The 72089-nt window shown below is 38.6% G+C and overlaps 1 protein-coding gene across 1 annotated transcript; it reads right to left on the bottom strand.

Moving 5' to 3' along the window:
- Nucleotides 1-37729: 37729 nt before the first annotated feature.
- On the bottom strand, nucleotides 37730-38281 carry LOC116809671 (PRELI domain containing protein 3B-like). Its single transcript, XM_032753529.2, has one exon. The coding sequence runs from the start codon at nucleotides 38279-38281 to the stop codon at nucleotides 37730-37732; it is 552 nt and encodes a 183-aa protein (XP_032609420.1).
- Between the last annotated feature and the right edge of the window lie 33808 nt (nucleotides 38282-72089).

The following is a 72089-nucleotide window of genomic DNA, read 5'->3' as shown; positions in this document are numbered from 1 at the left end:
GTTTGTGGCAGGCATGATGTTCACATAGTCACAAAATTGAAGTGGTCAACACAAAATAAATTTCTTTAATCTAGAACAAAGTAATTAGAAAAAAATATATTCTTGCCAATTCAAAGTAGTGCAATCACTGTCAAACAGGGTCCTCCTTCCTCCTCTCCTCACCTGCTCCCTGGCTGTGATCTAAGTCCATGGGAGGTCTTACACATCACCCCAGGGACTTAGATCACAGCCAGGGAGCAGGGGAGGAGAAGAGGAAGGAGGACTCTGTTTGACAAGGATGGGGTCTTACCCATCACCCCTAGGGACTCAGATCACAGCCAGGGAGCAGGGGAGGAGGAGAGGAAGGAGGACTCTGTTTGATAGTGATGGGGTCTTACCCATCACCCCCAGGGACTTAGATCTCTTAGGTCTGTGCCTAAGAGAACAGATACCACAGGGGAGCAAGACAGCCCAGATTCCCTCCCTGGACACCAGGGCTGTCTTGCTTCCCTGTGGCATCTGTTCTCTTAGGCACAGTCCACACATGGCGAGTGTTCCTCAGAAGTTCAGCATTTTCCTCTCCAGATTTGGTCCTAACCATAGCTCTGGTTGGCACTTGCTGTTCTGAGGGTCAGCAACATCCTCCCAGGCTCTACTGGTTCATCTGCAGCCTCAGCTATCAGTCTGCTCACCTGGAACCATTCACTCCTCAGTAGCTTTGCCGGCTTTCAATCATCGACTGCCTTCAATGCCTCTCTGGATTTCTTGGAGGCCTCAAGAATCGAGGTGGGAGAGGGATGTTCATCTCTGAAGCTAGCTCTGTTTACAGGGCCAGCTGCCAGGGTCCATGCTACTGCAGCTGCATGCTGGTGGGGAGTGCACAGAGACTGCCTCCTTTCTGAGATCTCTGATGGCAAGCAGGGCACAGTTCCCCTCTGGTCTCAAATCCCCAATCTACTAAAAATTTTCAACTCCCTCCCCTCTACAGCTGAGAGGGAGCAGGCAAGGAACAGTGCGTGCCCCTAGGGCCTTCATGAAATTATTATCCACCGCAGGACAGTGGCACACCTGAGGGAACGCTATTCACATCATAGACACCATTGATTTGTACATTTATTCTGATGATTTTCACATATCTTGAGGAAGGAGTGCTTTTTTTTTTTTCTCTTCTAATTCACACAAAGATACCACATAGACAAATGGTAGCCCAGGTGCCCTGGCCAGTATGGAAACCCTTCTTCTCCTCTCCCCAGCCCAGAATCTGCTCTTCGTGTGTTGGAAACTTGTCACTTACATCAACACACACCATTTCCCACTCTCTGGATTGTTGCTGAAATGCTGTGCTTATAGTTCTCTCGGCCTAGTTCTTGGTATTCAAGCTAAGATCTGGAAATCCAACCCGTCTGACCACTTCCCCTAAGTCTTTCCTTTTACAAATACCTGGCTCTTAAAATGAAAAGTCAGAGCTATCAAGGCTCTAATTGGGAACTCAAAGCTGGGAATTTGACTCCATTCATGCTGGGCATGATGTTTCAGCACAGACAAAAGAGATCTTGGTAATGAAAAGATGAGGAACCACAGCTCTTGGCTCAGGGGAGATAGATAAAGAAACCAGCATGATTCTCCACACTTGCTGAACTAGCAGAGCAAGGAGAGAGGCACTGAGAGAGACGCCATCTAGGGATAAAGGTAAAGTGTCATTGGCCGGTGGGATGGCAGGAGGGGCGTCCATTGTGCTAAGTCTCACAAATATGTTCAGAGTGGACAGATTTGGACCAAGAGTGAAGAACCACCACAATGGTCCTGTCTCAGCTGAAGTTCTGTATAAGCCTATCAAGCCTTGGATGTGACCACTGGCTTCTGGGAAGCAGCCCTGTAGGAGAAATATGCCGTAGGATGCAGGCTTTTTCTGGGCACAGGTATGAGCTGTGTGAGACTGATGGAGGAACAGCCATCAACAGAGATAGGCGGGGCTTGTTTCAGCTTTGGAGGCTCACTAAGGGACGCATTAAAAGTGCAAACAGCATAGGGCAGACAGCAGGCTACTTGCAACCTTTGATCTCCTTCTTACCTATTAGAAACCACATTGTCAGATGTTTCTTTTTCAAAGGGGAGGATGATGCGATATAATCACCTTTCTACAAAACCTTTGCGAAAGCACCCAAGCTCAGCTCTGCTCAGCCTGCAGCCTGGGTTTGTGAAAAGCCCAGCCCTGCTCTCTTCATGTTTGGTTTTTCTGCTTTATTCATCACCTCCTACCTTACCACCGACTCACACAGCTAAGCTACCTCCCCTGGCCATGTCAGCTCCACACTAGCCTGGGAGGAAAGTGAAGTTTCAGAGTTTCATTATTACCTATAATTCCGAGAACTGCAAAAGCCCTGCTGTGCTGCAACTAAGGATTGCCGTACGTACATAACAGTTTTTTAAGAAGATAAAAATTTAAAAACAAGAAAGGAACAGCAGAAAGCCTATAATATTTTAACTATTCTTTCTACAATTTTGATTTCTATTAATCTATGGAAACAAAGCACTAATCATATGACTTTAAAGGTATGTTTTTTAAAAGACTAGCTAGGAAGTCAACATTAACCTTCTATTTTACTTAAAAAAAAAAAGAATGACAAATGTATAATGAATCCTTTCAAGTCCAGCTTCCACATATTGCTAGCATCTGAGTTTATGTCAATGGAGTCCTTTATGTGACAGTGAGAGATGCCATCATTGAGGCTTTATTTTTATTCTGGTAATGTAGCTACTTGCACGGGAGAGAGAGAAGAGAACTCTCATCTATCGAGTGCCTAATATGAGTTGAGCTCTGTGCTAGGTGCTCGGTATTTGTCATCTCATTTATTACCCCCAATAGTTTTGTAGAATATGTGTTAGTATCCCCATTTTATAGGTGAGTAGAAGGAGACTCTGAGAAACTATGTAATTGGATTAAGTGAACATAGCTGGTAAGTAGGATCTGAATCTAGGAACTTCTGATGTAGGACCTGACTCCAAAGTCCATGATATTTTTATTATGTCTATGACCTTGGATGGTCCAAATGCTTTAATCTTGTACTGGATTCCAGTGCATTGAAGTAATTTTACCATTTCTTTGGAAAAAAACCAGTCCCCCCAGTTCTACTTGGTTCACAAAATTCATGCTAGCCCCATTCTATTAAATGCTATTACCTATCCATCCTCTTAGACCTTCCGACCAACTCTTAATTCTTTAAATGCTAATCTAAGCCTCTATTTATGGCAAACACGTGTTCCCATCAAACAGGTTTATGTAATTATCTGTAAACATCACCCAAAGAAAGCTATTCACACTTCTTTTTAGTTTTTTTTTAATTGGGTCACTGATGTTTTGATATTAATGGCTAGATTTACTTCAGTAATACTCGTTACACAGTAGAGACACATTTAATTTTTTTAGTCCAACATTTATAATGCTTCCCCCACTACTCACTTCTGAATCTTGTCAATTTTTATCATGAAGAATGGTCAGCTTTGAATTATTACATCATAAAGGGCACCCACAGTTATATTGCTCAAGGGACAAATGCTACCTAGGTAAATAAACCATGATATCTTGTATCTTAACGTGAGTAATGCTGCTTGTAAATGACAGTACCTTGAGATATTTGTTAAAGTGAATGGGAAATTATGAGCAATTTCGATGCATGATCTGTACATTTCAAGTTTATTTGTCCATTCATTCTTTTATTCATTCAGTTAATTGGTTATTTTGTTTTCAAAAGACAATTGTGGCCTGGAATTTTCAGCAGAAGTATAGTAGAAACTTCAGTTAAACAAGCAGGCAAAATATCAGGACTTTTCTAATGAAGTGCATTGACTGTTAAGTGGCTGATTCATTGGGTGGGAAGACAATGCTGCCACTAAGCTTTGGACTAAAGCTCTAAAGAAAGAGAATAAAAAAGAAACACTGTTGTGTACAACCTCCACACAGCACCAGCCTCCAGGATCCTCGCTCAGGAGCTGCTAGACGCATCTGCTCACTCTGGTTTCCATTTTTACATATTGGGATAGGGAGGGACCCACTGGGCCATCAAGAGGGACCTATGCTTGATCTGGTTCTCTCAGAAATCTGTGAGTTTTTCCTGTAGGAAATGAGGCATGCTCTGTTTAGGCCAGTGAGTTTCCAGCTTTGATTCACATAAAAATCAACTAGGGTGCTTGTTGAAAATCTGGATTCATAGACCACACCCGCAGAATTTAGATGTAGTAATGCTGTGGTGGGACCCAGTAATCAGCTTTATAACAAGCACTCCCTCTGCATGATTTTTTTTTTTTTTGAGACAGAGTCTTGCTCTGTCGCCCAGGCTGGAGCGCATTGGCACAATCTCGGCTCACCGCAACCTCCTCCTGCCAGGTTCAAGCGATTCTCCTGCCTCAGCCTCCCAAGTAGCTGGGATTACAGGTATGTGCCACCACACCCAACTAATTTTTTGTATTTTTAGTAGAGACGGGGTTTCACCATGTTAGCCATGATGGTCTCCATCTCCTGACCTCGTGATCTGCCCACCTCAGCCTGCCAAAGTGCTGGGATTACAGGCACTTGATCTGCACGATCTTGAAGCGAATGCTTTGGACCAAACTTGAAAAACCCTGTCTTAAGCATTTGGTCTCCAAAGCTGGAGAAGTCCAGAGGTTGGTTTCCCGAGGTCTAGATCCTGCTTCTACTTTCTGTATGACTTTGAGCAAGTTATACAACCATTCTGTGCCTCAGTTTCCCAAATAAAAAGGAGTGAATCTAATTCATGGAGTGAGAATTAAATGTGTTAATCTATTTAAAGCACTTAGAAGAATGCTTGGCACACAGTTGATGCTCAATAAAAGTTAGTTATTGTTAAGAACTGAAAGGAGAATTCATTGAGACTTCTTCAAAACTTCTTTGGACTTCTACTCTGGGACTTATCAGCCTAGAATGAACCAGAGATCAGGCCACATAATGAGGTTCATACCTATACACAGCTGTGACTCTACAACAATTTGAGTGCTTCTAAAGTTTTGTTTTTCCTTAGTTCGAGTCCATCAGGGAGAGAAGTAAAAAGCGGTGAGGTTGTCCTGTGGTGAAATGCTCTTCACTGAGCTATCTGACAGAGACATTTCCCAAATCCATTATTTGGGCAAAGTGAAACATTAAACGAATACATACAGAACAAGGTACTGCAAAGAGAATCTTGAAACAGAGTGTCAGTTTAACATAATCTGAAGAAGCACATTTTGTCTCTTCACTTTTCAGAGTCTTCTTGTGTTTGTTTTATAAGTAAAGTCTTGGCATTTCATAGTACTCATTGGAGAAACGGGGAAAAGTATGTCTACTATATATTCCCAGAAGCAGAAGTTTCCTAAAAACTATCTTTAACACAGAAAATTATTATGTTTAATGTACTGAATGACTACTATATGCTAGGGAGTGAAAAGTACTGTTTTCTGACAAGAAGGCCAATAATCACACAGCTTTTCACAGAGCAGTAAAATATCCATAACAAGGCACTTCATTAAAAAATGCTAAATACTTACATGGTATGATGGTTAATACTGTCAACTTGATTGGATTGAAGGATGCAAAGTATTGATCCTGGGGGTGTCTGTGAGGGTGTTGCCAAAATAGATTAACATTTGAGTCAGTGGGCTGGGAAAGGCAGACTCACCCTTAATCTGGGTGGGCACCATCTAGTTAGCTGCCAGCATGCACAGAATATAAAGCAGGCAGAAAAACATGAAAAGACTAGACTGGCTTAGCCTCCCAGCCTACATTTTTTCCTGTGCTGCATACTTCCTGCCCTCAAGCATCAGACTCCAAGTTCTTCAGCTTTGGGAATCCGACTGGCTTCCTTGCTCCTCAGCTTGCAGACAGCCTATTGAGGGACCTTGTGATCATGTGAGTTAATACCACTTAATAAACTCCCCTTTATATAAATATCTATCCTATTCTGTTTCTCTAGATACACGTGGTCTCTTGCTTTATTTAAGTAATTGACATATGGCTATAGTCCATCTTGAAAACACTGACGGCATCTACTTTTAACATTATTATTTATCTTTTTTCTTGTAACAGGAGGAAAGAGCTTCTGCTCTTCAGTTCCCATAAATGTGAAGCCCTAGAGTAGGGTAAAGTCCCCACTTTGTCTGCATCCTCTCCACTCATACTCCATACTCTGACTCTATCAGAGAGTATCCTACTCCTACTCTATGAAAGCCCCATCACATGGAGGGTTGCCTCTTTAGCTTCCCCCACAAGAGGAAGCAAAAGCTTAAAAAGAATCCATTATTCTTGGTCTTCCTGTCCATCTACATGGCCATAGAATTATGGAGTCAATAGGTCCTTAATTTGCAATGTTCTGGAAAGAAACTTCTCCTTCTGTCCTCCTACTATTCTCATCTCCTAAAAAAATAAAAGTTAGGGGGTGTCGTTGAATTTTTCTAAAAGCCTCTCAGAATACAGGATAGAGTTGAGAGCTTGTAATGAACCTGTTATTATTTTTTCTAATGTGCTTTTCAAAATTGTGATAAAATATACAAAACAAAACATAATATTTATCATTTTAACCATTGGTAAGTATGCAATTCAATGACATGAAATACATTTATAGTGTAGTCATCACCACTTTCCATGCTTAAAACTTTCATCATTCCCAAAGAAAATTCTGTATCCATTAAACAATAACTCCCCTTTCTCCCCTCCTCCTCCAGCCTCTAACAACCACCATTCTACTTTCTGTCTCTGAATTTGCCTATTCTAGGGACTTCATAAAAGTGGAACCATACAATATTTGCCCTTCTGTGTCTGGCTCACTTCACAATCTGTAATGTGTTCAAGGTCCATCTTTGTTGTAGCATGTGTCAGAATTTTATTTCTTTTTATGTCTGAATAATATTGCATCATATGTATGGACACATTTTGTTTTTCTATTTATCTGTTGATGGACACTTGAGTTGTTTCCACATTTTAGCTCTTGTGAATCATGCTGCTATGAACACTGTGTGCAACCATTTCCTTGAGACTCTGCTTTCAGTTCTTTTGTGTATACACCCATAAGTGGAATTGCTGAATCATATGGCAATTCTGTATTTAACCTTTTGAGAAACTGCCATACTGTTTTCCACAACACTGCCCTGTTTTATAGTCCCACCAGCAATGCATAAGCATGAGCATTCCAATTTCTACACAATATTGTCAACACTTGTCACTTTATTATTATTCTAGCCATCCTAGTAGGTATAAGGTGATATCTCATTATTATTTTTAAATTTTTAATTTGTTTTAAAATTTTATTTTAGGCTCAGGGGTACATATGCAGGTTTGTTATATAGAAAACTCATGTCACAGGGGTTTGCTGTGCAGATTATTTCATCACCCAGGTACTAATCCTAGTACTTATTAGTTATTTTTTCTGATCCTCTCCCCCTTCCCACTCTCAACCCTCAAGCAGGCCCCAGTGTCTGTTGTTCCCTTCCTAGTATCCATGTGTTCTCATTGTTTAGCTCCCACTTATAAGTGAGAACTTGAGATATTTGATTTTCTGTTCCTGTGTTAGTTTGCTAAGGATGATGGCCTCCAGCTCCATTCATGTCCCTGCAAAGGATATTATCTTCTTCTTTTTCATGGCTGCATAGTATTCCATGGTGTATATGTGCCACATTTTCTTTATGCAGCCTACCATTGATGGGCATTTAGGTTGATTTCTTATCTTTGCTATTGTGAATAGTGCTGCAATGAACATATGTGTGCATGTATCTTTATGATAGAATGATTTATATTCCTTTGGGTTTATATCCAACAATGAGATTGCTGGGTTGAATGGTAGTTCTGTTTTTAACTCTTTGAGGAATGGTCACACTGTTTTCCACAATCAGTGGACTAATTTACACTCCTACCAAAAATATATAAGCATTCTCTTTTCTCCATAACCTCACCATCATCTATCTTTTGACTTTTTAATAATAGCTATTCTGACTGGTATGAGATGGTATCTCACTGTGGTTTTGATTTACATTTCTCTAATGGTCAGTATTATGAGCTTTTATTCATATGCTTTTTGGCCACATGTATGTCTTCTTCAGAAAAGTGTCTGTTCATGTCCTTTGCCCACTTTTTAATTATTTTTTTTTGTAAATTTAAGTTCCTTAAATTAGATTGGATTAGATTAGATTGGATATTAGACCTTTGTCAGATGCATAGTTTGCAAATATTTTCTCCCATTCTGTAGGCTGTCTGTTTACTCTGATAGTTTCCTTTGCTGTGCAGAAACCCTTTAGTTTAATGAGATCTCATTTGTCAATTTTTGCTTTTGCTGCATTGCTTTTAGTGTCTTTGGCATAAAATCTTTGCCAGTTCCTATGTCCAGAATGGTATTACCTAGGTTATCTTCCAGGGTTTTTATAGTTTTGGGTTTTACATGTAAATCTTTAATTCATCAATCTTCTGCATAAGGCTAGCCAGTTATCCCAGCACCATTTATTGACTAGGGATTCCTTTCCTCATTGCTTGTTTTTGTCAGTTTTGTTGACTGTCACATGGTCGTAGGTGTGCGGCCTTATTTCTGGGCTCTGTATTCTGTTTTCATTGGTCTATGTGTCTGTTTTTGTAGCAGTACCATGCTTTTTTTTTTATTACCGTAGCCCTGTGGTATAATTTGAAGTTTGGTAGTGTGATGTCTCCAGCTTTGTTCTTTTTGCTTAAAATTGCCTTGGCTCTTCAAGGTCTTTTATTTATTTATTTTTTGGTTCTATATGAATTTTAAAAGTTTTTTCCTAGTTCTGGGAAGAATGTCATTGGTAGTTTAATAGAAACCTGTAAATTGCTTTGAGCAGTATGGCCATTTTAATAATATTGATTCTTCCTCTCCATGAGCATGAAATGTTTTTCTATTTGTTTGTGTCATCTTTGATTTCTTTGAGTAGTGTTTTGTAATTCTCATTGCAGAGATCTTTCTGCTCCCTGGTCAGTTGTCTTCCCAGGCATTTTTTTTTTTTATTATACTTTAGGTTTTAGGGTACATGTGCACAATGTGCAGGTTTGTTACATATGTATCCATGTGCCATGTTGATTTCCTGCACCCATTAACTCGTCATTTAGCAGTAGGTATATCTCCTAATGCTGCCCCTCCCCACACCCCCAACCCCACAACAGCCCCCGGAGTGTGATGTTCCCCTTCCTGTGTCCATGAGTTCTCACTGTTCAATTCCCACCTATGAGTGAGAACATGCTGTGTTTGGTTTTTTGTCCTTGCGATAGTTTACTGAGAATGATGTTTTCCAGTTTCATCCATGTCCCTACAAAGGACATGAACTCATCATTTTTTATGGCTGCATAGTATTCCATGGTGTATATGTGCCACATTTTCTTAATCCAGTCTATTGTTGTTGGACATTTGGGTTGGTTCCAACTCTTTGCTATTGTGAATAGTGCCGCAATAAACATACATGTGCATGTGTCTTTATAGCAGCATGATTTATAGTCCTTTCGGTATATACCCAGTAATGGGATGGCTGGGTCAAATGGTATTTCTAGTTCTAGATCCTTGAGGAATCGCCACACTGACTTCCACAATGGTTGAACTAGTTTACAGTCCCACCAACAGTGTAAAAGTGTTCCTATTTCTCCACATCCTCTCCAGCACCTGTTGTTTCCTGATTTTTTTAATGATGGCCATTCTAACTGGTGTGAGATGGTATCTCACTGTGGTTTTGATTTGCATTTCTCTGATGGCCAGTGATGATGAGCATTTCTTCATGTGTGTTTTGGCTGCATAAATGTCTTCTTTTGAGAAGTGTCTGTTCATGTCCTTTGCCCACTTTTTGATGGGGTTGTTTTTTTCTTGTAAATTTGTTTGAGTTCATTGTAGATTCTGGATATTAGCCCTTTGTCAGATGAGTAGATTGCAAAAATTTTCTCCCATTCTGTAGGTTGCCTGTTCACTCTGATGGTAGTTTCTTTTGCTGTGCAAAAGCTCTTTAGTTTAATTAGATCCCATTTGTCAATTTTGGCTTTTGTTGCCATTGCTTTTGGTGTTTTAGACATGAAGTCCTTGCCCACGCCTATGTCCTGAATGGTATTGCCTAGGTTTTCTTGTAGGATTTTAATGGTTTTAGGTCTAACATTTAAGTCTTTAATCCATCTTGAATTAATTTTTGTATAAGGTGTAAGGAAGGGATCCAGTTTCAGCTTTCTACATATGGCTAGCCAGTTTTCCCAGCACCATTTATTAAATAGGGAATCATTTCCCCATTTCTTGTTTTTGTCAGGTTTGTCAAAGATCAGATAGTTGTAGATATGCAGCATCATTTCTGAGGGCTCTGTTCTATTCCATTGATCTATGTCTCTGTTGTGGTACCAGTACCATGCTGTTTTGGTTACTGTAGCCTTGTAGTATAGTTTGAAGTCAGGTAGCGTGATGCCTCCAGCTTTGTTCTTTTGGCTTAGGATTGACTTGGCGATGTGGGCTCTTTTTTGGTTCCATATGAACTTTAAAGTAGTTTTTTCCAGGACCTGATGGATTCACAGCTGAATTCTACCAGAGTTACAAGGAGGAACTGGTGCCATTCCTTCTGAAACTATTCCAATTGATAGAAAAAGAGGGAATCCTCCCTAACACATTTTATGAAGCCAGCATCGTCCTGATACCAAAGCCTGGCACAGACATAACCAAAAAAGAGAATTTCAGACCAATATCCTTGATGAACATTGATGCAAAAATCCTCAATAAAATACTGGCAAACCGAATCCAGCAGCACATCAAAAAGCTTATCCACCATGATCAAGTGGGCTTCATCCCTGGGATGCAAGGCTGGTTCAACATACGCAAATCAATAAATGTAATCCAGCATATAAACAGAACCAAAGACAAAAACCACATGATTATCTCAATAGATGCAGAAAAGGCCTTTGACAAAATTCAACAACGCTTCATGCTAAAAACTCTCAATAAATTAGGTATTGATGGGACGTATCTCAAAATCATAAGAGCTATCTATGAAAACCCACAGCCAATATCATACTGAATGGGCAAAAACTGGAAGCATTCCCTTTGAAAACTGGCACAAGACAGGGATGCCCTCTCTCACCGCTCCTATTCAACATAGTGCTGGAAGTTCTGGCCAGAGCAATCAGGCAGGAGAAGGAAATAAAGGGTATTCAATTAGGAAAAGAGGAAGTCAAATTGTCCCTGTTTGCAGATGACATGATTGTATATCTAGAAAACCCCATTGTCTCAGCCCAAAATCTCCTTAAGCTGATTAGCAACTTCAGCAGTCTCAGGATACAAAATTAATGTACAAAAATCACAAGCATTCTTGTACACCAATCACAGACAAACAGAGAGCCAAATCATGAGTGAACTCCCATTCACAATTGCTTCAAAGAGAATAAAATACCTAGGAATCCAGCTTACAAGGGATGTGAAGGACCTCTTCAAGGAGAACTACAAACCACTGCTCAATGAAATAAAAGAGGATACAAACAAAGGGAAGAACATTCCATGCTCATGGGTTGGAGGAATCAATATCGTGAAAATGGCCATACTGCCCAAGGTAATTTATAGATTCAATGCCATCCCTATCAAGCTACCAATGACTTTCTTCACAGAATTGGAAAAAACTACTTCCTAGGCATTTTATTCTTTTTTGTGGTACTTATGAATGGGTCCAAATTCCTGATTTGGCTCTCGGCTTGGCTGTTTTTGGTGGGTGGAGAGGTCTGTAAAGGTCTATCAGATCCACTTGGTTCACTGAGTTCATGTCCTGGATATCTTTGTTAATTTTCTGCCTCAATGATCTAATATGTCAGTGGAGTGTTAAAGTCTCCCATTATTATTGTGTGGGAGAGTATGTCTTTTTCTAGGTCTCTAAGAACTTGCTTTAGGAATCTGGGTGCTCTTGTGTTGGTTGTGTATATATTTAGGATAGTTAGGTCTTCTTTTGGAATTGAAACCTTTACCATTATGTAATGAATGCCCTTCTTTGTCTTTTTTTGATTTTTGTCAGTTAAAAGTCTGTTTTGTCTGAAATTACGATTGTAACCCCTTCTTTATTCTGATTTCCATTTGCTTGGTAGATTTTCTTCCATCCCTTCATTTTGAACCTATGGATGTCACTGCCTGTGAGTTGGGTCTCTTGAAAAGTATATCACTGGGTCTTGCTTTTTTATCCAGCTTGCCACTCTGTGCCTTTTACATGGGGCATTGGCATAGTTTGGCTGTGTCCCCATCCAAATCTCATCTTGAATTGTAGTTCCTATAATCCCTACACATCATGCGAGGGACCAGGTGGAGATAACTGAATCATGGGGGTGGTTTCCTGCATTGTATTCTTGTGATAGAGAGTTAGTTCTAACAAGTCAGTTGGTAGGCTCTTGCTCAGTTGTGTTGCCCCCCTATATTTCCTCACAGTTGTAGCTGTGTTCCCTTTCAATTCTCTGAAAGTGTGAGCTCTTCTCCCACTTGAGTGCTGGATGTAGATTGCAGCTTGGCACTCCCAGGCTGCCCATCACAGCTCTGGGGTGATATTGGGGTTTAAGTTTTCTCCCCAACTTGGAGGTAAGAGAGGAAAGGACCTTCGCAGTGGTTGTGGCTGAGGGTCTTTTACTTGTCTCTTGAGGCTTCACCCCAGAGAGATGCAGGTCAGCAATTGCTTAGTACAGTCATCCCAGGATGGGGTATCTGTGATGTGGGCCCAAGCTGGAGGTTCCTTGCCTGGTGATGAACAAGGAGGGTGGATGGGATTCATAGGAGATGGACTGACCTCCTTTCCTCGGGTTGACTGCTGCTTGTTGGAGGTGTGGATAAGGCACTTAAGGTTTTTGCTCCTTTGTTAGTCTGAGGGTAACAGGGGCAGAGGGGTTGTCAGATGCCTCTGGGAGTCTCTCCCCAGGGAAACCCAGGGTCATTACCAGTAGGTATGCTCAGCCATGGGTGGGGTGACTGTTCTGTGGTCATAAGCCAGGGGCTCTGCCTGGGGAAGAGTGGGGGTGGGAGTTCCAGGGAAGAAGGGCTCGACTCCCTTCCATATAGTAGCTATGATGTTCTGGAGGTGCCAACATAGTGACTAGGCCCTTTGTTCTTTTCCCAGCCCAAGGGCTGTTAGGGCTGTGCCACTGCAACTGCAGTGGTGGAGAAGTTGTGGGTTGACTCTGGGATTTTCTCCTCAGAGAAATGTTGGGTTGCTTCTGATTGAAGTGGTCAGGCAGGGGCAGGGTAGCTGGGCTGAAATCCCAGGTCAGGTGACCCTGCCCAGTGAGGAAAAATGAGGACTGGGAACTGTGTGAAGAACAGTCTGGTCACTTTTCTGTAAGGTGGGTGCTCTGTGCAGGAGTTCCATCCAGCCCCTGGTCCCTACGGACTCTCCAGAGCCTGTCTCCAGAGCCTGTCTCCTTGCTCTCTCCAGAGTGTGGAGACAGCAAGGGCGAGGGCTGCAAGACATCAAAGATGGCAACCCACCACTTCCACCGGGAGCTCTGTCCCAGGTAGTTGCAGAGTCTCTACTTGCTCCTCGGCAGGTGGTGGCTGGAGGACCTGCCCAGTGAGGAAATATGGGATGAGGGACCTATGTAACAAATAGTCTGGCCACTTTTCCATAAGGATGCTGCAGTATGCTGGGAATTAGCTCCAGTCCCTAGTCACCTCGGATTTTGCAGTACCTAAAGATATCAACAGCGAAAGCTGTGAAATAGCAAAGATGGTGGCCTGCCCCTCCCACTTGGAGCTCCCTCCCAAGGAGGTATGGACCTGTTGCTGGACCAAACACACTGGCTGGGATGACAGGGCCCCCTGGTTGGGAGGCTCCACCCAGCGAGGAGGAATAGAATTGGGGACTTGCATAAAAAAGCAGTCTGGCCACATTTCCGTAGAGCAGCTGTGCTGTGTTTGGTGTCTGCTCAGCCCTTAATTGCCTTGGCCTCTCTAAAGCCTGAAGGCAACAACAGCTAAGGCTGTGAAACAGCAAAGATGGAAGCCTGCCCCTCCCTGTGGGAGCTCCATCTTAGGGAGGTGCAAAGCTGCTACCCAAAGCTTACTGGAATTCCAAGCCAGTGGGTCTTATCCTGCAAGGTGCTGTGGAAGTGGGGCCTGCAGACCATTGCTGCTCACCTCCCTGGATTCAGCCTCTTTCCTAGGGGTATGTGTAAGGGTCTAACCTCTTGCTTTGCCAGAGTTGCAGCCACTTTTGCTGGGAAGCCCAGAAATCTAAAGCTTTTAGGTCTTTGCGTGTGCCTGAGTGGCTGCTCTGCTGAGACTCCATGTAGCTCTGTGTGTCAGACTGAGGGCCCTGGAGAAGTGGGTTCACGAGGGTGACCCAAGGCTTGCAAAGGTTGTGGGAGAAGCATGAGTCCCTGGGGTTGCTCACTTACTCGCCCCTTCCCTGGGTTGGGCAGGCTCCCCTGGCTCTGGTGGCCTCCCAGGTGAGTGGTTGTCCTGCCTTGCTTTTCTCCATTCTGAATGGGTCAAGTTGTTTTCTTGATAAATTCCAATGCGTGTACATGGATGTATCAGTTGGAGGTGTGTATTTACTTGCTGCTTCTGTTTTTCTCCATGAGAGTGGCACACACTAGCTGCTTCTAGTCAGCCATCTCGGCCAGCCACCTCTGTAATTTGTTTTAATGTTGAATTTACAATCGGGTGTTGTGTCCTGTTCTTTCCCTCTCCCTATTAACAAGTAAACTGTCTGCTATATTGATTTATCAGTGGTTATGCTCCAAATTACATTTCTATAATACAGAAAGTTTATCCAGTAATATAGTCTTTTAAGATCGGAAACTCCTCAAGTCTTGTAGTTTAATCCAGTAAGCTCTTATCTAATATCTATAATGGGTTACAGGGTAAGAAGGATAAAAGATGAACAAGGTTTATCCTTTCCCTCTAGGCATTTAGAGTCGGTTAGGCAAGAGAGATGTGCAACTATTAAAATAGTTCTGCTACAGTGAAAGTTTTGGTAAAGGCCATAATAGAGGTAAAAATTATAGTACAAAAATATATGGTTTACTGGAAAAAATGTTTACAAATGTTTCTGATTAATCCAAGACTTATCATCTCAAAATTGTAAAACTTGGAAGTCATCTAGTTCAAATCCCTCATTTGATCAAGATGTGGAACCTGAGATGCATAGAGGCAGAGTAATTTGCCCAAGGTCACATATCATGAGTTGTTAGTCTTAGATCTACTTCCATGGTCATGTTTTTCCCATGATGCCAAATTGTTTTTGGAGTTAGTTTCCTAACACAGTGAGGCACAGAAGAAGTGCTTCTTGATGAGGATGATGATTTAACCCAGAATCTATACACCACCCCTAATTTTTCTTCACTTAGAAAAAAGATTTTCTCTAGAAAATATTGTAATTAAGGTAAATTTTCTTGCAACTATCGCCCAAATATATCCCCCCTACTCAAAGAAGACAGTCATTAAGAAAGAGAGGGACTCTGGGGTTGAAGTTGTGCATGCAGACACATGCACACACGTGTGTGTAGAGGGAGGTAGAGAGAGAGAAAGAGAACTTGTCTTTATTGTCTATTTCTTGGGCTTTGCTTCTTTTCAGATGTGGCTCTCCTTATAGCCTTATATAATTCAGTGGAATCTGAAACGTATATATCCTATTAACATTTCAGGTTAATTTTTTGGAGCGCTGATAATGTGCTGCGCTCTGTGTGGAAAGATAAGTGAATCTGTTAAAATACATTTGCTGAGCACCTGTGATATACCAGGTACTGTCTTAAGTGTGGGAATCTAGGGGTGAACAAAACAGACAGTTCCTTCTCCAAAGAGACTTAAATTCTAATGGGGGAAGGTAAGCAATGAACATGTAAATGAGATAACCTCAGTAATTGTACAGGCTGTGGAAGATAAAACCAGATAGTGTGGTAGAGGGTGGGTGGGGTTGGGGTTGGAGAGGCTCCAGCTAGCATGCTGGGGCATAAAATTTGAATGATGACGGGGTTGCAGACTCACAAAGATATATAAGAGAGGTATTCCAAGCAGAAAAACTGCAGGTGGGAACATGCTTTGCATGACCAAGGAGCAACAAGAAGGGATGGCTGGTCAGGGTGCAATGAACAAGAGAGAAAGTGGTAGGATAAATATGTAAAGGTGATACATCATACAGAACCTTGTGTGAGACACTAAAGAGTTTGTCGTTTAAGTGTGATGAAAAACATGCTTTGGAAAGATCACTTGCTTTGGCTGCTGCATGAGAGAAAGACTTCAGGAGTCAAAAGCCAGAAGGGAGATTACGGGGATGCATCAGATGAGAGATAATGGCAGCAAATGAACTCAGGCGTAACAATGAAGAAGTTGAGAAGTAGTCAGATAGAAAAATATTTGGATTGAGGAATTGACAGGAATTATTTATGGATTAGATATAGAGTTTAAGGGGAAGAAAGGATGAAACTTAGGTTTCATCCCTCAAGGAACTAAGGGAGAAGGTGATGTGGTTTACTAATATGAGGAAAGATTTGTTCAAAAGGGGAGAACTTTTGGTTTAGGTGAGGAAAAGGTAAAATCAATAGTTCTGGCCGTGTTAAATTTAAGATTTCTAGTAGACATCTACATGAAACATGAAACTGGTGAGCAAGAAAATTGTGCTAAACTAGATAGATAGTCCAAGTTGGAGAGAGAAATTTGGAAATCATCATCATACTGGGGGTACTGAAATCCTAGAGTGGGTGAAATCATTTAGGAGGAGAGTGCTTAGGGAAGATAATAAAATAGGTCTGCGGAAAAAGTTCTGAGTCACTTCATCATTTCATTGTTTTAAGAAAAGGACAAGCCAGCAAGGGAGACTGAGAAAAGCAACCACTGAGGTAGGAGGAAAACCAGGTGAGTGTGGGTCACAGAAGTCTAGAAAAGCAAGATTTTCTAGCATGATGGAGTGATCACTATGTCCAATAATCCCACTGTTTAGATGTCAGTCATTTATGGCCTTGATGAGAACCATTTCAGTGGTTCAATGAGGACAAAGCTGTATGAAAGTGGGTTGAGTAGAGAACAGGAGGCAGAAACAAACAAACAAAAAAAACCAACAACAAAACAATGAGTGAAGAACTTGCTCCTGAAGTTTTGCTATGAAGAGGAGCCAAGAATCAAGGTGGTAATTGTGGAAATATTTTTTTTAAAGATGATTTTTTTAAAGTCATTACAGTTTTAAGTCATTTTGTTTTATTTTCCAGTAGTTTTTTAAAAAAGTCATATTTATATGGTGCTAGGAATCACCCAGGAGAGAGAGAGAGAGAGAGAAAAAATGACTATGCTGAAGGGAAAGAGAAAAATCTAGAGGGATATTTTGGGGAAGTGCAAAGGAATGAATCTAGGCTATTTTTTCTGCATGTTGGGATTATCTGGCAGAGCTGATGACCCATCTGAGATTTGTGGTCATTCTGGGTATTTTAGAGGTCCAATAACATCCTTCCTTCTCTCCCAAAATTATAGCCAATTGAGGAAAATGAAGGTTTATTTTCCTCTGCTATCCCTCTATTCCTTTCAGGAAGATTAAGACAAATTTTTATTTCTTCAATGTATTTTACAAGTTTCCATCTTTCCTATATGGTGGCACAGTTCTTTCTGGGTCTTTTTTCCTTTTTCTTTCTATGTTCTGTCTGCCAGAGATTCTTAAAAACATGCTCCTTTGTATTTTGCCCTTTAGATTGTCCAATAGTGAGTTCTGAGTCTGCCCAAATTATTTGTTGCTAAAACAAATATTGTCTACCACATTCATGCATTGGATTATTCCTTCCAGGAGCAATACTCCCACTGTATCATTATCTGGCTTTTATATTTTTATCTTTCCTAGCTTCACTTTAGTCTATCTCACCTTTATTGGTACTTTCCACAGAGTCGTAATTTTATAAATTTTTCAAGCATGCTTTTTTAGGGCACTGACTACAAAAAAAAAAAAAACAACAAAAAACTATTGCCTGGAAACACACCTAATATTTCTTCAAGTTTTTATCTAGTCTTCCAGATTATTCGTTTTAAATTTTGTTTAAATATGTGCAAGCATTTCTTTGAGAGTTTCTTAGTCCATTTTATGCTGCTATAGCAGAATACCACAGACTAGGTAATTTATAATGAACAGAAATTTATTTGGCTCATGATTCTGGAGGCTGAGAGGTCCAAGAGCATGGCACTGGCATCTGGTGAGGGCCTTAGTGCTGCATCATCCTGTGTAGAAGGTGGAAGGGCAAGAGAGGGGGAGAGTGAGAGAGCATGATGGGACTGAACTCGCTTTTATAACCAAAATACTTTCAGGATAACTATCCTACTCCTGTGATAATGACTTTAATTCACTCATGAAGGTAGAGCCCTTGTGACCTAATCACCTTTGATTAGGCCCCATCTCCCAACACTGTTGCATTGGAGACTAAGTTCCCAACACATAAACTTTGGGGAACATGTTCAAACCATAGCAGGAATTTTACATTAAAATGAGCAAAAACATTCTGTGGTCTAATCTCATACAATGTTATTATATTAAAAAAAAGAAATAGAATAACATCACATAAAAGAAAATTACCTCAGAAAGACATGCTCATTAATGGATTAAAATGCTAAACTACCATTTCAAAACAAGCTAAAAGACATTTTTAAATGATAGAAGACAGAATTAGAATTAGAAAGACTAAAGCTGACAGATAATTAAATAAAAATATTATAAACTAAAACAGTGATTGTAGGAAGAAAAACATCACTAGAAGCATCATAATATGAATAAACATTAAAAAATACCAAAAAGGAAAGTGGAAAAGTTTAAACATTTATATAAATTCATAAAAAAAGATTTAAGAGAAAAATGACAAATAGTGAAGATGGGTCAAGAAGATCCAACATAAGGGTAATAGAAGTTTTTGAAGAAAAAATTCCAAGGAAGCAAACAGAATAAATAGTAGAAATTATACTTTAAGAGAGCATTTCTAAAAAAATTAAAATGGCATACTGAAATAGCACACTTAAAATTTGTATGCAGAAAAGCAACGTGAAGACACATGCTCCTAGAATTTAAAGGAAAGGAAAAATCCTTTGTGCATACAGGCAAAACCTATCTAACCAACCAACAAAGTCCAAACATATGAACTACAAGAGAAAGAATATTAAACTTCTAACAGCAGTGCTTTATGACAGAAGAAAATTGAGCAGTGTTTTTAAGCTACTCAAAGAAATAAAAAGTAGACAAGGAATTTTGTATCCAGAATAACTGACTTTCAAGTATAAAAGGCTTAGACAAACACAGCAGTATAAAAAAAACACAGGAAATATTGAACATTTCCTAAGGAATCCAGTAGACAGCAAGTTTCAGCCAACCAACACTATTAGAGAAACACTGATATAAATACAAGTGGTAATTATAATTGGTCCTGTTGTTATTCAGGGGACTGTTGTGTTTGTAATATGGGCTAAAGTAAACGAGTAGTCATGGGTTATATTAATTCTCTTATTTCATGTGTCTGTCCTTGAGAACTAGGAGTCTCAATGTGGAAGAAAGGATTTTTAGATGTAACATAGGAGAGGTTAAGTAAAAACCCATAGTATTACTTTTGAATTGTGCTTCTTAACATTTCTATGCCAGGTGTATGGTCTTGAAATCCCTTTTCCCACTAAAAGACACAAGAAATAATTGAGGAAATAACTGATTCTAGGTCTGGGACAGGAAATGAATAAGATGAGTCTAGAATATCTTGTCATAAGAGCTAGTAAGATGACTATCAAACTGGAAGAGGTTCCCATTGGCTAGAGATGGGACAATCTAGCTTTATTAAGGACATGAAGTTCAACGGACTGAAACCCATAAAATATGTTTAAATTCATGAGTTCATAATGATATATAATTATTGATAATATTCAGAAGATGACAGGAAATTAATTCATTATCTTAGAACCATCCACCCCATTTTTTTAAAGGAAAGAATAAAGCATTTACTATATGAACAATACAAGTGGGTACACTGGGTAACTAAATAGTAGATAAAATAAAACACCTACTTATAAAAATATTCCAGCTAATAAATAAAGACAAAGTGTAGAAATAGAATTTTACTACTCCCAATGAATTCATGAATCTGAATGATGTGCATTAATGGCTGCTAACATCACATGAGAGACAAAATAATTGCTTCCAGACTTACCAAAGGGATTTAACCTGAGTCCAATCAAGAGTCTGTTCCCAGCTGCTAATTTGCAGGAAGCACAAAGGACAGAATAATATGTTGAACCGTGAGTCCGCACCATGAATCTGCAACCAGTGATATCCAGACTGTGGGAAACCAAGTCAAATGATATACAACCTCAAATAGATAAAATGTAAGAAAAAGAAAAAGATGGAAGGGAATATCTGTAGATTAAAAGAGACTTAAAAGAACTAATAAAATATTCAAAATGGGCAAGACTAAACTATTGAGTCCAAAGATACATGCATGCATGGGCAATAAAACAAAAAGAAATAAAAGGCAGCGATTATTACAATGTGGAGGTTACTTCTGGAGGGAGGGAGGAAGCTGTGATTGGGATTAGGATATGTGAAGGCTTCTGGAATGGTTGGCAAAGGGCAATTTCTTTTAAAAAATATTTTAATTTTTGTGGGTACATAGTAGGTGTCTACATCTGTGGAGTACATGAGATATTTTGACACAGGTATGCAAAGTGTAATAATCACATCATGGAAAAAGAGGTATCCATTCCTTCTAGTATTTATCCTTTGTGTTACAAACAATCCAATGATACCCTTTTAATTATTTTAAAATGTACAATTTAATTATTATTGACTATAACCCCCCGTTGTGTTATCAAACACTGGGTCTCTTTTATTCTATTTTTTTGTACCCATTAGCCATTCTCACATTTCTACCCCACTCCACTACTACCCTCCTCAGCCTCTGGTAAGCATCCTTCTACTCTCTATCTCCATGAGATCAATTGTTTTGATTTTTAGATCCAACAAATAAGTGAGAACATGCAATGTTTGTCTTTCTGGGGCTGGCTTATTTCACTTACCTTAATGGCCTCCAGCTCCAACCATGTTGTTGCAAATGACAGGATCTCATTTTCTTCTTATGGCTGAATGGTACTCCATTGTGTATACGTACCACATTTTCTTTATCCATTCGTCTGTTGATGGACACTTATGTTGCATCCAAATCTTGGCTATTGTGAATAGTGCTGCAAAAAACATGGGAGTGCAGATATCCCTTCAATATACTAATTTCCTTTCTTTTGATTATATACCCAGCTATGGGATTACTGGATCACATGGTAGCTCTATTTTTAGTTTTTTGAGGAACAAAAAGCTAAAAAATAACCTGTTTTCCATGGTGGTTATGCTAATTTACATTCCCATCAACAGTGTACGAGGGTTCCCTTTCTCTGAATCTTCTCTAGCATTTTTATTGTCTGTCTTTTGGATAAAAGCCATTTTAACTGGGGTGAGATGATATGTAGTTTTGATTTGCATTTCTCTGATGATCAATAATGTTGAACACCTTTTCATATGCCTGTTTGCCATTTGTATGTCTTCTTTTGAGTAATATATATTTAAATCTTTTGTGTATTTTTAAATTGGATTATTAGACTTTATTCCCTACAGAGTTGTTTGAGCTCCTTATATATTCTTGTTACTAATCCCTTGTCAGATGGGTAGTTTGCAAATATTTTCTTCCATTCTGTGGGTTGTCTCTTCACTTTTTTGATTGTTTTCTTTGCTGTGCAGGAGATTTTTTAACTTGATGTGATCCTATTTGTCCATTTTTGCTTTGGTTGTCTGTGCTTGTGGGGTATTACTCAAGAAATCTTTGCCCATTCCAATGTCCTTGAGAGTTTCTCCGATGTTTTCTTGTAGTAGTTTCATAGGTTGAGGCCTTAGATGTAAGTCTTTAATTGCTTTTGCTTGATTTTTGTATATGGTAAGAGATAGGGGTCTACTTTTATTCTTCTGAATATGGATATCCAGTTTTCCCAGCACTATCTATTGAAGACATTGTCTTTTCCCCCAGTGTACGTTCTTGGCTCCTTTGTTAAAAATGAGTTCACCATAGATATGTGCATTTGTTTCTGGGTTATCTATTCTATTTCATTGGTCTATTGGTCTATGTGTCTGTTTTTATGCCAACACCATGCTTCCTATATCTGTTTTGCTTCCTATATCTCTGTAGTATAATTTGAATCCAATAGTGTAATTCTTCCAGGTTTTTTTTTTTTTTTTGCTCAGGATGGCTTTGGCTATTCGGGGTCTTTTTGGTTCCATGTAAATTTTACAATTGTTTTTTTCTATTTCTGTGAAGAATGTCATTGGCATTTTAATAGGGATTTTATTGAATCTGTAGATTGCTTTGGGCAATAAGGACATTTTAACAATATTGAGTCTTCCAACCTATGAACATGGAATAGCTTTCTTTTTTTGGTGTCCTCTTCAATTTCTTTCATCAGTATTTTATAGTTTTCATTATAGAGATCTTTCACTCCTTTGTTTAATTCCTAGGTATTGCATTTTTATTTGTGGCTATTGTTTTTTATTTCTTTTTCATGTTGTTCACTGTTGGCATATAGAAATGCAACTGATTTTTGTATGTTGATTTTGTATCCTGCACCTTTACTGATTTTATTGATCAGTTCTAACCACTTTTTGGTTGAGTCTTTAGGTTTTTTTAAATATAAGATTGTATCATATGCAAACAAGGATAATTTGACTTCTTCCTTTCCAATTGCTATTTGTTTTTCTTGTCTTATTGCTCTAGCTAGGACTTCCAGTACTATGTTGAATAACAGTAGTTACAGTGGGCATCCTTGTTGTCTTCCAGATCTTAGAGGAAAGACTTTCAGTTTTTTCCCCATTCAGTATGATACTAGCTGTGGGTCTGTCATACACGGCTTTTATTATGTTGAGATATGTTCCTTCTATACACAGTTGGTTTTTTTTGGTGGGTATTTTTTTAAAATCTTAAAGGGATGTTGGGTTTTATTAAATGCCTTTTCAGCATCAGTTGAAATGATTATAAAGTTGTCATTCTTCATTCTGTTGATATGATGTACCATATTGATTGGCTTGTGTATGTTGAACCATAATTGCATTCCTGGGGAGAAATCCCACTTGGTCATGATGAATGCTCTATTTAATGCAATGTTGAATTAAGTTTGCTAGTATTTTGTTGAGGATTTTTACATCAATATTCATCAGAGATACTGGCCAGTAGTTTTCTTTCTTTGATGTGTCTTTGCCTGGTTTTGGTATCAGGGTAATACTGGCCTCACAGAATGAGTTTGGAAGTATTCCCTCCTCTATTTTTTGAAATAATTTGAGTAGGGTTGATATTAGCTTTTTAAAAATTTGGTAGAATTCAGCAGTGAAGTCATTAGGTCCTGGGTTGTGTTGGGTTTGAGTTTTTTTTTTTTTTTATTTTAACTGGGAGACTTTTTATTATGGCTTTGATCTGGTTACTTGGTTATTGGTCTGTTCAAGTTTTGGATTACTTCATGGTTCAATCTTGGTAGGTTGTAGGTCTCTATGAATTTATCCATTTCCTCTAGATTTTCCAACTTATTGGCATATAGTTGCTCATAGTAACCACTAATAATCCTTTTATTTTCTGTGGTACCAATTGTAATTTCTCCTTTTTTTAAAAAATCTCTTTTTAAAAATTTATTTGAGTCTTCTCTTTTTTTTTTTTTTTTTTGAGATGGAGTTTCACTCTGTCACCCAGGCGGGAGTCACCAATCTTGGCCCACTGCAAGCTCCGCCTCCTGGGTTCATGCCATTCTCCTGCCTCAGCCTCCTGAGTAGCTGGGACTACAAATGCCCACCACCACACCCAGCTAATTTTTTGTATTTTTAGTAGAGATGGGTTTTCACTGTGTTAGCCAGTATGGTCTCGATCTCCTGACCTTGTGATCTCCCCGCCTCAGCCTCCCAAAGTGCTGGGATTACAGGCATGAGCCACCACACCCGGCTGAGTCTTCTCTATTTTTCTTAGTATGCCTATAGGTTTGTAAATTTTTTTTTTTCAAAAGGCCAACTTTTCACTGATTTCAGTCAATATCTTCTATATTGTTTTTTCATTTCATTTTCATGTATTTCTGCTCTTTATTATTTCTTTTCTTCTATTAGCTGTGGATTTGGTTTGCACTTGCTTTTCTAATTCCTTAAAATGCATCATTAAGTTATTTATTTGAAGTTTTTCTTCTTTTTTGATGTTGGCACTTATAGATGTAAATTTCTCTCTTAATACTGCTTTTGCTGTATCCCATAGGCTTTGGTATTTTGTGTCTCCATTGTCATTTGTTTCAAAGAAGTTTTAAATTTTCCTCTTAATTTCTTCATTGACCCACTGTTCATTCAGGAGTGTATTGTTTAATTTCTGCATGTTTATATAATCTCCAAAATTCTTCTCGTGTGGCAAGTTCTTGAGCTGTGTCATGGTTGGTTGTAAGAGTGTTTGCTTTATAATATTCACTAAGCTATATATTTGTTATGTGCTATTTTCTGTTTCTGTTTTTTTATAATATAATGGTAAAGGAAATTCCATGTGGCTATGCTTTCTAAAGTCTAAGCCACCCTATCAAACTTCACCAGGAGTCTCTGATGAAGGCCAGCCCCAAATTTGAGGCTTAGCAAGTGAGGTTTCTTGGCTTTGCCCAGGAAAGAATTTGAGGCTTAGCCAGTGGTGGTAAACAGCAACTTTTTTTGAAGTGGCAGTGTATAGCAGCAGCAGAGGTACTGCTCCTTGTGGAGCAGAGCTACGTCATAGGCAGTAGATACCCAGAGTAGCAGCTCAGAGGCAGTTCTGCACTCATATTTATACCCCCTTTTAATTATATGCAAATTAAGGGGCATTTTATGCAATTTCTAGGATGAGGGTGGTAATTTCCAGGTTGCTGGGCCCTTACCATGGAAAGGGGCAGTAACTTGTGGGTGTTGCCACGGCAATGGGAAACTGACATGGCACACTGATAGGTGTATCTTATGGGGAGGTGATTCCACCCTGGGTCTGTTTTAGCTAGTCCTCAACTTGGTCCAGTGTCTGAGCCCCACCTCCAGAGTCTAGTCCTGTCTCTTACCTCACCTCAATCTCAAAGTGTTACTTTTTCCTCAAATTCCATTCTTCGTTTATTTTTCAATATCTCAGCTCAGGCACAAGCCAGGCCTAATACATCCTGGTTTGCTAGGGGACAAGTCCTGATTTTCCTGGAGTGTTCCCTTTTTTTCTTTAAAGTGTCTCTGTTTGAGCAATGAAGTGTATAGTATAGCCACCCTCCTAATAAATAATGCTATCTCCTTTCTGTCCGGATTCAGACTTATTGAGAAATAGCCCATGAACCCAACTGATAGAAAGCAAAATGTCAGCTTCATAACTGATACAGCTGGTGGAGAATGAAGCTCTAGGTCTTGTTAACGTCTTACCTCAAAATTAGGCAGATGTACCACCTAGACACAAGCAGCACTGAGCACCATACCACCACTGTCCTCCACCCAGTCTGCAGTGGGGCCACCTCATGGAACAGCAGAGGAATGAGTAATGGAGGGTAGGGGGCAAAAAAGGCCAATAGTATTGCTCTGCAGTGCTTCCTCTGCATGGAAACATGAATCTGCAGAGAAGAGGTTTCCTCTGCAACTGTCACACATTTAAAATGAGGGCAGTTTTATGTACCGTTTTCTACAGCTCTGTTCCATGGGTTACTTGGGTGCATTGAGCGAGTGCACAGATTGGTTTAACTTGGCCTGGGATTTTGTTAGGTGACTGCTAAGGTCTAATATCAACCAACTGTAACCTATAAATTTATTTGGGTCAAATCAATCAACACTATAAAATATAAACCAAGGGGGGAAATTCAAATATTGGCCTTTTTTCAAATTGATGGTGGTATTTTTATGTTAAAAAGAGGTACTATCTTTAGAGATGTATAAGGAAATAGTTACAAATGAAATGGTAGCATGTCTGGGATTGTCTTTGGAATAATCTAGTGGGTGGCCACGCATGGTGGTTCATATCTATAATATCAGCACTTTGTGAGGCTGAGGTGGGGGGATCACTTGAACACAGGAGTTTGAAACCAGCCTGGACAAAGTAGTGAGATCCCCATCTCTACAAAAACAAAAATCTAGTGGGAATGGGACTAGGTAAAAGAAGATCGTCCATGAGTTAATGATTGTTGACACAACTTTTATTTTTTTAAAAGCAGTCACCCATATTGTCACATTGCTGAAGCACAATAAGGACGCTGAAGACTAAGAAATATCCTTGGACTGAGTTGCTAGGAAGTCACTAGTGACTCTTAAGAGAGAAGTTTTGTAGATTTGTGAAGAGTCAAGAGAATGGAAGTGTAAGCTATATTTCAAGTCTTGAAGGAGTGAGGAATTAGGAAGTTGAAGAGCAAAGGACATACAACTGTTGACAATAGAAAAAAATAACGTGCACTGTCTTTCTTCTTTATTTCACAAATGTACACAAAACAAATTTAGAATTATTTTAATAGTAGGATCAAATTATACATTATTACAGAGTGAAATATACAATTAGTAAAATGAAGAAATATTTAAATACTAAAAATACTTACATCAGAGTTTAATAGGGTTTTAACAATCATTACTCTTTTTTTAACTTTTCACTTAAAAATAATTTCACACTTACAAAATAGTTGTAAAAACAGTACAAAGGATATCTGCAAGCCCTTTGCCCAGATTCCCAGAAGCTTATACCTTACCTAATGATAGTAAAATTATTAGAATCAAGAAATTAACATTGATAGAGTACTATTAATAATGCATATCAAACTTCAGCAACCGTTCCATGAATTTCCTTTCTGGTCCAAGACCTAATCCAGGGTTACATGATGGATTTAGTTATCACGTATCCTTAGGTCTTTTAATCTGTGCTAGTTCCTTGGTCTTTTTTGTCTTCCATTAACTGACACTTTTTGAAGAGTATTGACTGACCGGTTATTTCGAAGAATGTCACTCGGTTTGAATTTTTCTGATGTTTCTTCATGATTCAAATTAGGTTATGCACCCTTTTGGCAAGAAGACCATAAAATTGATATTCAATGCATCATATTGAGAAGCACATGATATCAACTTATTCCATTACTGGTGATAACTTTTAATCACTTAAGAAGATGTCTACCAGGCTTTTCCAAAAAGTTATTCTTTTTCCATGGTGATTAATATGCATCTATGGAAAGATACTTTGTGACTCAGTAAACTATTCTGTATCTCATCAAACTTTCAGAAATTTAAGAATTTATCAGTTATTCTTGTCTGAAGAAAAATGATTACTGTGATGTTTGCCAAATTGATTTTCCATTTTCATCATTCCTTTATCCAACATCTATAAGTTGGAAGCCTACTGTGAGAAGATTTTATTTGTTTATTTATATCATTGTGGGCCCTTGGTTTCTTATTTTAGTCTATGGGTTGTATAATTTTTTTCTTATTGTTACTTAAATTTCCTCAAATCTGACTATTGAGAGCCCCTCTAAGTTGGTTGCTGTGTCCTTTTGACATATTTTAAGTTGTTCTCATTTGAAATAAAGACACGCTAAAAATATTGACTTAGATGCTGAGAAGATACAAATCCAGAGACTTCTGGAGGCTCATCCCTTCTGCTTTTTCACAAGCTTGGAAAGAAGCTGATTCTTCAGAAGAGTAGGCTATCCAGAGGCTGACCTCAGGACAGTTCCCCTTTCTAAGAAGGTCATCTTCTTTCCATGACGTTCCCACTTTTTTATAGGTGTCTAGAGCTTTCTCGGCCCCTTTCCATGCTTTGATAACTATGTAAGGTGGCACAGGTGTGGGGTCCTTCCTCCAATGTGCTTTCCATGGTATGCCTGGATATTCGTGACTTGAGATTGCCTCACTGCAGGATAGCAAGAGGATGGAGCTCATAACCTCTGATGTTTCTTTGACTGCTTTTTCCTAAAAATCTTATTTCATATTTGTATCGTGTGGTGTCCATGTCGTGTTTGCACAACAGATCACAGAATGCAACCCTGTCATTTAGATTATACTCATGTAATAATTTTAAAGACAATTATAATTTTCCCCATGATGAAATTAATTATTGTGAGTACCACATAGACTAATATATACTTACTCTATGTAAGTTTTAACGGAATTATATGTGTCATTTTATACTGATTTACAGTATTTCTGTATTTTAATGGTGTAAAAATAAACTACTTAAACATGATATTATGAATGATTAGAAAATGGATGAAAGTGACAGTAAGTTAACAATTAATCTAAGTATAATGTACAGTGAAAAATTAACAAGTCCAAATTAAGTTTTTGGGGTATTTTACATTAGATTAGTTATGCATTGCTTAATGACAGAGATACCCTCTTCTGAGAAATGCATCACTAGAAGATTTTGTCATAGTTCAAACATCATAGTGTGTACTTACACAAACCTAGGTGGTATAGCCTACTACACACCCAGGCTATATAGCTTATTGTTGCTAGGCTACAAACCTGTACAGCATATTAGTGTATTGAATACTGTAGGACACTGGAACACAATGTAAGTATTTATGTATTCATCCGTATCTAAACATAGAAAAGACGGTAAAAATACAGTATAAGAGATAAAGAAATGGTACACCTGCCTAAGGCACTTGCCATGAACAGAACTTAGAGAACTCAAAGTTACTCTGGGTGTCAGTGAGTGAGTGGTGAGTGAATGTGAAGGCCTAGGACATTGTTGTACACTACTGCGGACTTTATAAACACTGTATGCTTAGGCTACACTAAATTTATAAAGTTATGTTTCTTTATTCAATAATAAGTTAACCTTAACTTGTAACGTTTTCTACTTCATACATTTAAAATTTTTTCTAACTTTTTGACTTTTGTAATAACACTAATGTTAAAACACAAACACATTGTATAGCTGTATAGAAGTATTTTCTTTATAGCTGTATAGAAGTATTTTCTTTATAGCCTTATTCTGTAAACTTTTTTCTATTTTTAAAAATTTTGGGGGTCCAGTGTGGCAGTTTGCATTGTAATTCCAGTACTTTGGGAGACCAAGGTGGAAGGATTGCTTGAGCCTGAGAGTTTGAAGCTCAGTGAGCTATGCTTGTACCATTGCACTCCAACCTGGACAAAAACATACTCTAGCCTAGGCCTACACGGGATCAGGATCATCAGTATGACTGTCTTCCACCTCCACATCTTGCCCCACTAGAAGGTCTTCAGGGGCAATAATACACATGGAGCTACCATCTCCTATGATAGCAATGCCTTCTTCTGGAATACACCTGAAGGATCTGTCTGAGGCTGTTTTACAGTAAACTTTTTAAAAAACAAGTAGACATAGTACACTCTAAAATGATGATAAATGTTGTCTAACAAATACATAACCCAGTAACATAGTCATTTATTATTGTTATCAAGTGTTATGTACTATACACAATTGCATGTGCTATACTTTTATGGACTGGCAGTGTGGCCCATTGCTGACTGAAACATCGTGATGTGGTGCGTGACTATAATTTCAGGTATGGGCTATAAAGAAGCAAATATCAGTACAAATGTGCAAGTTTTTATGACAAAATATTTTGTTCAGTTTAATTGCTTTTAATTTTTTAAGAATTAAGAATGATTATATTTTGTGAGGTTTTGCTTTAATTTTCCAAGTGACTTCTAGACCCTAATGGATATACTGTGTTATTGCAGGGGCGTTCTGTGAGGGTGGAGCTTGAGACTCTTGGCATTTAAAAGGGGGCAGGGATTTAAGGTGAAAGGAGGCAAAGAGATATGCTAAAAAGGAAAGAAGGAAAAAAGGAAAGACAATTCAAGGAGGAAAATTTAATATCTATTCAGAGGCAAAATCATATTTGGCTCTGATTTGGCGGCTGAAAATAGAGAAGCTCAATTTTTGATTAAATTATGTAGTATATGCAGTGGGATGGGCTGGTGGAGTAAAGAGTTCATGCTCTGAAATCAGACCAACCTGGGTTTAGTTCCAGTGTCACCACTCATGAGCTGTGTGACGTTAGACAAGCTCCTGAACCTTCCTGAGGCTTATGTAAAATGACAATGTTTGTAGAAAAGAACCTAGCACAGTGAGTAGACCATAATAAACCCTCTGTTAAGTGTGAGCTATTACCATTATCTGAGACCAAACAATGGGGCAGTCATTTAATTATACATTTAATATCAGTCTGAAACTATTAGGATGAAAGTGATGCCAATGAAAATGATCAATAATTTTGTGGTTTTACAGAAACATGGAACAGCCTCCCTTACGTACATAAATGAATCTGAGATTTTAAAAGCTCCCTGCCTGGGGCATTCTCAAGGATCCTGCCTCTCATATATCATAATTAACTCCATTGTAACCACTGAGCTGAAGCTGTGGATTCATTAGTGCCTGAAAGCTGACATTTAAAAACCGTGGACAGAGCTAATCTGAGGGTGGAAGAACATTGTATTGAGGTAGCCCATGACTATTGAGAAAAAGGTGTTACCTTTTCTCACACAAAGTTTGACCACTTGAAGTTCAAATGAATGTGGGTTGATTGAAAATGCCTGGTGGTGTCATTTAGCTGTTTCTTTAAAAGGTTTTTGAAGACTTTAAGCTGTAACATTTGAGCCTGTGGAACTAAACAGATGCTTTCAGGGACTTGGTGTGAGTAATGTTCTCCTATTATAGCCTGGGTCGTAATTCATCAAATATTCCTGTAGTGGCCTGGAAGAGGTAATATATCTCTTGAGTATGCACAGGGGATGTATTCTAATGCTGGAAGATCTGGTTCAGTAACCGAAAACATATTTAGAGCTAAAAATGAAAATTCCAATGGGCAATCCCATGATTTAAATAAATGTTTAGGCTGGGTGCAGTGGCTCATGCCTATAATCTTAGGCTTTGGGAGGCTGAGGTGAGAGGATTGCTTGAGGCCAGGAGTTCAAGACATGCCTGGGCAACACAGAAATACCCTATATCTACAAAAAATGAAGAAATTATCTGGGCATGTGCTGCATGCCTGTAGACCCAGCTACTTGGGAGGCTGAGGCGAGAGGATCACTTGAGCCCAGGAGGTCGAGGCTCTAGTGAGCTGTGATTGCACAGCTGCACTCCAGCCTGTGTGACAAAGCAAGACCCTGTCTCTAAAATAAATGCATAAACAGATACATTTCTAGAGGATCTGCTTCAAGTTAGCTAACCATCAGCTTCCAAGATGTTGATGCCATTTGTGCTCAGAACAGAACAAAGCTCTTGTGGGAACAGAATTATTACTAATTTTAATTTTTCAGGATAACCATTAGCATCTTTGCTCCAATCATAGAGCAGCCGAGTCCTGGTGATATGGGTTGATTTTGTGCTGTTGCAGATGACAATGTCACACTTGTTTTCTTGTATTTTTCACATTTTTCCATGAGTTGCCTGAAGTCATTCATTTGGTGGGTTATTGCCTTGGATAGTGTTTAACTGCTCTCAAGACTTCTGGAAATATTTGAAGCATGGGACAGGTGTGGCCAGCCTAGCCACCTTCTTATTCTTATCCCCACAAATGATCAGACTAGCAGTTCAATTAAGAGAAAATGCTTCCTAGCGAACTACCAGCCTGTTTGCTGAATGAGGTACTGTGGCATGGAAAACAGGGCCAGCCCTTGCAGTATTTTAGTTGAATTCACCTGCCTAATATTAAATAACATCTCCACTTCTCATCATTGGAAAGTAGAGAGAAGAGGGCAAAAGCAGAAAGAAGATGTCGAAAACACACCAATGAGCAAGCCATATTCTCTAACTTCTGACCCAGGGACCATCACTTTGCTAACAAGAATTTCCAGTGGATCGCACCAATTCTTCCTTCTCATTCTATTTTCTTGTTTTTTTTCTTTCAACTTTTATTTTAGGTTCAGTAGGTACGTGTGCAGGTTTGTTACAAAGGTAAATTGCATGTTACTGGAGTTTGGTGTACAAATGATCCCATCACCCAGGTAGGGAGCATAGTACTGGATAGTTATTCTACCTTTACCCCCTCTCACTCTCTCATCCTCCCTGCTCTAGTAGTCTCAGGTTTCTATTGTTCTCATGTTTATGTCCATGTGTACTCAATATTAGCTCCTACTTATGAGTGAGAACATGTGATATTTAATTTTCTGTTCCTGCCTTAGTTTTCTTATGATAATGGCCTCCACCTTCATCTATGTTATTGTAAAGGACACAATTTCATTCTTTTTTATGGCTGCATAGTATTCCATAGTGGGTATGTACCACATTTTCTTTAGCCAGTCCACCATTGATGAGCATCTAGGTTGATTCTATGTCTTTGCTATTGTGAATAGCACTGTAGTGAACATTCGTGTGCATGTGTCTTTTTGGTAGAATGATTCATTTTCCTTTGGGTAAGATTGCAGGGTCAAATGCTAGTTCTGTTTTAAGTTCTTTGAGAAATCTCCAAACTGCTTTCCACAGAGGTTGACCTAATTTACATAACAACCAATAGTGTATAAGTGTTCCCTTTCCTCTGCAACCTCACCAGCGCGGGTTATTTTTAGACTTTTTAATAATAGCCATTCTAACTGGCATAAGATGGTATTTCATTGTGATTTTGATTTGCATTTTTCTAATAATTGCTGATGTTGAGCGTTTTCTCATGTATTTGTTGGCCACATGAATGTCTTCTTTTGAGAAGTGTCTGTTCATGTCCTTTGCCTATTTTTAAATGAGATTATTTGTTTTTTGATCATTGAATTTTTACATTCCTTATAGATTTTAGATATTAGACCTTTGTCAGATGCATAGTTTGTGAATATTTTCTCCCATTCTGTACATTGTTTGTTTACTCTATTGATAATTTCTTTTGTTGTGCAGAAGCTCTTTAATTAGTTTCTACTTGTCAATTTTTGGTTTTGTTGCAAATGCTTTTGTGGACTTAGACATAAATTATTTCCCAAGGCCCATGTCCGGAATGGTATTTTCTAGTTTTTCTTCTAGGATTTTAATAGTTTTACATTTTACATTGAAGTTTTTAATCCATCTTGAGTTAATTTTTGTATATGGTGAGAGGTAGGGATCCAGATTCAATCTTCTGCATATGCCTACCAAGTTATCCCTGAACAATTTGTTGAATAAATAAGTCAATTTACCATTGCTTTTTATTGTCAATTTTGTTGAAGATCAGGCGGTTATAGGTGTGGCTTTATATCTGGGTTTTCTATCCTGTTCCATTGGTCTATGTGTCTGTCTTTGTACCAGTACCATGCTGTTTTGTTTACTGTAACCTTATAGTATAGTTTGAAATCATGTAGTAAGATGCTGCCAGCTTTGTTCTTTTTGCTTATAATTGCTTTGGCTATTTGGACTCTTTTATGGTTCCATATGAATTTTAGAATCTTTTTTTTCTAATTCTGTGAAAAATGACATTGGTAAATAGGAATAACATTGAATTTGTAAATTGCTTTGGGCTTATGGCCATTTTAACAATATCAATTCCTCCAATCCATGAGCATGTAATGTTTATTCATTTGTTTGTGTTATCTCTGATTTATTTCAACAGCATTTTGTAATTCTCATTGTAGAGATCTTTTACCTCCTTGGATAGCTGTTTTCCTAAGTTTTTTAAAAAAATTGTTTTTCTGGTTATTATATATGGGATTACGTTCTAGATTTGGCTCTCAGCTTGAATGTTATTGGTGTATAGAAATGTTACTGAGTTTTGTACATTGATTTTGTAACCTGAAACTTTACTGAAGTCATTTATCAGTTCTAGGAGCCTTTTGGCAGATTTCTTGAGGTTTTCTAGGTATAGCATTGTATTGTCAGCAAAGAGAGATAATTTGATTTCTTCTTTTCCTATCTGGGTGCTTTTTATTTCTTTGTTTTGCCTGATTGCTCTGGCTAGAACTTTCAGTACTATCTTGAATAGGAGTAGTGAGAATAGGCATCCTTTTCTTGTTACAGTTCTTAAGGGGAATGCTTCCAGTTTTTGCCCATTCAGTATGATGTTGGCTGTGGGTTTGTCATAGATGGCTCTTATTATTTTGAAGTATGTTTCTTTGATGCCTAGTTTGTTGAGGGTTTTTAACATGAAGGGGCATGGAATTTTGCTGAAAGTTTTTTCGGCATGTATTGATATAAGCATATGATTTTTGTTTTTAATTCTGTTCACATGGTGAATCACATTGATTGATTTGTGTACATTGATCTAACCTTACATCCTAGGGATAAAGCGTACTTGATCATGATGAATTAACTTATTGATATGCTGCTGGATTCAGTTTGCAAGTATTTTCTTGGGCCAGGTTTTGGTATCAGAATGATGCTGGCCTTGTAGAATGAGTTAGGGAGAAGTCTCCACTTCTCTGATTTCTTGGAATAATTTTAGGAGGATTTGTACTAGCTCTTTGTTGTATGTCTGGTAGAATTCAGCTGTGAATCTGTCTGGTCCAGGACTTTTTTTAGCTGTTAGGTTTTTTAAATTACTGATTCCATTTTGGAACTTGTTACTGGTCTGTTCAGGGTTTCAGTTTCTTCCTGGTTTATTCTTGGGAGGTTGTGTGTTTCCAGGAATTTATCCATTTCTTCTAGGTTTTCTAGTTCATGTGCATAGAGATGTTAGTAATGGTCTCTGAGGTTTTTTTTTTTTTTTGGTGGAGTCAGTTGTAATGTCATCTTTGTCATTTCTGATTGTGCTTATGTGGATTTTCTCTCATTCTTTCTTTGTTAACCTGGCTAGTGGTGTATCATTCTTATTTATTCTTTGAAAAAACCAAACTTTTGGTTTCATTGATCTTTTTAATAGATTTTTGAGTCTCAATTTCATTCAATTCTACTCTAATTTTGGTTATTTCTTTTCTTCTGCTAGCTTTGGGGTTAGTTTGTTCTTGATTTTCTGGTTCCTCTAGATATGATGTTAGGTTGTTAATTTGAGATCTTTCTAACTACTTGATGTAGGCATTTAGTACTATAAACTTTCCTTTTAACACTGCTTTAATGGTTTTCCAAAGACTTTGGTGTATTGTATCACTGTTTTCATTAGTTTCAAAAAGTTTTTGATTTCTGTCTTAATTTTGTTCGTTACCCAAAAGCTATTCAGGATCAAATTCTTTAATTTCTATGTAATTGTATTGTTTTGAGAGATCTTGATATTGATTTCTACCTTTTTTGCACTGTGGTTTAAGAGGGTGGTTAGTATGATTTCAGTTGTTTTTTAATTTATTGAGACTTGCTTTACAGCCGAGCATGTGGTTGATCTTGAGTACGTGCCATGGGCAGATAAGAAAAATGTAATTCTGTTGTTGTTCGATGGAGTATTTGGTAGATGTCTATTAAGTCCAATTAGTCAAGTGTTGAGTTTAAGTCCAGAATATCTTTGTTAGTTTTCTGCCTTGATGCTGTGTCTAATGCTGTCAGTGGGGCTGTTGAAGTCTCCCACTATTATCGTGTGGCTAAGTCTCTTTTTAAGTCTCTAAGAACTTGTCTTATGAATCTGGGTGCTCCAGTGTTGGGTGCATGTATATTTAGGATAGTTGAGTCTTCCTGTAGGACCCTTTATCATTATGTAATGCGCTTCTTTGTCCTTTTTGGTCATTGCTCGTTTAAGGTCTTTTTGATCTGATATAAGAATAGCAACCCCTGCTCTTTTTTTGTTTTCTATTTGCATAATAGATCTTTCTCCATCCCTTTGCTTTGAGCCTATGGGTGTTACGTGTGAGATGGGTCTCTTGAAGACAGCAGACAGTTGTGTCTTCCTTCTTTATCCAACTTGCTACTCTGCGTCTTTTAAATGGGGCATTTAGCCTGTTTACATTGAAGGTTAATATTGATACATGAGGATTTCATCCTATGATTATGTTGTTGGCTGGTCGTTATGTAAACTTGATTGTGTAGTTGCTTGCTAGTGTCAGTGGGCTATGTACTTAAGTGTGTTTTTCTTTTTCACTTAAAAGAAAGCTTTTATTAACAAAAGTTTTTCTGAATCTAGATTTCAACTTTAGTATTAAATAGTCCAAGGGTTTCATTTATGAACATTTATTCCAGTTTAGTCTTCTTAAATACATTTGTTTGCTGTGTATGTTTAACAGGTAAAAGCTATCAATTACCAGCTATTTCAAAAAAGGTAACTAACTACCCTGGAAAATGAAAATGTATAGAATTTTATCATTAGATCAGAGTTTAAAAAATCAAAGGATAAGGATTTGTTTAAAAATCTCTTATCATTAGGGCATTACACCTTTTTCAGAACAAGTGTAATTTGCAGAAATTATACAAGGCAGATGTTCATCAAATATCAATTATTTAGTGATGTTTTATTTGGAAGAAATGTTATTCACTTGTAAAAACTATCTCCAGTTACAAAAAAGAATCAGAAACCTTATTAAATTTAACCTGCTTTTACAAATGTCCTAAGAATTCTTAAGCTAAACAATTTTTAAGTAGAAAAATGATAATTTTAAAATAGTTTGTTATACTATTTCTATGGTTTATGTATATATATTAACTGTTCTGTTGATAGGAAACATGACTAGAAGTTTATCACATTAAGCACAGTAAAATAAAGGGAAGAGCTAATCATCTTCTAGTAAAAATACTCTCTATGCAACTATTGCAAATGTCAAAGCTATTATTTAGTGGTTGATAATTGCCTGCTACAAAATATAAAACAAAGTACATTTATTGAACTGTTTTTCAATTTGAAGTTGCCCTCTGACATCCCAAATAAGGAATTCCCAAAAATAAAAGCTGCAGTGCAATTCACTCAGTGGTTAGTTTCAGGCCAAGCCTCCCCCCACCATTATCCTTGTTCTTCCCCACCGCCCCCAAATCCTGCAGTGGCCCTGTATTATTAAAGACATTAAGTACCTGGGGTTTATGCTTCAGAGCAAAACATCATTTGAGTGATTTCCAATGATATACAGCTCCTTCATGTAAAAAAGATGTTTTGTGGTCACAATTACTTCAAAAAGTAATTATATTAAAATAATCTGACATATCATACCTCAGCAATTACAAAACCATGATTTTGACACATGAAAATTTTTAAGTTAGGCAAATGTGAAATGCTAAAAGATGTGAACAGCTGTTCTTCTAAGTTAGAGCACTGCAAAACCCAGGTAATGACTTTATTTTTTTCAGTAAACATAACCAGCCCGTGGTACAGCATACTAAATCACAAAGTACAAATCCCAGGAAGTTAATACCTTTACTAAGATACAAAACTTTGGCAAATCAATACAGTATTCTTTAATGAAACCATACTTTTGTTAGAGTCATGTTACTTTAGTAATAATTTTCACTCCAAAAATATTTAAGTACCAAATCAAAACACTGGTTTTGAATGGTGGTTTATAGCACGGCAAGTTATTTTACACAAAATATATTTTAAAACTACACAATTTCTCCTTTTAAGTGAGTTCCCTTGTGCAAGCTGTTGAAGTGTACAGCAGCAGGGCAATGTGCGTCTATAGGAGGTGGCTCTGCTCCGTTCTGGGGTTGGTCCAAAGTCAGGTGGAGTTCCAATATATGAAAAGCTTGAAAATTCTACCTTAAGGAGATTCAATATCAATACCAATTTCCAAGGAGTTCTTGTTGAATTTTCACAGAAAGACTGGAACCCTCAAAATCAGATAGTAATTTCAAACAACATTAATTTCAGATGATCCCTTTTATTTAGAGGCCCTGCATCTGCTTTGATCAAAAATTACATAGTCTTACACCAGTTTATAAAAAAAAAACTACCTAAAATATAGTTGTATTTTTTAAATAACAAATAAATATATAGTCAGCTTGGAGAGACCTGGGCTACCCAACGTTGTCTACCAACTTTCATGACCACTTCTCTGCAAATGCTGCTGCTGCCATTGGAGTCCTTATGCTTCCTCTTGCTGAGGCTGTCAGTTCTTCAATCTCAGCATTTAATTTATGTATTACCCATTCTATTGCTTCTTGGCCTTTACTAGTGTTTGAGGATATCATACTTGCCATCAGTTCTTCAAAGTAACTGCTGAGGCTAACTCCTTTCATGGTGATTATGGCTTCTTGAGTCAAAATAGTTTTTTCTGGGTCCTGAGGATGTGGTTTGTGTGTAAGTCTCTCATCTACTGAAACCATATTTATAAATGAAATATTAGTAGATTTAAGTTTCATTGTTTTCTCTACAGGATCAACTACGGAATGTTCTTGCATGTATGTTTTCATTCTTGCTGCACAAATAAGAGACTTCACAATGGAAGGCAGTCCCCACTCTGTGCTGAGAAGTCTGTGGCTGTGCAACTTTCCAGAGGGATCTATATGTCTGTCCAACACATCAACTCCAACCACAGTTGGTTCATAGGGTTTGGGTATTTCTGCATTGCAGCTGTTGTAACAGTTTCCCATGGGTGGTCAAAGATGTGCTCCGAAGTCCAGATCTTCATGGTGCCGGCAGCCTGAGTGATGTCCAGGTGGTGCCAGGGACAACGAGGCACAGAGGCTACACCAGCCCCCAGCCCCTGCACCTGCAAGTGTGTATGTGTGTGTGTGTGTGTGTGTGTGTGTGTGTGTGTGTGTTTTTTTTTTGATGGCAGAAATCTTTCTTTTGTTGCCATATTTAACACTTCCTTAAGGACCTTATGTAAGGTAGGCCTAGTGGTAAAACACTTCCTTACCATTTTCTTGTTTGAAAAGGATTTTATTTCTCCCTTGTTTATGAAGCTTAGTTTGGCTGGATATGAAATTCTTGGTTGGAAGTTCTTTTCTTTAAGGACACTGAAAATAGGCCCCCAATCTCTTCTGGCTTGTAAGGTTTCTGCTGAAAGGTCCACTGTTAACCTGATGGGGTTTTCTTTTTAAGTGACTGGCTCCTCTTCTCTACCTTTAAGATTTTTTTCTTTCCTGTTGGTCTTGGACAATCTGATGACTGTGTCTTGGAAATGGTCATCTTGTATAGTATCTTGCAGGGGTTTTCTGAATTTTTTGAATTGGCCTGTCAACCTCTCTAGCATGATTGGGAAATTTTTTGAAAATTATATACTGAAATATGTTTTCCAAGTTGCTTACTTTCTTTCCTTCTCTTTCAGGAATGTCAACGAGTCATAGGTTTGGTCTCCTTACATAATCCCATATTTCTTGGTGGTTTTGTTCATTTTTAAAAATTCTTTTTTTCTATATTTTTGTCTGCTTGCATTGAGTTGAAGGAGTAATCTTCAAGCTCTGAGATTTTTTCCTCAGCTTGGACTATTCTGTTGTTATTACTTCCATTGTATTCCAAAATTGCTGTAGTGAATTCTTCAATTCTAGAAGTTCAGTTTGAATCTTTCTTAAAATGGTTATATCATCTTTCAACTCTTGGATCATTTAAGTTGAATATAGTTGATTGACTTCAACTATAAGTTGGAGCTATGAATGTTTTCAGATGGACAAGCCTTAGTATAGCACTCCTGAGCTGTGTCCTCTAGCTGTAGGGAGCTGGGACCATCCCCATGCCTTTGCCCTCTGGCCCCTCTAGGTTGAGCACTGGCTGTACTGAGGTTGGAGGGTTGAGGTGCTTCTAGGCCACTGGCAAAAGTGCTCTGTTGGTGGCTGCTGACTAAAGTGTTGCATCAGGGATTGCCAGCAAAAGCACTCCAGGAAGACAGTTGGGGGGCCATTGGTGAAAGTGCTCCAGTAGAGCAGTGGGGGCCACCAGTGAAAGTGCTATGGTGGGGTGGCAGGGGCCACCAGTAATAGCACTATGGTGTTGGTGATTGGCAAAAGTGCTCTGGCAGAGCAGGGGATGCTTCACTGTGTGCCTGATTTCATGGAAGTGGCCAGGCAGGGACCCTGGGAGGGACCAGTGGATGGGTATGTGTGTATGTAGATCACACTTAACTTGGTCCCATGGAAAAGACAGCCCTGCTTGCCAGGTCAAGCAGTTAACAAAGGTCACAGTCACCTAGAGAAGTATGGCGAGCCTTGTGGTATGTCCATATTCCTTTGCACCCCTTTGTACACCAAATTCCCCAGGTTGCATGCAGACTGGATCTCTGTCTTTACTGACTCTCCTGGTAGTTTTCCCTGCCAACTTAAATGCTCATGGGGGCCATGCAATCTCCTGCAGCTAGGATCCCAGTGGTCCACGGTAGGAGTTAGCCACTCTGCAATTCCCTCACTCACTCCTTGCTTGGGAGCTTTCAGGGGCAGGAATGAGACTCAGCACTTGGCAACCTTGTGCAGGGTTCCCAGCTTCCTCCCACTTCAGCCCCAGTATCTGCATCATTTCTCCATCCACTTTCAGTGCATTCTCTCATAAGATCTTTTTGGAATATGCCATGCTACTCTGGCCTCTCTTAGTGGGAGAAGCTCTTCCTGGCTGGATTTAGCCAGCCATCTTGTCCTTCTCCCTTTTTATCCCCATAATATCCTGTTTTCTATCTCTCTTTCTTCTGAAGTTTTCTGATGGCTGTAAAAGGAATAAAAAGAAAAAAATAATTGGATGGAAACTTAATTTCCTCATCCAAAGAAAAAAAACAGAAGGAAATGCTAGCTTTGTAACTTATAGTCTTTCCCCCGATCAGGGAGATCAGGTTATTACCTTAGGGGAGAGACAAGTGAAGAAGACAAATTCTTGACTTTTAATTTCCAACAGTTTAATAGTTTCTTGATGTCTATGGCACAGTCAAAGACTGAAATTGGATAAGTTCAGGTTTTTGAAAGAGAAAAGGTATTTTGATTTCCCAAAGCCTAAGAGACTGAAGGATTCAGAGCACAATGTTTATACAGTAGACACTAGAATGAGAAGACAGTGCGAAGTGACAGCTAATTCTTCCCCTCAACGGGCTTGGAGGTAGATGCTGATATGGCTCTGAGAGAAGTGCCTCATCCTCAGCCTCCACCATGGACCAGCAGCAATAATCATATCCAACCCATGTAGTATTTACTATGTGCCAGCCAGTATTCCAAATATACATATTTTAATCCATTTACTCTTCTCAACAACCTTATGATGTAGATCCCATTTTGTAGATGAGAAAGCTGAGGCACGAAGGAGTCAAGAGACTGGCCCAAAGTCTCAAAGCTAGTAAGTGGCAGAGCCAGTGTTTGCACTCTGGAAGTTTGACTCTAGAGTCCTTGTTTAGCAGTGACCAATCCCTGGGTGAGGTTGAGAGAAGGTTCAGATTGGCTTGGAGGGTTCCAAGAGCAGAGAAAAATTGTGCTTGCTTTGTGGGTGAGGCCTGAGGGCACAGCGAACCTCATGGGCACATTGAAGCACTAGCAAAGCAGAGACGGCAATGAGGCAAATCTAGGTAAGAAGGGCTCTGGAAATTCTGAGACTCCTGCAGCTTAGAGAAGAGCCCACAAGAATTTTCAATGTCCCTAGTGGGTTGTGGACGTGGCTGAGAGAGGTTGTGACAAGGGTTTCCAGTCAGGAGCAGCATGGAAAAGTCAGAGGCCATTGTGGACCCAAGCACACCAACAGAGGATGCTATGGAGATAGAGACTATTGACCAAAGACCAGCAGGTGAAAGTGCTGTCATCAGATGCCAGTAGAGAAGCTGCCTCACTTCGCAGCACCATGATGCATGCAGTTCCCACAGGACTGCACTGACATCCCAAAACAATGAAAGGGAAAGCATGAAACCCTGAATTTGTCTAATTTTATCCTTGAAGTGACTGAAGAACCACTAATTTGAATTAATTTAAATCGGGAAGATTAACTTTCCTGCTACAGAGAAGACTCAGAGCCTGAGATAGAAGTTTAGCTTGATTACAGAGAAAAGTAAAGGTTCTATTTTTGCACTCCTGTTTATTGCCTTGTGAAAACTGTATTCAGTACATAATTCTACTTAAACCATATAAATTCAGCATGAGAAGCCACCATATGAACTTTCTGTTAAGTTTTCAAATATAAAAGTGCTTATTCACAATAGCAAAGAGTTGGAACCAACCCAAATGTCCAACAACGATAGACTGGATTAAGAAAATGTGGCACATATACACCATGGAATACTATGCAGCCACAAAAATGATGAGTTCATGTCCTTTGTAGGGACATGGATGAAACTGGAAACCATCATGCTCAGTAAACTATCGCAGGGACAAAAAACCAAACACCGCATGTTCTCACTCATAGGTGGGAATTGAACAATGAGAACACATGGACACAGGAAGGGGAACATCACACTCCGGGGACTGTTGTGGGGTGGGGGGAGAGGGGACGGACAGCATTAGGAGATATACCTAATGCTAAATGACGAGTTAATGGGTGCAGCACACCAACATGGCACATGGATACATATGTAACAAACCTGCACGTTGTGCACATGTACCCTAAAACTTGAAGTATAATAATAAAAAAAACAAATATAAAAGTGCTTGGTAGCTGGCCTGAGGAGATGAGATGGACTCTCAATCCTTTGTTTCATGTTCTAGTGCAGACACAACTCCTTGAAAAGCAATTTCCACTCAATTACATTCACGTTGCCTAGGTTGGAAGCAGTAAAGGGAAATGAAGGACATTTCAGTGCCAATGTTATATTGGTTACTGATACCAAATTATCTCTGGATTAGAAACATTGCGGTCCATATTGTGGCAGTAAAAGAACTTCATACCCTAGCTATGGATGAGGCTAATGTGTGGGTTTATAGACCTTGCATTCCCCAGAGTGCCTTATAAATCTGCGAGTTTTTCCCAAGTGCTCCATTTTACATTTGGATCCTTGAAAGAGCTGGAAAATCAGATGAATAAACACACACACATGCTAAGAGCTACCCGGTTAATTATGCATGGCAGGAACTATACTTGTTCCATTTCTTTTTTCTGTTTATTTCATAAAGTTTTAAAAACATTTTTTTCAGACAAACATTTTCTGAGGCAAAAGGGGCTTCTATTTTCTGAATAGAGGGGAACAAAAAAATCCCTCAATAAGAATTTATTGGCCTTGAAAAGAAGTTTAAATGGCCAAAGTGGGTCTGCAATCTGCTCCTAAACAAAGAACAAGCAGATTCTTATTGTTGCTGCAGTCATTTAATATTTCTTGTGAATCATCAGTGCAAAGAGCCCTATTTCGGACTCAGCACATAATTATTTCTTAGTTTTGTTGCTAATAGATAAGTATGTTTGAAGTCTTTTCCATCAGAATGTTCTTCATTGAGTCCAGGCATGGTGGCTCGTGCCTGTATTACCAGCACTTGGGGAGGCTGAGGCAGGAGGATCACTTAAGGCCAGGAGTTCAAGAGCAGCCTGCCCAACATAGAAAGACCCCATTTCTTAAAAAATTTTAGTTGGGCATGGTCGTGCACACCTGTAGTCTCAACTACTTGGGAGGCTGAAGTGGGAGGACAGCTTGAGCCCAGGAGTTTGAGGTTATAATGAATTATGACTGCACCACTGCACTCCAGCCTGGCAACAGAGCAAGACCCTGTCTCAAAGAAAAATGATCTTCATTGAATTTACTTGCATGCTTCTTTGCTAAATCAGCCTGCTGGCTGGGAGCCAGGGGAGGCTCTAAGTTGTTCTACGACTCTATGCTTCCATTTCTTTCTTATTGCTAAAGTGAAGATAATATCTGCTGCAGACATGTATCATAGAGATGCTAGGGTAATTTGTGAGTTATTACCTGAAAAGCACTTTAAGTAACTTAGGAGAAAAGAATCATAAAGTATAAACCAGCATTACTTTCACATTGCCAAGGACAGATCTCACCACATAACAGGTTGCCCCAAGAACATCCACTTAGGGCAGAAAGTAGTGATTCAGAAGTCACTAAATGCACCTCACATTTTTCAACATCTCCTCATCCCAACACATGGAACTGCAGGACCTAAGAGGCACAGGCCCTCAGCCTGTTTCACAGTCTCAGCATTTTAGTTCTCTTGTCTATCAACTCTGAAAATGCCATTCACAGGATTGCCTTAGAGAGTAAGTCACCAGAGTAATTAGAAAGTGCTTTACAAATAAAAAATGCTATATATAATGAAGAATAATATTCAAGCACATGCATTTTGAGTGCAGAGATATGGGTATTTGTCTGTTCCACTTTTTATTTGCAGGAAATGAGTATGCTGGCTGAACTAAAGCTGTCTACAGCTTTTAAGACGACAGCTGTGAGATACTTAAAAACATATGCTGCTCCATGTTTTGTCTGCTTGACATTGCCAGATTGAAGATTTAAAATGAGTTTCAAAGAATTTCTATCATACTGCATATTTTGAAAGCTTTTTCATAAAGAACACAATTATTAACAGTCTACTAAGCCACCTCTCTGATGGGCCTGCTGTGGTAAATCCCACCAAAAGAATGGTGTGTCCAGTGGGTGACCAGAATTTTCTTGGACATGTAAGAACTCTTTCAGCCTACAGCAGGGTCAACTGGAGTCCAAGATTGGCAACAGGCCCCCAACAGTAGCATAAATCTGAACGTTGTCAGTTTGGCGGACCATGGCTCATTTTCAATCCCTTTATGGTGTTATAAACACAATAATATTTTCTCCTTTATGCTTCTTTTGAACTGGGGGCACACATTGTCTGCATTCTGGATAGCTAGTCAGTGCTTGAACATTATGGTTGCCTAGTAAATCCTGAATAGCAGGCCACCATTGATGAAGAGCAGACACAAACAAGTATTTCATCTCTTTCATATTTTCCAAGTTCCCCTGAAGTAGAGTTCAATGCCATTATGAAGATACTTTTTGTTCTCCAATTCTGAATTAGGAGTATGTATGACACATACTCCTTAGAGTTCCAAGAGAGTTATTATATTTTGGTTATGTGTTAGATGGAGGTTCCCTGATAGCAGATTCTGGGAAGCCAAAGGCCTCCTGGAAGATCCAGGCTATTTCTGCAGATAGCCCTTGTTGGAGAACTGCAGCCCTGAGCCTAGCAGGGTGGTTACTGATTGGACAGTCATGGCAACATCAAGCCAGCAGGGAAGGAAATGGTGAGTGAGGAGGCAGAGGGACAGATAACCCAGGGTGCTAAAGCTGACATCAGGGCATGACCATAGATGGGGAGAAGACTCTGGAGAGTGGGTGCCAAGATTGGGGGGAGGCTTGAGTACAGAATAAGGGTGGTCCGATAAAAGAAAAATATATCAAACACGTGAGAAACGAAGCCAGTTTGGGGAGGGGGAAATGGAAAAGGAATAGGGAGTAGTACACAATTCGGAAGTAAAATAAAAGAGATACTTTCCTAGGACCAAGTAAAGCAATGTGCCATGAGTTATGGAAGTCAATTAGCTCAATCCTATGCTCCTGCTCCTCAACGAAGGAGGACAAAAACAAAAGCTAGATTCCAGCTTCTGCATCCTTTGTCCATGTAGCAAGGAGCGTTCCCCTGAAATAGTGACTCTCTTTTGTTCCATTAAAGATTTTAAACTTGCTGGGTGCAGTAACCCCAGTACTTTGGGAGGCTGAGGTAGGAGCATTGCTTGAGGCCAGGAGTTCAAGATCAGCCTGGGGAACATTGGAAGACCTCATCACTACTAAAAATAAAAATAAAAAATCAGCCAGGCATGCTGGCACATGCCAGCTACTCGGGAAGCTGAGGTTGGAGGATCACTTGAGCCTGGCAGATTGAGGCTGCAGTGAGCTGTGAAGGAGCCACTGTACTCCAGCCAGAACCAAATAGACCCAAGTAGGATTGAGACTAAATGACTATTTAGAGTAACAGTTGTATCATTTTAAAGTTTTAGGCAATACCCTTTTTGAAGATGCCTTAGATTTAGGAGTAGAAGTGTAAACATTAATTAAAGTAGATAAAACCAGATAGAGCAACTCTGTTAAACAGATTTCAAATGGCAAATGAAGACCCATTAAATTACACCTTATATTAATATAACTAGTGAGCATAGAAAGCATGCTTGTGTTGGAGCAAAAATGTAAGATTTTATTCTGTGATTTCATTTGAAGTTCTGCATCCTTTTCCCTAATTTTTAGTGTCTCCCAAGATTCTTGGAGGACAATTTTATTCTTCCTCTACCTTCTTTTCCTTTTACCTCTTCCTATTATTCTCCCTAGAATGCTTTGGGTCATAGACAGAGGTGAATGGGACTAGGGGGAATCAGAGTAAGATAAGAACTTTTTTTGGTGCCTAATTTGGCTTTTAAAAGTTCCTTTCCATTTCAAACTTTTTTTTTTTAAAAGAAACAGTGAAATCCACCTAGGTAGTAAATGGACAATATTATCTTCTCTTATTCATATGATAGTCTCTTCATTTTCAGGTTTTATTCCATCAAAAGTTGACATTTTAACATAAAGTGAAATTTCCTCCCACTCCCTGCCATACAACTGGGAAAAGGCACCCTTTTGCGAGTAGTGTGATATGCAAGATTTTGTGAAAGGAGATTGTATCTAATACAGCCACAAATTTTAGGTATGTATCCATGCCTTTCTAGATCTGTGAACAGCTAAAAGTAGCAACATTTATGTTTAAAAATCATAAGAAATCAAAATTTAAACATAGAAACAGTGATTCATAACCATTTCAGTCCTGGGAAGATGGAAATAGTTGCTTCAAGCTTGAGAAGACCACCAGAGCAACTCTTTAGGTTCAGTGTAAACCTGTCCCAGTGCTGTCTTTCTTTGGACAAAGATTTAAGGCATGGTATGTAGCAAGTTCAGACTACCTGCTACACAGCCCTCTTGGGTGCAAGAGTTGCATAAGATGAGTCAGTTTTTGTGCCTAATTGTTATCATCTTTGTCTCACTGACAGGTGTAAACTTTATCAACTTGTCCCATGTTCGAATTTTTGATAAAGAGTCAAAAACCTAGTTGAACTTTTATATGAGAAGGAGTTTTGTCGAGCCCACAAGTGGTTCTCCATTGGGAGCTGAAGGCTTCCTCCTCCATCTGCAGCGGCGCCTTGAGATGTGGGTCAGGACTGTAAGACACATGGATGGATTAGTGAGAGGAGTAATGCAGGGAATGTAACCAAGGTGTCCCAGGCCACATTTGTCATTAGGAAGTAAGCCATGCTAGCATGAGCCCCCACCTGTCTGACTCTGGTGGCCTCTCAAGGTCACTGCATTATTTCCGGGTGTTGTTTTTAGGGTGCTTTATGCACATCTTTGCACCAGGCTGGCAGCAGTGATTCGTGCACCCTTGATTCAGATTCTATTCTAACTTCGATGTGGTAATGTCACTTGGTGATTTCTCACTGCTGCCATGCCCAGCACAAGAATTCCTGCGACAAGTCTGGGCTGATTCCACGTTTCCAATGCTTCCAGAGTTCAGGTGTTCCTGCCTTCTTTAAGGGGCTGGGAGAATGGCCCTGCTGCCCTGCACTTTGTTCCCCTAGCCATGAGGTGGCTCTGCTACTCTGGAGCTGCACTAAATCTCTCAAACGCTTCAGTTTTGGAGTGAGGGACAGAGATGGAGTAGTTACCTTACCCTTTGCCCTTTCCTCTACGTTTGTCTTCTTAATCCTCCTCCCCTTTCATTACACCCACCCCAGTCTCTCCATGGTAGAAGACATAATGCTATGCATATGCCTGTGAGTCTGGGGACACAGGTGCTGGGGTGGGGACACAGCTTAAGAGAAGGGGGAAGGAAGGTTTGGCTGTCCTCAGTATTTGAGGCTCCACTCAGCCAGGTGAAAATATTGTGAAAATTAATTGGCACATAGTTGGAGAGAATTGTGGGATTCCATCATTCCCCTTTATCTCTCTGCTTCTCTTTATTTAGTCTCTAGTGACCTCTGTGCCAATATGGGCTTGCAAGTTCCCCTTGCATAGGGTTCCTTAAATTTCTGAAGTGGAGGGAAAAGTCTGGCTGGCAGATTGAGCCATCTCCTCACTGAACCTGAGAAAAGAAAGTCTTTATCTCTTCTGCTCAAGCCCAGGCCTTGAGTGAGAGACAGGGTGTCTGAGGCCCTCACACACTTTAGAGCAGCCCCACAGGCAGCTGCAGGGACTTGGGTTTTTGAGAAAACAGAGTGGACATTTGCCTTGTGGGTCTCAGCAGCACCTTACCCAGAGGCTGGTGGCTGCAAAAGTGCTCAGGGCACCTTGATGAGCACTGGCAGGTATAAATAATATTTCAGAGAATATGTTGAGACTACTTAAATAAATAAACTTCTCCAGCATCTAAGCAATGCTCATTTACAGAAAGTCAATAGGCTAATTATCCTTAGCTATTTATAGAAAGAAGTCTCCCAAGGACAGAGAGTGACTTGACAACATTTTGTTGCATTATTACATTTACTTAATAATAAAGAAAACAAAATTTCTTTTAAAAATACCTTAGAACTTTAATTGCTCTTCCCTCAATAGGAGAAAAACCGAATGGCTGGAATTAACAGCTCTATCTTACTTCCGTAGAAATATATGGTTGACAAAGCACTTTCCAATACACAACCTTGTTTAATCTTTACAACTGTACTGTTTGATGATGAGGAACAGGGCCACTAAGGGCTTTGCCCAGGGTCATACGGCCAGCGGGGAGCAGAGTAGGATCATCAGCTTTCAAATCTTATTTCATGATTCTTTAGTGCATCTTAAACTTAGAGTGAACTTGAACAAGGTGAATGTAAAGTCCTTGGCACTTCCAAGGCTATTTTAGCCCCTTCAAAAGTCTTTCCCTTTCTTTGGGAAACCCCTCAACTTTCTTTCTCTCTCTCTCTCTTTCTCTGTTTTTTCAGTGAAAATGTTTGAGAGATTTTTATGATTTTCCTTTTGAGTTCTTTGGCTATGAATACTCATTTTATTTAAAGGTTGGCTGAGATGTCTTTCTTAGCAAGCACAGTGAATACTCAGGAACTCTTGCAAGTGAGAAAAATCTATTCTACAAGTTGTTTTCAGATGTAATAAAGACTTTACATATATTACATTCAATAACTAATAGACTCCATATAATGTTATGTATGGTAGACATTTTATTAAGCATTTGTTTTAATTTTGCAGCTTGCTTTTCATATCTTTTTAGGGATTATATCTGTTCACAGGTCTTCAAAAAGCACATTTTCAGTTTTCCCATCTATAAATTGGATATAATAATAGCACCTACTTCATAAGGTTGTTATGAAGATTAAATCCCTTTCAGTTAATAAACTTAAAGCTCTCAGAATAGCAGCTAGCACATGGTACTCAAAAATCGTTAGCTATTATTATTCCTGTTAGACAAAAGAGCTTTTATTATGCACCTCGCCACAGAACAAATTTGTAGGAAGCCAGCAATTCAACCACTGAATCCCAGTACAATCCATCTATTTATGCTAAATATCCAAATAATTTTGGAATATAGCTCTTAGGAAATGATATGGTTTAAGAGAACAGACTATAAGGTGTAACCATAGTCAACTATAGCAGACATTAATGAGAATGTTTTAGTGAGAAGCAAAAATCAGTTCTTTCCAGTAGAGTAGAATAGAATAGCGTAGCATAGTATACAGTGGTTAAAAGCATTGATGTCCTGGCTGGGCCCGGTGGCTCACGCCTGTAATCCCAGCAATTTGGGAGGCCGAGGCGGGCAGATCACGAGGTCAGGAGATCGAGATCATCCTGGCTAACACGGTGAAACCCCGTCTCTACTAAAAATACAAAAAAAAAATTAGACGGGCCTGGTGGCAGGTGCCTGTAGTCCCAGATACACAGGAGGCTGAGGCAGGAGAATGGTGTGAACCCGGGAGGCGGAGCTTGCAGTGAGCCGAGATGGTGCCACTGCACTCCAGCCTGGGCGACAGAGCAAGACCCCGTCTCAAAAAAAAAAAAAAAAAAGTAAAGTAAAGCATCGATGTCCTGTTTCAAATCTTGACTTTGACTTTACTATTTGTGTGATCTTGGTAAGTTACTCGAGCGCTCGAGACATCTGTTTCTTCATCCATAAAATAGAGGTATTAACAGTGTGTATATGAATGTCAGGGAAGGGCAAAATGAGGCAGTGCTTAGTCCAGTGCCTGGCGCTCAGAGTGATGGCCAACAAATGCTGGCTGTTAGAATCATGATTATGAACTTGGGGCCAGAGTGCAAACAGAGACTGGTTCTTTCTTTAGTCCAAGCAGTCCTATAGTCACTTACCCTCTTTCTAACTCCCGCATACCCATGTTTTGAAAAGCTTCAGATTCTTTGCTTATAGTGGAATAAAAAAATTTTGCATCTTTCCCTTTTTTTGAGATTTCAGTACCTCCCCAGATGTAAACCTCCATTTGAGAGTCACTGTACATTCTGCATATTTCTTCCAGCCAAGAAAATGTTGTCAAGTATTGATTTGCTTTCTGTAGTTTTTATTATGAAAAATACACAGACATGTATTTATATTTTTGTATGTATATAGTTTCTGTATTTGAAAACATAATATTGAATCAATTTTTCTAAAAAACTTCTACAGCTACATTTTTTCATTCTTCTGTTCAATTTGTCCATCTGAAATATAGCCCATTAGTGGTAGAAGATAAAGTTCCAAGGATGCTATTCAGTTCAGTTGGCCATAGGTTGGAGAAGAACCCAAGCTTTCCAAGGAAATTTATTGTTGTCTGTGCGTACACACACACACACACACACACACACATTTATATTTAAATGTAAAACTCATATTGTCATGAGTCACTTGTTTGAACTCTTTTATCAAAAGTAATCTATTTTTCTTTTAAGAGAAATAGTGATCATTAATTTCTATTAAGTATTTTTCTTTTTTCCTTGTGTAACAGCTTTTTATTTCAACCCCAACTTCTTTTATTTAAATGTGAAATTTGTAAGTCAAATATGGCAAATGGTATACAATGCAAAATTACCTTTAATTCATTACTTTACAGTTTTATTCATTTCCATAATAGGCTTCATAGTGGGAAAGTATTGACTTTTAAGCCAATTAATTTAGAAATGATTCCTATTTCTAAGACACAGCACTGGTCATAACCTATTCTATGGTTCATCACTTTTAGCTATGGATGAGCCTCAAAGAGATTTTGTAAGAGTTGAAAATTTGAAAATGGGGGTAAAACGAAGCAAGTAGATATTTGTGTTGGGCAGAAATTTGTACATTACCCCTGGGATGTGAGATAAGAAAAGTAAAATAAAATGTTCTAGAAAGGAAGAAAGGCAGAAGTCATGGCTTCATGCAGTTGAGTGGGTAGAAAATAAAGGCACGTTAGTATTAGACGCCCAAACAACATAACTAGATATTGATCACATAGGACATGGAGATTTTTAACCTATGCATGTAAGTCGTTCCAAAAAACGATTAAAGGATAAAAATGCTTAGTTAATTTGTTACCAGAATCCCTCTGTGTTTAAAAATCACATTCACACTGATGTTAAATATAAAAATACCACATATCCTATGTTGATAGGATATGTTCCTGAGCCTTCTCCTAATATATCCCATGCCATAGAAAGGTTATCTGCTCATGAACTTGTGTGTAGATTTTACATTTTATTTGCTTTATACAACACATAGTATTCTAAAAAATGAGTTGCTGTATATATATATATATGTATATATATATATATATATATATATATATTTTTTTTTTTTTTTGAGACAGTCTTGCTCTTGTTTCCCAGGCTGGAGTGCAGTGGCACAATCTCAGCTCACCACACCCTCTGCCTCCCGGGTTCAAGTGAGTCTCCTGCTTCAGTCTCCCAAGTAGCTGGGATTATAGGCACACACCACCACGCCCCGCTAATTTTTATATTTTTGGTAGAGACGGGGTTTCACCATGTTGGCCAGGCTGGTCTCGAACTCCTGACCTCAAGTGTTCTGCTCACCTTGGCCTCCCAAAGTGCTGGGATTACAGACGTGAGCCACCGCGCCTAGCCCAAAATAAATTTTTATAAACAAGATGACTTTTAAACATTAGAGGAGCTCTCATTTTATTTTACTTATTTATTTTAAATTAAAACATTTATATATCTGGGGATACAAGTGCATTTTTGTTACATAAATACATTGTGCACAGGTGAAGTCTGGCCTTCTAGTGTACCCCTCATCCAAATAGTGAACATTGTACTCAATAGGAAATTTTTCAGCCCCCATCTCTCCTATCCTCCCATGTTTTGGAGTCTCCAGTGTCCATTATTCCACCTGTATGTTCATGTGTACCCATTGTTTAGCTCCCATTTATAAGAGAGGACATGTGGTGTTTGACTTGAGGCCATTATTCTCAATGAAATAGCTCTCATTTTAAAGAATTGAATAATTATTATTTGATTTGGTAATTCTCTAAGCTCAACTATATTAGGTGTTCAAAACAGACAAAACACAAAGCAAAGATAGAAGAGCTCTGGGAAGAAAGAGAAAACAAAGATTGTTTATAATTGTTATAAATTGGGAGGGGAGGGCAGATTATACATATATATGTATAGCTGTATAGATATGTCTATACACATACACACATAGTGGTTGACAAAAGGAAAATATCTACGGACACACAAAAAATTCACAACATCAGTTGTATCTAGGAGGAGAACAGGATGGATGAAGGACAGGAAAATAGATGACTTTTCACTGTACATTATTCTGTACTACTTGAATTTTGAACCACGTGTATATGTTAACTCTTCTATCCCCTCAAAAGGAAGTGACAAAGGCTGTCTTTTGACTTTGTAGCTTTTTGGCTAGATACTGTTTGACTTTGTGAAAACACAGATCATTCCTTCATATATCTATAACTATTTATTGAGTGTCTATTATGTGCCAGCTACTGTTACAGACCCTTGATTGATCACAGAAAACCTTTCTGAGGAAGTAACACATGGGCTGGACCAGAGCGTTCTGGGCGGAGGGAACAAATGCAGAATCTTCAGGAGGGAGATGGGTGGAAGGACAAGCCATTTTTGAGTGAATGATCACTGTGTGGGCAGGGCCATGTTAGTGTGTGTGTATGTGTGGGCATGTATAGAAATAACGCACAACACTCTCTCGGGTTCACTTCAACACTGATCTACATCCCTGAAGGATGGCAGCATCAGCATTTCATCAGAATGCCAGGGAGCATGAATCCCTAAAACCATTTCTGGGTTATATTATTCATATTCTTAGGCCTTGCCACTCCGTATTGCCCCCATAAACACCAATAATCCTGGGAAGGAGCATATTAGGTCTTCCCTCACAGAGATAAGCTCAAGATATTCTTCTCTTATAATCAACGAGAACATTCAAAAAAGAAGAGAAGAAATGAGAATGGCAATTTGGCCTCATGTTCAGAATCACCTGTGTGAATACTATCTTTGCAAGGAGGAGAGCATGGGCCCTATACCTTTGAGGATTTAGAGAGATTTAATGAGACCAGCTGGTCTCCAGCAAAATAATGCTACAGGTAGAGGCAGTAATTTACATGTCCCCCACCTCACGAGTTTTTTTCTTTAGAGTAGGTCATAAATATTTTTCCATTTATCGATAGCAACTTATCACGTATCAAGTACTGTTCTAAGTGCTTTCATATATGAATTCATTTTATCCTCTTGACATCCTTATTGCTATTTCCATTTCACTGATAATGAAATGGAATTCCAGAGAGGTTAGATAACTTGACCTTACTTACAAAGTTAGTGGGCTCAGGCCTGGGCTTCAAACCTAGGCAGGCTACTTCCAGGGTCCATGCTCTCCTTGACTATATCAGCAAAAGAATACATCTAAACTGCCATATTTTCCATCTCAGAAGATTACCATTCAGTTTGAATATTGATGTAAACACCCTTAGACAAATAATAATTTAATAAAACTGAGTGCCAGCATTTAGATTATATGACAGAAGAGAGAGAAGAAAGTTTATTGACTTGCATGTTCTATCAGAAGATTTGAATTGGTTTAATTCAATTTTCTAGATGAATTTTAAAAAAGAAATTAATACGGGGTAATATTGCACTCCTCTCTTATTAGATAAATATGTTAATAGAGTGCCTTTTGGATATGAACGTTTAATAGTTAAAGGATCTGTTAAGCTTATCGTAGAGGCACCTTGGAACAGCAAACAAAGGGTGGTAAGCTCAAGGTCCCTATTCAATAGCCTCACGTTTATCTGTTCCATGGGACAAATTCTACCTTATTGCACCATTACATTTTATTCAGGCAATATTAGCAAGTACAGTGACCTGTAAAGAAAAATTAACTTTCAATAAAGATATCAGGAATGAAGTAAAATATGAGAAGTTAATGCCCTTGCTGCTAGAAACCCTAAAATGTACCACAAAGTTCTAGCAGTAAAATTTCTTTGAAATACGTGGTGCCTCGTGACAGGGCTTTTGTGGAAAAATACAATGTGAAAGAATACTCTTTTGCTCTTGCTAGCTATTTCCCAACAAATTGAAGATGATGTGGTTCCTTCTAAATGCCTGCACAAGATCTAACATTGTATCTATCATCTCTCATTTAACTATGCAGCATGGAGAAAATGCATAATTTACAAAATCTTTCTCTCAGATGTCAAGTTCCCCAAGCTGTGTGTATCTAGAGCTGAAGTTTCATTTATTACTGGCCCATGACTACAGGCCTAGGGATATTACTTTTTCTCAGACTCTGCTCCACACCCAGAAACACAGGTTTGCACCTAAAATATCAGAGTGGGAAGGGATTTGGCATGAGTCCAGTAGGATGGCAGCAGCATTCAGGTATTAGCTTGGGAGCATGTGAGTGTGTGCCTGTACATACATGTACACACCAAGCCCCCCACATACATGTATGTACACCCTCAACACCACACCTATGCATTCACACACATACACACTTAGACACATTCACACAGACACACGCACACACTCCTCTCCAGAGATGTCATATTTAAAGGTGGTTTCGTGAACGTGGAAGAGGCCCTTCGCAAATTTAGTCCTATTTTAAAGTCCTGTTGTAAAAAATAAACCTTGTAAACCCAAGCAGAATATTTGAAAAAGGACTAATCTACTAAAAAGTTTTTCGGACTTAAGGTAAGATTCCAGAATGTATAATTGAAGCACATCATCTCTGATGATAGGTAAGTAGTCATAATGCTCATGTCATGCCTCTGTTCGAAATCCTGCATTGTGTCCCTAATCCTCATCACTGTTAAAGGGTCAAAACCAAAGTTGACCCTTGAACAATGGGAGGATTAGGGGCATGGATGCACCAGGCAGTGAAAAATTCATGTATAACTTTTGACTTCCCCCAAACCTAACTACTAATAGCCTACTGTTGGGTGGAAGCTTCACTGACAGCATAAGCAATTAATGCATATTTTGTATGCTACATGTATTATATACTATATTCCTATAATAAAGTAAGCTAGATAAAAGAAAATATTATTTAAAAATCTTAAGGAAGAGAAAATGTATTTACTATTCAGTAAGTAGAAGTGAATCATCATAAAGACTTGTTTCTTGTCTTCATATTGAGCAGACTGAGGAGGAGGAGGAAGTTGGGGGTTGGTCTTGCTATCTGAGGGATGGCAGAGGTGGAAGTGAAGGAGGTGGAAGAGGGGGCAGCAGAGGCAGGCACAGTTGGTGTAACTTTAGGAAAATATGTGGTAATTTATCTGACTTTTTTGCTTTTTCATGTCTCTAAAAATGTTTCTATTTAGTACCAATTCTTCCACCATTTGCTTTAGTTTCAGTGCCCATATATAGAAAGCCCATGTTGTAAAAGAAATCAAAAGCAATCTTGGATAATCTGAGCCCTTGTCCCAGATTGTCTAATGTCAATTTGTTTTCTGGCACTGCTTCTTCCAAATCTTCTTCCTCATTGTCTAGCACTGGTTCAGAAGAACTCACCTCCATCAAGTCATCTTCTGTTAATTCCTCTGGCATGGTATCTATTAGCACTTGAATATTTCCAAGATTCATATCTTGAAACCCTTCACTCCCCAACTTTTTTGCCATATCCCCAATCTCTTTCATAATTTCCTTGATTGGCTCTTTTGTAAATTCTGGGAAGTTATGAACAACGTCTGGATACAGTTTTCTCTAGCAGGAATTTATTGTTTCAGGCTTGATGGCTTGCATGAGCTTGTCTGTAAAAAGAGCAGTATCTTCAATGGTGTAATCCTTCTGGACTTTCATGATGTTCTCCCTACCGGGTTCTCTTCCATAGCACTGACACTCCTTTCCATAGAGTACCATGTGTAATGAGCCTTAAAGGTCCTTATGATCCCTTGATTCAGAAGTTGAATTAGAGACATTGCGTTTGGGGACAAGTAGACCACTTCGACGCTTTTGGCATTTACCTCATGGGGTTCTGGGTGTCCAGGTACATTGTCCAATATCAAAGAAGCTTAAAAGGCATTTCTTTTTTATTTACCTATGTATTTATTTTTACTATACTTTAAGTTTTAGGGTACATGTGCACAACGTGCAGGTTAGTTACATATGTATACATGTGCCATGTTGGTGTGCTGCACCCATTAATTCGTCATTTAGCATTAGGTATATCTCCTAATGCTGTCCTTCTCCCCTCCCCCCACCCCACAACAGGCCCCAGTGTGTGATGTTCCCCTTCCTGTGTCCATGTGTTCTCATTCTTCAATTCCCACCTATGAGTGAGAACATGCGGTATCCGGTTTTTTGTCCTTGCAATAGTTTGCTGAGAATGATGGTTTCCAGCTTCATCCATGTCCCTACAAAGGACATGAACTCATCCTTTTTTATGGCTGCATAGTATTCCATGGTGTATATGTGCCACATTTTCTTAATCCAGTCTATCGTTGTTGGACATTTGGGTTGGTTCCAAGTCTTTGCTATTGTGAATAGTGCCGCAATAAACATACGTGTACATGTGTCTTTATAGCAGCATGATTTATAGTCCTTTGGGTATATACCCAGTAATGGGATGGCTGGGTCAAATGGTATTTCTAGTTCTAGATCCCTGAGGAATTGCCACAATGACTTCCACAATGGCTGAACTAGTTTACGTCCCACCAACAGTGTAAAAGTGTTCCTATTTCTCCACATCCTCTCCAGCACCTGTTGTTTCCTGACTTTTTAATGATTGCCATTTTAACTGGTGTGAGATGGTATCTCATTGTGGTTTTGATTTGCATTTCTCTGATGGCCAGTGATGATGAGCATTTTTTCATGTGTCTGTTGGCTGCATAAATGTCTTCTTCATTTATGTTCATATCCTTCGTCCACTTTTTGATGGGGTGGCTTTTTTTTTTCTTGTAAATTTGTTGGAGTTCATTGTAGATTCTGGATATTAGCCCTTTGTCAGATGAGTAGATTGCAAAAATTTTCTCCCATTCTGTGGGTTGCCTGTTCACTCCAATGGTAGTTTCTTTTGCTGTGCAGAAGCTCTTTAGTTTAATTAGATCCCATTTGTCAATTTTGGCTTTTGTTGCCATTGCTTTTGGTGTTTTAGACATGAAGTCCTTGCCCATGCCTATGTCCTGAATGGTATTGTAAAAGGCATTTCTTTATTAGTAAGGTACTTCCTGATTTCAGGGACAAAGCATTGATGGAATCAATTCAGAAAAAACGGGTTCTCACTGTCCAGGCTTACTTGTACAACCAAAGACTGGCTGTTGGTGTTTATCTTTTTCCTTCAAGGCTCAGGGGTTAGCAGCTTTATAGATATGGGCAGTCCTGAGCATGAACCCAAATGCATTTGCATAATACAGTAGAATTAGACTATCCCTTTCTGCCTTAAATCCTGGTGCTTACATCTCTTCCTTACTAATAAATGTCTTTTGTGGCATTTCTCCTCACCAGAACATGGCACTTTCATCTGCATGAAAAACCTGTTCAGGCAGATATCCTTTCTCGTCATGATTTTCTTAATGATGTCTGTTACCTCTTGGTTGGCAGAAGCTGCTTCTCCTGTTATCTTGACATTTTTAAAGCCAAAAATCTCTTTCTAAAATTATCAAGTCATCTTTTGCTGGCATTAAATCCTCTAGCTTTGGATTCTTCATTTTCCTTTTGCTTTAAGTTCTCATATAATGACTTTGCTTTTCCTTGAATCATACTGGAGTCTATAGGTATGCCTTTATTATAGAAATCCTGCACCCACATAAAAGCTGCATTTTCAATATGAGATAAAAAGGTATTTTGCAAAATGTGCAAAGTTTCCGTGCCTGCTTGCATAGCTGCAGCAATGTGTTCACAGATTTTCTTTCTTTTTTCTTTTTTTACCATGGTACTTATGCTGGATCATTTATCTTGAAATGTTGGGCACCTGCAGCTGCAGAACTCAGTGTAGGGTACATATCAAGCAGATGTAATGGCATGGCTTTTCTCTCATGGCTTTTCTTGGGAGCACTTCCAGCATCACTAGTGGCACTTTGTATGGGTCTCATGATGTTATTCAAGGTTTATGGTATTGCACTAAACACAATAAAAAATATGCAAGAACTGCATGAGATAACTTTTTACTGAAATATGCAATTTTCTAGAGAGATGAACTGCTTATGTGGAGATGATTAGTGTCACATTTTCAGCACGTAATTGAGCTCACCAATAGCAATAGAAGGTGGCTATGAAATTATTACAGTGTATACTACAGTTAATTTCATGCAGTTATGATTTAATACTGCATCTTTATGTTGGTTTACATTGATCTCAACTGTGAATGGTACCACGCAGGGTCTTTGTGTTGTGTGCATACATTCTGATAAGTTTTAACTTCCTATAATAAATTTGTGTAAATTTTATGATAGTAAATGATAACATAAGCTAGTATCTACATATATTTTACACATTAATGACATATCTAACATTTGTTAACTTTTTTTTTTTTTTTTGACAGCGTCTCACTCTGTCCCCTAAGCTGGAGTCTAGTGGTGTGATCATGGCTCACTGCAGCCTTGACCTCCTGGGCTCAAGTGATCCTCCTGCCTCAGCCTCCCAAGCAGCTGGGACTACAGGGGTACACCACCACACCTGGCTAATTTTTAAATTTTTTGTAGGGACAGGGTCTCACTATATGGTCCAGGCTGATTTTCAATTTTTTTTTGATATTTCCAGGCAGTGTGGTTTGTCTGCAAGTTTTTTCAATTTGTCTCAAAACTCCAAAATTTGTTTCAATGTTTATTGAAAAAATGCCTCGTATAATTGGACCTGCACAGTTCAGACATGTTTTGTTCAAGGGTCAACTCTACTTCCCATTTCACCCAGTGTAGAAGCTGAAGTCCTCACAGTGCCTTTCAAGGCTTCCTCCTCCCTCCCTCCACCTTGAGGCCTTCGCTTCAGCTCTTCGCTTGCCTGGAACACTTGTCCTCTGGCTCATTCTCTCCCCACTCAGGTTAACTCCAATCTCACTGTCTCAAAGAAGCCCAATTTGTTCTGCTTTCCCACCCTGCTATCCTGATCTCATTTACCCGGTTCCCCCCTTTTTTCATTGTATTTAACACTTCTAACCTATGGTATAATTTACTTATTGATCTTACTTATTGTTTACCATTTAGCTCCTCTTTCTAAAATTTTAAGCTCCATGGGGACAGGAATCTTTGTTTCACTCACTTATGGGTCCCAAGGGACCAGAAAAAAGTCCTAAGTGAACAGTGGCATTCAGTAAGTATTTGCTGAATGCATGATTGAATTAATTGAACAACCACATTACAGATATTATCTTTAATCCTTTTAACAATCCTGAGCACTATGATTCCCATTTACTAGGTGAGAAAACTGGAGCTTAGCTAGATTATCTTGTCCAAAGCAAAAAGGGTTACCAAGAGCTAATGACAGGATTTATACCCAGGTCTGCCTTTCACCAAAGCCAGTGTGCATTCTTCAGTGCTGGTCTCACATCCTCTCAAGTAGGATTATCATAGATAGAAACAGACTGAGTTATGTTTTGTCATAACATGACAGAGGCGACCCCATACAAACCAAGGGAAGCCTGTGTTTTTTGTGATTCTGGGCTTGAACATGACCCTTCCTGTAGTTTTGAGGTTTTAGGGTAGGTGATTGAGGATCAGAGAGAGGGCACTATGGTCTGAAGGCTTACGTCTCCCCGAAAATTCATTTGTTGAAATTCTAACATCCGAAGTATTGAAAGGTGGGGTCTTTGGGAGATGATTAGATCATGGGGGTGGAGCCCTAAGGAATGAGATTGGTGTCCTTCCCTTAAAAGAGACCCATGGAGTGTGGTGGTTCACACCTGCATTCCCAGCACTTTGGGAGGCCAAGGCGGGTGGATCACTTGAGGTCAGGAGTTCAAGACCAGCCTGACCAACATGGTGAAACCTTGTCTCTACTAAAAATATAAAAACTAGCCAGGCATGTTGGTGGGTGCCTGTAATCCCAGCTACTCGGGAGGCTGAGGCAGAGGAATTGCTTGAGCCCAGAAGGCAGATGTTGCAGCGAGCCAAGATTGCACCACTCTAGGCTAGGCAACAGAGAAAGACTCTGTCTAAAAAAAAAAAAAAAAAAAAAATTACGGAATTTGTTCACTGTTTCACCACATGAAGACACAGCTAGAAGGAGCCATCTATGAACCAGAAAGCCCTCACTGGATACTGTAATGAATCTTCTAGCACCTTGATCTTGAACTTCCCAGCGTTCAGAACTGTGAGAAATAAATTTCTATTGTTTAGAAGCCACTCGGTTTAGGATATTTTGTTATAGCAACCTGAAAGGACTAAGATGAAGGAGATGATTCCAGAAGGCTGAATTACACATTCCTGAATTTGCACGTAAAATACACTAATCTAGAGAAAAAGGGAGAGAGTAGACCTGGGTCCAAAAGGATCTGCAGTAAGCAATATTGCATTCTCTTTGGTTTTGATTTTCAGGTCCCTATTCAGTAAACATCTCCTAAGATAGTGTCTCTCAAACTGGAGTGTGTTTAGAAATTTCCTGGGCATGGCCAAGTACAGTGGCTCACGCCTGTAATCCCAGCACATTGGGAGGCCAAGGCGGGTGGATCATTTGAGGTCAGGAGTTCGAGACCAGCCTGGCCAACATAGTGAAACCGTGTCTCTACTAAAAATACAAAAATTAGCCAGGCATGGTTGCTCACACCTGTAGTCCCAGCTACTGGGGATGCTGAGGCAGAAGAATTGCCTGAACCTGGGAGAGAGAGGTTGTTGCAGTGAGCCAGAATTGTGCCACTGAACTCCAGACTGGGCAACAGAGTGAGACTCTGTCTCAAAAAAAAAAAAAAGAAAAAAAAAAAGAAACTTCCTGGGCAGGATATTAAAAATATAGATTCCTAGGCTCCACTCCAGAAGTGCTGGTTTAGTACACCTGTGGTGCAGAAGTCTGCATTCTCAAGAAGCTCTTCAGCAGTTTCAAAGCAGGTGGCCCAGAGATCACACCAGAAATCTGGTCCTAAGATTCGTAAGTGAAAACCAAGTAAGTGACTTTAGGGACTTGTCAAGTCCTTAAGATGTTTGATATTTCAGTTTTTATCTTTTTCCTTAATAATGGAGGACTGCGTCATATTAAGACATTGAAATTGGCTTAACTGCTCCCTCTAAGGAACCTTTGCCATTTGGCTGGTTAGTGATTGGAACCTACTGACGGGGTGGCCATTGGAATGCACAGTCCCTGCATGCAACATGTTTTCTGGAAATATTTGTTGACTTAAAATCCAAGTGGTTTGCAACTTCTCCTGAAGAACTCAATAAATGGAATACAGCAATTCTTCTCAAGACTATTGTTAAGTTTAGTTGTTAAGATCCTAAGTACTTATGTCCCTAAGCTGTTCTCCCAAGTTCCACAATTTATGAGGTAGCTGGGTAAGTGGAAGTATTGAATCAATGACTTTCGTGGTATAGAAAATTCTTTCTTTTTCTTGACATCTCTTTGTTGTCACCATGTAGTTGGGAGATGTGCCTCCACAAAGACATGATTAAAGGGAAGCCTACACAATGAATTTGCTAATAGCATTTTCCCTGTTTACAACTAACTTCTGATTAAAGCCCTACACATGTACTCTCATTGGAGGTAAGGGTATAGCTGGCTGCCTGTTTCAAGTAGAACCTTAGTGGTTACAGCTTTGGAAAGATATCTATCTCAAGGTGAGAGCTTCATTTTTTAAAGTCATGAAATTAAATTTGTCACTTCGTGAAGCTTAACTTTTCTTAGGGTTAATTATATCAAGACACATTCATAGAATGTTTTCTTAAACAGGAATCCCAGTGTACCCAATTGCAATGGAAGGACCACTTCCCCCAGCTGGTTGAATAAGCAGTCCATTCTTGGATGGTTTGGCAGCTATTGCTGAGAATGCTGCCTGGAGACCACCGAGTAAGAGTGAGGAAATACGGTGTTGCTAAAATAATATATGGTTTAGCCTTATATATTGCCGTGTTAGCTTTCTACAGCTTAGGACTATTTTTGTCTAAATAAGTTCTGGTTAACTATATTTAGGGTCCTCTTTTCTTTCTTCTGAACTGAAGTTACATGTATAGTCAGGAGCTGCCCAACATTTTGGTCAACAATGGACGACATAAGTGGTCCCGTAAGATTGTGATGGAGCTGCAAATTTCCTATTGGTTAGGAGTGTTCTATACAGTGAAAGGCTTAGTGACACTGTGGCTCAGTAACATCTTAATGTCACAGTGCAATGTATTACTCACCTGTTTGTGGTGATGCTGGTGTAAGCAAGCCTACTGTGTTGACAGTTATATTAAAGTATGGCACATACAATTATGTATCATATATAATATTAATGTTTATTATTATAGTAAATGACTGTGTTACTTGTTTATGTATTTACTATATTTTTAAGTGCTATCTTACAGGGTACTCCTTTTGCCCATTTAAAAAAAGTTAACTGTAAAGCAGCCTCAGGCAGGTCTTCAGGAGGGATTTGAGAAGGCATTGTTATCCTAGGAGATGGCAGCAGCTCCATGGGTGTTATCGCCCCTGAATACCTTCCGGTGATGTTGATGATGCTGACCCTGTGTAGGCTTAGGCTACTGCCTGTGTTTTAAATGTCTTAGTTTAAAATAAAAAGTTTAAAAAATAAAAAACAATTAAAACTAGAAAAAAATATACAATAAAGATTAAGGAAAGAAAATTTTTGTATAGCTATATAATGTGTTTCAAGAAATGTAGTATTACAAAAGAGTAAAAAAGTTTTTTTAAAAAAATTAAAAAGTTTATGAAATAAAAATGTTATGGTTGGAGAAAGAAAAAATTTAAAATAAATTTAGCGTAGCCTAAGTGTACAGTGTTTATAAAGTCTACAGTTTCGTAATGTCCAAGGCTTTCACATTTCCTCACCACTTACTCAATGATTCACCCAAAGTAACTTTTCTTGTTGCTCCATACATGGAACCAGCTCTATTCATGGTAAGTGACCTAGACAGATGTAGCAGTTTTTAATTTTTTATACTGTGTTTTTACTGCATCTTTTCTATGTTTAGATAAATAAATACTTAACATTGTGGTACAATTGCCTACAGTATTCAGTACAGTAACATTCTGTACAGGTTTGTAGCTTAGAAGCAATAGGCTATACCATATAGTCTAGGTGTGCAGTGGATTATACCCTCTAGGTTTGTGTAAGTACACAGTTTGATGTTAACACAACAATGAAATCATCTAATGACACATTTCTCAGAATGTATCCCTATCATTAGGTGGCGTGTGACTGTATTTATTTTGGTAATCCTGTTGCTTTTGACCCCTTTATCAATTACCGCAAACTTTTATTATAACACTACTTAAACAACATTTAATAATTCATCTTATTGCTACATTTTATCAAGTTACTTTCCGATTCCTAATTTTATCTTCAAACTGTCTAAATTAAATGTAGTAATAATGACAACATGTGCTCCATTAGGGACCTTATCTTGAGGATGATCTTGAGGATCAGAGTGACTTACCTAAGGTCATCTAGCCCACCAGTGGTAAAATCTTGACTAGAAATCCCAGTCCTTTGGCCTTCTAGCTGTGGACACGGCCTCACATTCCTATGGCTAACAGGAGATATGGGAACTGTTTTCAGCTGTAGAATTGACAACTAACTAGCTTACCCGGGAGGACAATCTATTATCCTGGTCTCTTTAACACAGCATTCTAACCAAGAGAACCAGTCTGTGGGGGTTATCCCAGATGATTGGTCCCATTCATCATCATTACTAGAGGGATAATGAAGCAATGCTTGCTTTGTGTAGATCTCAATCTAATTACTCCAGCTAGTGAAATTTGTCTAAGAATTACCAAAAGTTTTCATTACCTCTATTTTATTGAAATGTTCAAATATTGGTGATAGGGTTTTGAAATTATTTCCTCTTTTAGAAAAGCATTAGCCCCTCTGAAGCCATATTTTTACTGTAAGTATGAAATTTCACAGTTTAAACAGAATATACATCCTTCTGATTGTTACATGGCACATACTCCAAAACTGACTACACAATTGGATAAAACAATACTCAGCAAATTCAAAGAACTGAAATCATATCAACCACACTCTTGGACCACAGCACAATAAAAATAGAAATCAATACTAAGAAAATCACTCAAAACCGTACAATTACATTGAAATTAAACAACCTGCGCCTGAATGACTTTTGGGTAAACAGTGATATTAAGGCAGAAATCAGGAAATTATTTGAAGCTAATGAGAACAAAGATATAACACACCAGAATCTCTGGGATATGGCTAAGACAGTGTTAGGAAGGAAGTTTATAGCACTAAACGCCCACATTGAAAAGTGAGAAATATCACAAATTAACAACCTAACACCACAACTAAAAGAACTAGAGAAGCAAAAGCAAACCAACTCCAAAGCTAGCAGAAGACAAGAAATAACCAAAATCAGAGCTGAACTGAAGAAAATTGAGACATGAAAATCCACACAAAAAAACATGAGTCTGGAATTTGGTTCTTTGAAAAAATTAATAAGATACACCCCTAGCTAGATTAATAAAGAAAAAAGAGAGAAGATCCAAATAGACACAGTTAGAAATAACAAAGGGGATGTTACCACTGATACCACAGAAATTTTTTTAAAAAACAAATCGGAAACTACTATAAACACCTCTATGCACACAAATTAGAAACTCTAGAAGAAATGAATGAATTCCTGGACACATATAACCTCGCAAAACTGAACCAGGAAGAAACTGAATCCTTGAATAGAGCAATAATGAGTTTCAAAATTGAATTAGTAATAAAAAGCATACAAACCACAAAAAGAAAAAAAAGCCTAGGACCAGATGGATTCACAGCCAAATTCTACCAGGATATATAAAGAAGAATTGGTACCATTCCTATTGAAACTATTCCAAAAATTTGAGGAGGAGGGACTCCTTCCTAATTCTACGAGGCTGCATCATCCTAATACCAAAACCTGGCAGAGACACAACTGAAAAATAAAACTTCAGGCCAATATCCTTGATGAACATAGATGCAAGAATCCTCAATAAAATACTAGCAAATTGAGTCCAGCAGCACAGAAAAAAGCTAATTCACCATAATCAAGTAGACTTTATTGCTGGGATGCAAGGTTGATTCAACATAAGCAAATCAATAAATGTGATTCATCACATAAACAGAACTAAAAACAAAAACCACATGATTATTTCAATAGATTCAGAAAAGGCTTTCAATGAAGTTCAGCATCACTTCATGTTAAGAAACCCTCAATAAACTAGATATTGAAGGAACATACCTCAAAATGATAACAGCCATCTATGACAAACCCACAGCCAACATCAGAATCAATGGGTAAAAGCTGGAAGCATTCTTTCTGAAAACCAGCACAAGACAAGGTTGCTGTCTCTCACCTCCTATTCAACATAGCATTGGAAGTTCTGGCCAGAGCAATCGGGCAGCAAATAAATAAAAAGCATCCAAATATGAAGAGAGGAAGTCAAGCTATCACTGTTTGCAGTTGACATGATTCTATAACTAGAAAACCCTATAGACTTGGCCAAAAAGTTTCTTCAGCTGATAAACAACTTCAGCAAACTTTTAGGATATAAAATAAACAATCAAAAATCACGAGGATTCCTATACACCAACAACAAACAGGCTGAGAGTTAAATCAGAAATATCATTCTGGATATAGGACTTGGCCAAGATTTCAGGATGAAGATGCCAAAAGCAACTGCAACAAAAATAAAAATTGACAAATGGGATCTAATTCAACTAAAGAATTTCTGCCCAGCAAAAGAAACTATCAACAGATAGACAACCTACAGAATGGGAGAAGATATTTACAAACTATGCATCTGACAAAGGTCTAGTATCTGAAATCTTTAAGGAACTTAAACAAATTTAGAAGCAAACAAACAACCCCTTTAAAAAATGGGCAAAGGACATGAACAGACACTTCTCAAAAGAAGACATACATGTATCCAACAAATATGTGAAAAAATGCTCAACATCACTAATCACTAGAGAAATGCAAATCAAAACCACAATGAAATACCATCTCATACCAGTCAGAATGACTATTATTAAAAGTAAAAAAATAACACATGCTGGCAAGGTTGCAGAGAAAAGAGAATACTTATACATTGCTGGTGGGAGTGTAAATTAGTTCAACCATTGCAAAAAGCAGTGTGGCTATTCCTCAAAGAACTTAAAGTAGAATCACCATTTGACCCAGCAATCCCATTACTAGGTATATACCCAAAGGAATCTAAATCATTCTACCATAAAGACACATGCATGCATATGTTCATTGCAGCACTATTCACAATAGCAAGATATGGAATCTACCTAAATGCCCATCAACAGTAGACTGAACAAAGAAAATGTATATATATATATGTTATGGAATACTTTGTAGCCATAAAAAGAACAAATCAAATTCTTTGCAGCAAAATGGACAGAATTAGAGGCCATTATCCTAAGCAAACTAACACAGGAACAGAAAACCAAATACCACATGTTCTCTCTGATATGTGCGAAGTAAATAGCAAAAACATATGGATACTAGGAGGGAAACAACAGACACTGGGCCTAGTTGGGGGTTGAGAATGGAGGAGGAAGAAGATCAGAAAAAATACCTATTTGGTACTATGCTTATTACCTGGGTGATGAAATTATCTGTACAACAAACCCCCATGACACACAGTTTACCTATGTAGCAAATGTGAATATGTACCCTGAACCTAAAATAAAAGTTAAAAATAAAAGAATAAATAAAAATTTTTCAAACTTTAGTTACTTTCAAAGAGAAAGGTAATCACTATTTGTTCTTTTCATTTGGTGAAAAACTTCAATGGCTTTTCATGTCCCTATTTTATCCAAAAGTACATTGAATTTTTCAAAAAGTACATTTTTCTCATATTTCCTAGTACAGAAATATGTAATATGGGTACTGAATACACATTGTGAAAAGGATGCACAACTATTTGCTTTAGTAATCAAGACTTTCACAGAGAGAAGCCAAACTGCAAGGGACTAGCCAAATGTCTTTGTGTGTTTTGGGGTCAGAGAACCAGGTAGAACCACAGTTGAAAGTTCTATTTGCTAAATAACCTAATGTTTCTCTAATGATATATTGTGAAGACCCTTGATAAATTTTGTAAAGAGAAAATCATGACTCTCATGCAAATATAGAATGAGCAATTGTCAAAGATTTTATTCAACTCACTAATTAATGAGGAAACTTGAAAGACATTTAAAACTGGTTCCAAGAACATTTTGAGTTGCTAGGAATTTATAGGCAATGCTAAAATAAGATGGAGGGATTAGATACAAAAGTGGTTAATATTCAGTAGAACCATAAACCGTAACTCCTCTGGTTATCCACTGTAGCAAGCAAAAATCTACAGGTTAACCACTGTCTCTGCAGAGTTGTAAACTGGCCTTGGCAATAAAATGCCAACCAAGCTCAGCACTTGACTGAAAAGGTTCCCAGTAATCCCCTTTTGCCTATTTCCAAGTTTCAGATAATTTTCTGACATTGTGGTGTGCTAAAGTTTTCTTATCATCATGAATCTCTTACTTCCAGGTCTACTTCTTGCACTGATCCCTTTCTTCATCCTTTTATTACCTTTTTCTGTCTTTAATATGTATTTTCCCTTCTAGTTGAAACTACACTTAATTTTTGTCTTGGGTGAAAGTGAATTGTGGAATTTAATCTGTGACTTCCCTTTCAGTAAACTAATACTCTCCTCTTTTGTTTCATCCATCCCTCTGTCCTTCCATCATCCATCCATGCATCCATCTTTCCATCCATTCATTTTTCCATCAATTTTTATTCATTTGTTTTCACATTTATTCAACAAGTATCTACTGAACTCTGACTACAGGTAAAGCATGTGTTAGGTGGTGTGGAGAATAAATCCTTAACACATCATATTCATACCTTCTCTGAATTCAAGTTTATAAACTAGTTGGTGTGACAAACCATCCATGAAAATTATGAGTTATCTTTTTTTCACCAAGACTAAAATAATAAAATTTATCATTGTCACAATCCAGTAGTTTTTTTGAATACCTACCTGGTCAACCAAGATTGGCCCTCTCCAAAGTGAATTATTATCAATAGAGTTACCCCTCCAAAAAGCAGAGTTTGATTGGGAAATTTTTAATTTTGCCCACAGAACCATATGCCAATTCAACAAAAATTTAGAGTCTGCTGTGCTCTGGGAACTGGATGGGCACTGGGAATACAACCTCACAGAACTTTGCTAAAAGGCAAGATCTTCCCTGGGAGATGTTATCTTTCTACAGTACTGGTAGTCACTTAAATATTAATGTAGGATTTTTCAAGAGTAGATTTTTGTTTAGGATAGAGACTGTAAAGGCATTTGAACACTCAAGGGGTAAGAAGAGGAACCCTCTTGAATGAAGGAATGAAGAAAAATGACGATGGAGTTTCAGACATTTTAGGAATATATGAGAGAGTTGAGAGAGTTGTGAAGTTGTTTAGTTTTGTATTTTGTTTGTTTGTTTGTTTTGGACAGAAGAGGATTGGTTGGTTATTTGTTGGTTGGTTGATTGGTTGGTTAAGGAGAGACAGAAGAGAATTGAAGGGAGAGAAGGACATCACAGAAATACCACTTGGGCCCTGATTATGGGGGTGAGAGTAAGGCAGGTGGAAAAAACAAGTTCTAGAAATGCGGAGGGCTTTATCATCTTAGTACATATAGGCACTAAACATGCCGCCAAGGTTGCATGGTAAGACACTTAGAAGCTATTCTTGAGAAGCCAAGTAGCTTAACCCTAGCTGAATTCAAAATCTAGAAAATCAGACTTCCTTGTCTGTCTAATTAATATGTATATGGCTGCTTTCAGCATTTAGTTATTTGGTTTGACACAGTTTAGTGATCTGAACAGTCCTCTTTAATACACAGAAGAAATAGTCTGCGTATGTTAAGCATTAAGAGTTTCCATGATGCCCCTGTGTTAAAATGTTCATAATTTCACTCCTGGGGGATAGGGTATGAGGGATTGGCAAGAGGAAGACTAAGGACTAAGGTCACATTAGCTGAGGAAGAGGAGCTTTAGCAATCTTTGTCAGTTTGTTGGCATTGCCTAGAATTAATCCTGTTCTCAGGGAGGAGTCAAAGTTGTTATAGGATCCATTCCTTTTATTCACATGTCTTGAAAATAAGATTGAAATAAAAGCTGTTGCTAGGATAATGCTGTGCTAAAGTGGAGGTAATGTTTAACATGTGCATTTGGAAAATGTAAATAAATTGCCATATTTGCCTTCTTTATCTGTCTCCTCCATTTGAATGTACTTGTGGTGAAGACTTTTGGTCAGGTGAATTAAAAAACTCAGTAAATGTTAGAGCATGGTTTAGTAGAAAACATATTATTGCTTCTATTTAAAGTATACATTACATAGAATAATCTACAAAGAAATGTGTAATACTGTAAACATATATATTATGTATACATACTTAACTATAGTTAAAATTTACATTATATACATATATATATATTTTTTTTCTGTATATGCATAAGACTCAACCCATTGCTGTAACTCCCAGAAAGGAGTCCAACTACAGTCATGGCTAATGCCAAGTCCAGTAGCCATGGGCTCTTTTAAGAGTCCTTGTGTGTGCAAAGGATGTGTCCAACATCAAGAAGTCAGTCTCCTATTCCCATCTTTTTCTATAACTCACCAGGGGACTTTGAGCAAATTGCTTCCTTGCTCTGGGCATCATCAGTTTTCTCATCATGACATGATGGGTTAGGACAGGATCATTCAATAGTTTTTTTCTAGCTTATGGATTCTAGGTCTGACCAAAATTTAAGTTCTTTAGAAACAATGCTTCTGTTTTGGGGGTGACTTTCATTCTGTTCCTTCATTCCAAAGCAACCTTCTGGCCTCCCTTCCTGCCTTAGCTGCCCTACCGTTTCTTCTTCCCTTTCTGTTTTCTTCTCTTTCATCTTCTTTCAAGCCTAGTTGGAAGTTGTAGTCCTCATTGATAGAGGGAAGATTCAAACTTCCTCCCCTCACACTTTTGAACTTTTATAAAAAGAATCTCAGACCTTATGTGGTTAATTTTAGCTTCACAAATGTATGTGCTTGAATGCATTTATCTGAAAACAATTCTTCTGAGAGAAAAATGCTGGCAAAATGGCTGGTCTTGTCAGACGGTTAGATGACAGCGTACGAACTCTGCCGATTGTGCACAGTGCAGTCTCTGAAGACACGATAGTATTGCCGATCTGTTTACTCTGGAGTTTACAAAATTTTCACCTGATTTAGACTTGCACACAGTGTATTATCTAAACGTCTTTATGGTAGGACACTGGGTTTGCCTGAAATATTCACTAATGTGAGGGGATGTTTTGGCCTTGCCTGGCAGTGGGGAAGAGTGCAGCCCTGCCTTGTGGTGGCTGGAGCACCATCCAGGGACATGCAGGTGTCTCTGGGAGTTTTCCTCGTCAAGGCACTGCTGTGACACAGTCCGTAAGCTGTGACAGTGACAGGATTACACCTCAGAGTGCAGCAGCTGGAGGCCCTCCACATGCTGCTAAAACAGTATCAGAATTGAGGTGAAATGTTTAATTTTAGGCTTTTAAGAGCTAGGCCTTTTTCTCCACAAAGCCTGAGATCAAATTGTTGCTTATCATCTTTATTTTCCTTGCTGGCGATAAAGTTCTTGACCATCATTCATCAAGAATGGATGCAGCAACAGATTTGCAATATAGACTATTTAAACCAGTTTAACACTGAAAGCCTCTGTTTTTTACTATCTATTGTAAGAAATCTTCAATCCACAGGTCATGTACAGAGATTTTAAATTTAGTTCAGATTTGACAGTTTCCAATTGGAAACCTTGAACTTTTATTTTTGAAAATATCTCTTTCATCAAGGAAGGATTTGCTAAAAAGGTGCTCTTTTATCCTAATGCTAAGCACATGATACAGACACTGAATCCGACCATTATAGTTTGAGCGGGGACGTGAAAATTCTTTTCATCAAGGGTCACAGGAGAGAAAAATCTATTGAGGGTCACACCAATGAAAAATAACTTAATGGAGTTAAAACATAAGGATTTATAACAAATAAACATCTGTCAAGGTTTAAAATTTAGAACAAGGAACAGGAAATTCTATTCCCGAAGTAAAACATATAATAAATATCTTTCTATCCTATAATTAGTTCACTTAAGGAGTGAGGACTGAAAGACATGGAGAAAGGAAGATGGAAGAAAGGAAAATGGAAAGGGAAAGGGTAGAGTTAGGAGACAAGGGGAGAAGAACCTGAAGAAGGAGGGAGAGAGAAGTAAGCAGGCACAGAATACAGAAACGGGGTCTTTCTGTAGGCCAGCCTAAAGACCCCTCCCAAATTTTGATCATCCAGTACCATGTCTTTGGGGAAAGATTAGTTTCCAGCTTTCATTCAAGTCTTCATATTTCATAACTCATAATCTGGACCCAGATCTGCCCTCCAGCTGCTGTTCTGGGCACAGTTCCCTTTCTTCCCTTATGGGTCCACTGCCCTGTGATCTCACTGCTCCCCATGCTGTTGGGCAGCTTTTCCTGCCTGCAGCCCCTAGCGTTCCCACCAGCCTGCACCTGCCTCAGCTCTACCACCACTTCCCCACTCCAAAAACTGCACCCAGAACTTGCTCCTGGCAATCCTCCTCGATTCCGCTTTTCTAGCTCAGAGAAGGGAACTGGGGATTCCTCCCTCACTTCTAATTTAAGGCAACAAAGACACAGATGGCTAGAGTCTTCTCTGTAGCCTTCATTTTCTCTCCTCTTTCTCCTTTCCTTCCTTCTTATTTGATTCCTTTGCTTCTTCTCTTTCTTTCTCCTCTCAGCTTGAAATGGGTGGAAAATTAACAAGTGCAATAACTCCTCCAAATTATTCTCTTTCACTCTTCTTCCCTTCAATGAAGTCACCGCTAAGTATGAATATGGAAGAAGTGAGAAGGAAGTAGGAAGAGGAGAAGAAAGGGAAAAATAAGATTGATATCAGGTACTGCAGGAGAAATCCTTTAGAGTGCTT

Source organism: Hylobates moloch, unplaced genomic scaffold, assembly GCF_009828535.3.
Source record: "Hylobates moloch isolate HMO894 unplaced genomic scaffold, HMol_V3 SCAFFOLD_1, whole genome shotgun sequence".
Classification (NCBI taxonomy): Eukaryota; Metazoa; Chordata; class Mammalia; order Primates; family Hylobatidae; genus Hylobates; species Hylobates moloch.
Note: the sequence above shows the minus strand (reverse complement) of the source record. Positions and strands in the feature narration are given on the sequence as shown.

Excerpts from the sequence above, each read along its gene's own strand:
- LOC116809671 (XM_032753529.2), bottom strand. The coding sequence starts at position 38,281 with ATGGGAAACTGTTACAACAGCTGCAATGCAGAAATACCCAAACCCTAT.